Raw genomic sequence first — 72,089 nt, forward strand, 5'->3', positions numbered from 1 at the left:
TCCATTTTGCTTATGGTTTTCTTTGCTGTGCAAAAGCTTTTAAGTTTAATTAGGTGCCATTTGTTTATTTTTGTTTTTATTTCCATTACCCTAGGAGACAGATCCAAAAAGATTTTGCTGAGATTTATGTCAAAGACTGTTCTGCCTATATTTTCCTCTAGGAGTTTTATAGTACCCAGTCTTACATTTAGGTCTTTAATCCATTTCAAGAAGATACACGCACTCTAAAGTTCATTGCAACACTATTTACAATAGCCAAGACATGGAAGCAATCTAAATGTCCATCGATAGATAAATTGATAAAGATGTGGCATACACACACACACACACACACACACACAATAGAATGTTATCAGCCATAAAAAAGGATGAAATAATGTCATTTGCAGCAATATGAATGGGCCTAGAGATAATCATACTAAGTGAAGTAAGCCAGATAGAGAAAGACAACTATCATATGATATCACTTATATGTGGAACCTAAAAAAATGACACAAATGAACTTATTTACAGCAATAGAAATATGCCCACAGACATAGAAAACAAACTTATGGTTACCAAAGGAGAATGGGAGGGAGGGATAAACTGAGAGTTTGGAATTAACATATACACACTACTATATATAAAACAGATAACTAGCAAGAACCTACTCTATAGTACAGGGAACTATACTCAATATTTTGTAATAACCTATAAGGGAAAAAAAAATCTGAAAAAGAACATATATATATGTATATGTATATATACGTATATATACACACACACACATATAGAACTGAATCACTTTGCTGTACACCTGAAACTAACACAACATTGTAAATCAACTGTACATCTATAAAAATATTATAAAAAAAATAAAGAACAACAACAAAAAAGAATATAGGGAAGTCTTTACTAAGGGTCAAATGCTAGTTTTGCAGAGTAACCCAGACACTTGAATTAGATCTTAGTACACTAATATGAACCCTACAGAATATTAGACAAATTAATCATATATACATTTGAGAAAGAACCAATCATACAACATAAAGGCCTTGAGTTTCCACAGGAATACCCACAAGACACTCCATAGCAGTGATGAACAATAAAAAAGCAAATTCACATTTACCATAGACTCATTGGTGGTCACTGTGACCATCACAGGGGCACAATGACTGAATGTGCTAGAGATATTCTGCTCACTTTCCAGAGCCACTCTCAGCCACATTTACCTGCTTAGTATCCCGGAGAGCTGGCCTGTATGGACAGTCCACAGGCTCTCCTGCCTTCTGGCTTCCCATCAGCTCAGTCAGTCGGTGTTCACTGCTCTGCACGCCAGCGAGGGCCACGGTGATTCTTGACCCAAGGTCGCAGCTCCTGTCAGATCGCATACTTCACAAAGTTTTCTCTCTGAGTTTGAGTCCTATTAAGAGCCAGCTCAGGCCTGAGGAGATGATGCTTCTGTCCCCCTCATTACTCACCTGCGGTGTAGCATTATTCCTTTGGATTCCTTACACTCTGCTCTTACACCTTTGCCAGCAGTGCCTTTATCAACAATTTTCTATCAGAACTCTGAGTCATACAGTTAGCACCATTCTTCTGATTTTACAGATGAGAAAGCTGAGATAGGAAGCATTTAGAGACTTCTCAGAGATCACTCAGCTGGCATGTACCCAGGCCCAAATGCATGTTTGTCTTACTTTAAACCAGTGCCGGTGACTACTCTCATGCCTCCCCAAAGACGCGTTCCGTGTAGGAGAATGCCATGAGCCATATGGGTTCAGATAAGAAATCCTAAAACTTTGCAGGAAGGATTGATATCTGCGGGCCAACTGCATGGAGTGGTGGGAATACGCCTTGTGTTTGTGACAGTCATTAGAGCCGTTCACCAAATATTTCCTGGTCTTCTTCCAGGGACGCATCTGATTGTGCTTTCCCATCTCCCTACACTCAGGCATGGTCATGCAACTTTCTTTCGCCAGTGCAGGTGAAGGGGAAATGGCATGTGAGTATTCCAGAAGAAATCTCCAAACACCAGTGTGTGAGTCATCTCTCTTCTTTTCCATTTCATAGTAATTGGGGGGATTATTGACAATACCTCCCTCACCCTGGGGTTCTGAGTTTGGATGCCATAATATAGAGGTCCCTCCCACCTGACCTTTGAGGAGCATGTATATTATGGAGAAGCTTCTTTGAGCCACTGAGATTTGGGGGTTGCTTGTTACCACAGTATAACTGACCCTACCTGACTGCTGCAGGCTGAAAGGTGGGCAGAAGCTGCATCTGGAGAAGAGATGCAAAGAGCAGAGTAAAATGCAAGTCTTATCTCAAAAATGACAATGAGCATTGTGTGCTGTTGAGGTGGATGAAGAACACATAAGGAAAACCACATGCAATAATGAGCAACTAGACTTCAAGAGAAAGTTTCAGTTTGGGTTCATGGAGACTCCAGTGTCTGGCTGAACATTTGGGGCTGTGATGGCCAAACAAAGCCATTAAAAGCCCTGGTTCATCCAAGGATGGACCAGAGGCTCTGCTCTAGGAGACTTCCAGAGGAGAAAATCACCCACGTCCTCCAACCACATGCAATGAGATACTCTCCTACAGCTGCACCCTCGGCAAAGCTGTCGGCTTTCATTCTCTCCTCCAAGGTTTAGGAAAACACCTTTCACTTTTTATAAACCTAAAATTACTAAGTGGTCCTTGAAGTTCCCTTCTGTAGGTGGAAGAGTCTAATAATCAGGAGATCTGAAGCCAACACCAGTGCGTAGGCATGCATAGTCACTGCAAAATGATTCACACTTGCCAGAGCTTGTTAAATACAGATATTCTGCAGTATCGGTTAACACATAGGGTTGACCTCCTCATCTGCTCCCTTCCTTCCCCTCTTGGAACTCTTGGGGGTGATGAAATGAGTCACGGGGGTGCAAGTCAAACCACTGCAAAATGGAGATTCATAAAAAAATCCATTGCCTTGAGAGGACATTTGGTTGGGAGTTTCTAGAACATGTGTGTTTAGGGGGAGGTGTGCGCCTTCACAGTGGCTGGGAAAGAAACATGTGGGCAAACAGGTCACATTGGAGCTTTCTCACACAGACCTAGAAAGAGAGAGAAGTGGAGGTGGCACCAGTACTGGAAATGAAAGCTGGTGTTTCGAGATCCGTTGTACTGAAGACAGAAACTAAAGTTGAGCTACAATTAATCCGACAATAGGTCAGGGGAACAGAAGGGCACAGACAGATTTGAACATTTCTCCACTAAAAATATGCTAAAATTCAGAATAAATTGATTTCAAGTTTTAAAAAATATTAAATGATTAATAATGAAAAGCAGAAGACTACAGTAGGAGCTGAAGCAAATCTCACAAAAAGGTTTTAGTTTTAAAGGAATGTCTCTGGTTTTATCTCATCTTCACGTGTTCCAATTGTATATATTATGACCAAAGAAAAAAAAAAAACAGAAGGATTTCACAGATTAGGTTGTGAGAATTCAGTGGATTCTCTAGGAAGTCTGGGATTCCACTGCTGGAAAAAGAAGTTTGTTGAGAAAAACAGGCTGCTATTGGAATGAAGCAGAACTTCAATATCTGCTTATTACCCATTCTACAGTCTGCAGACAAAAGTTTAACAAAAGATTAGAGCTAGATTATTCATAAATGGGGCCCTTGCTTTCCCCAGAATGCGATGGAAAGAGAACAGACCAGTTTTTCTCCCTCAAAACACAATTGACATTTACAGACACTCAACATTAGATGAGATATTGCTTACTCATTTTCAAGAACTTATTTTTTTTAAGCTGTTATATTGTTTTGCCTTCAGTAAAACTGAACTTAAGTCAGTTGCTTAAGGAATCTAAGAATGATTACAGTGTGATTTTGGAAACAAAACTAAATTTCAAATAACACCAGAGAGGTAATACTAAGATGAAAGAGAAACTTATTATGTTGTAAATCAAAATTTTAAATAAAGTTATAGATACCTGTTTTTCAAAGAAAACAAACAAAAAAAATTAGATGTAATGTTTACAATAAAATAAAGTGTGCTGGAAATAGAGGCATCTAGGCCATAACTATATTAGAGCTACATTGTTTCCCCTCTCACTGAGATTAAAACAATAACATCTTCCACAGTGCAGAAGAGACTAGAAGAGGGGAGGGAGGGCCAGGCCTACAATGGTTTCAGGGTTTCGCCCCCCAGAGAAGCGGCTGTGTGCATTGCGCCTGTGTACAAGGTGAAGGCTGCTGCAAGAAAAAGTGAACACAAGGGTGCCTTTGTCCATCTTGCTTCTGCAGAAGACAAAGTTTCAGATTTGTTGCATTTTTAGTTGAAAATTTATTATAAATTTTTACTCAAAAAAGAGAAAGCTCACAGTGTTTGAACTGACAAAGGCTGCTGTGTTCAAAAATCAGGGAAGAGGAGAAAAAATAAAGTTGAAACATTTGGTGGACTTGAAGCACCCGCCCACCCCCGTACTCCCATCACCGCCAAAAACAGAAGAAAAAGCTGTGATTTCAAAAGCACCTTTCTGTATGATTTGTGCTTGGGGAGAGATCATGGTAGAATTATGAGCTGCTGAAACTCTTCTTAGATCTCTGACACTGAAGTTATCTACTTAATAGATAGGTTCCCTACGTTTCTATTTTCATTTTGTCTTACTTAGTAAAGGTGGTCTTCAGTGCTTCCAGAATTGCTCAGTTGCACCATTTCCAAGACATTATTTTTCTTTGTATTGAACACGGCTGGTTACAAACTAGCTGTGCTATTGCAGAGCCTATGGGTCACACATCTTTTAGCAGGGAAATGCATGTAGTAGGTGGGAGCAGGCCTTACTTCAGGACTTGTCTTTGCTCCAACACCTGTTCTGTGCAGGTTTTCCATCATTTTAGCCCTGCCTTCACATCCAGCCTCACTCATTTCCACTCCTTCTTGGCACTTTCCTTGTAACCATACCTATGGAATAGCAGCCCCCAAATGTGATATAATCTCTCACTCATTCTGGGCATTGTACTCTAACTAACTCCAAATACCTTTCTGTTCTGGGACAAATTCCTTCTTTACTCTTGAAGAGGCAGCCCATGTGTCCCCACCTCAGACATGTCTGTCTGCCACCCCAGTGTCTCCTAGACAGTCTGGGCACTCACTGCACCTCTTTATGTCTGTTTCTTGCTTCTGTGCAGGAACACGTCAGAGTCTGTGGTGGCAGCAGTAACCAGCTGGTGTGCTCATGCGTGGTTCAGTTCTAGAGTCCCGCCTGCCACTCTAAAAGTGTTTGAAGTTTAAAATTCACATGAAGATTTTCCTTAGGAAGAGAATAGTTGACTTGAGTAGGCTCTTGAGCCTAGCTCATTTCTGTGTTCGGCAGCTATTGAGATGCAGGTCTAAGCCATGATTCTGCCCCTAGCAGCTGTGTGGCCCTGGGAGGTCACTTGGTGTTTCTCACCTTAAGTCCCAGCATGGGTAACACTTTCTCATGGCCTTGTCAGTTGTATCTGGTGAATAATAAACAAGCACACAAAACATTTAGTTTTCTGGAACCTGCAACGCAACAGTTCCTTGCTAAGTATCAGCTGTGTTGACAAGATTGGACTGAAAGGAGCTTTCAGAAGTAATGGGAATATCGTTGAGGTAAAGGGTATAGAAGAAAAACATCTGCTGTAGTGTGCCTTTTGTTGAAAGGCACGTTTCATCAGCTATTCAGCAAGAAAAGAAGCACTGCCTATAGACACTGAGGTCAGTCTTTGAAGAGAAACATGTTCTAATAGCCTTTAAAATTATCTACACCATGCTTTTTATGGGCCTTTACACCTGGAAATTCTGGAGAAAGAAGACTTTGAGTGGGATCAAGAGTGATGACTCACATGTTTTGATCTAGGGTCCAAAAGCCAGGAGCACTCCTGCGATTTGTGCACTTCAAATGCACCAGGATGCCTCAGGAGCGCATTTTCCTGCCCTCCAAGAGTCCAACAAGTTCCTATGGCCACAGTGTATCCAGACAGCCATTCTATTAACTCACTGAGAGACAAGAATGTTGCCCACTTAAGCAATGGTTTTACTTTTATATAGGAAGACGTTATTTATCTAAGTGTCACTTTTGAGGCTATTGGTTCACATAGCTCATTTCCAAAATTTTCTCAAATTATCAGGGTCATAGCTAATGTCACTGGCACCTACGATAAGAGGGCTATTTTTAAAGAAACATTTTGTGAGAGGAAAAGATCACCAAATTTCAAACTTTAATGTCTCATATTATGCATTGGTAAATTAGAAATGAACACGTTCCCCTTCCAGCCCTCGTCATAGCTAATGATCAAGATCTCCTGCCTGAGTATTTTTAAACCCAGCATTTGCTAGCTGCCTGTGGGCAGTAGGTAGCACAGCTAACACCTCATTTCTCTTTGCCCTCCTGCCACACAGTTGAGGACAAACCTGAAGCAGCGTGGATGGCGACTGGCTGAACACAATGGCAGCAGCAGACCTGGTTCTGGTCTCTCCCGATTTTTGCATTATCATCTTGATTCAACACAGGTGCCTCACATGTGGGGATTAGGAGGACACCTCTTTCTGGATGAGCACATAGCACTGAAAAGGACTTTTGTTTCTGTGATTTGCAGACTTTGGAATATAGTGTGTCTACACACTGAGGCAGGTGGTTCTGTGGTAGCACCACGTGTGTAGGTCTCAGGCCCACAGTGGCTGAGTCGCCTCACTGCCTGGCCCACTGCCAACCTGGACCATGCAAAGCTTCGCCCAACACATCTGTAACTTCTGAGCACATCTCTCCCCCAGCCGCAGGTGACAAATTGACAGTGGAGCCAAAGGGAACAGGCTCCAGGAAATGGGATGTAATTCTTAGAAATGAAGGGTTGAGTCTTGGACAAGCCTGGTGGACAGAGGCAAACTTGTGTAATGAGTAAACACAATGTGTGTCTTTTAATTAAATACTAAACCATAATGGAATGAGTGTAGAGAAGTGCCTAACATGGCTCAAATCCCAGATTTCAGATGTAGAAGTGCTGCTGTGTCAATCTGAACGAGCATAGCCATGGTTGAGGGGCTAGGGACTAAGGGATGGGCTGCACTCCCAGCCCCCTTCAATCAGCACTGCACCAGTTTTATTTATTTTCTAAATAAGGATTCTCTTTGAAAAATGATTTAAACAACTCATTCCAATTTCCTATTTTACAAATGAAATGTAATGAAGCCCAGAGTGGTGAACTGCTTTGGTCACAGTCATCTAGTGCTCAGTCTTCTTTCATCTACAAAAGCAGAAAAGCAGTAAAACCTCCTGTGGTGATGGAATTTAGATATAACACTGTTGTCTCCCATCCTCCATCCAGCCATTCTGCTCATGTGAGGATGGCTAAAGTCCTCATCTTTTGGGGAAGGGGTGGCTAGAAAGGGACTAGCTCTTGATTACTTCAGATGTAATGCAGTTGTAAACAGCATAAGTTTTAGTGTTGTTATTTTTGTGCTTTTTGTCATAGTAATGACCAACAGCAAATTACTTTTCATTTACCTTGCGAAGACAAGACTCCATATTTCACACAGTTGAATTTTTTGGATCCTATTCATTGAATAATGGTAGAGTTTTACTATACTAACAGTGACATTTGAACCGGTAACTCTTCCAGCTTTAGATCAGAGTCAAAAGTGAAAATGAAAGAAACAATGACCCACCAAGGAAACAGTGGACTGTTTACTTAATTTCTGCCTGTCCTAGGTAACATTCAACACTGGCAGTGCTTGGTCCAGCCCCACATCTTGCTCATAGGTGAGATAGGTCCTATTACCTAAGGCCTCCATAAGCTGGTTTCTTTCTGTTCACTCAATTTTAGTTCTAATTCCCAAGGAACACTATTTTCTAGGTTACGAGCATTTTCTGTAATAAAATAAGTGTTCTAATTTAAATTTAATTTAAATTAAATTCATACTTTTAATTTAACTATGTTTTTTCCCCAGTTTTATTGAGCTATGATTGACATATAACATTGTACAAGTTTGTGTACAACATAATGATTTTATATTTGTATACAGCGCAGAATGATTACCACAATAAATTTAGTTGATGTCCATCACCTCACATATTATATTTTTTTTCTTGTGATAAGAAGTTTTAAGATCTACAATCTTATCAACTTTCAAATATACAATCCAGTATTGTTAACTATAGTCATTATACTATATGCTATCAATACATTCTTGACTGTGTCCTTCTGGGTGGCCAATCATTCCAAATATCCAGGACAGTCCTGGGCAAACCAGAGCAGCTGGTCACCTACTGTGACATAACTTTCCACTACCAATTGGAATTTAGCCAAATCAGAGTGTTTTCAAACTAGATTAGTTTTCCAAGTCTTTATACCCGGTACTCTTTGGTACTACACTTGTGTTTTGATTTATCAGAGTGCTTTCAGCCCCACACAATGGAGTCACATTGAAACTCCATTGCATGTGTCCAACTTAGTAAAGTAGCAAATATACACAAAAAAAGTTGCTAAGAGTCCTTGGAGTTCCACCTCAGCGCAGACCCTCTTTGTATACACTGCCTTATCTTCATGGAAGTGGGAGGTACTAACCCCACAGTTTTACCTGGAAATTAGCAGATTAAGCAGTAATGGGGCCACTTGAACTCCTTGAGGAAATAAATAACTCCTTTATTTCCCACCTGGCCCCTGAGGCACCACTGCCGATTGCGATTTATTCCTTAATTATTTTACCGCCTCCCATTAATTACTTGGATCTAGTCTGGGCTTGTACAGCCCTGTTCAGAGTGGCTGATTTGCAGAAACCTGATCAGGGCTCTCCTAGTTAAAGAGAAGTTCTTTGCTAATGGTAATAGAGTACGCAAAAAAGCTGGAGCTATAGGAACACCTTGGCATTCAAGAACCAGGGGTGCTATGGGGCTGGCTGAGAACACTGGGTGGAGGGGAGAGAGAGCTTATTCTCACTGATTCGGCAATTTTACTTACTTAAGGGTGTGGTGACACTTGGGGCTTCTCAGGGCCTCTCTCAGAGAGTCAATAAAGAGCCATCTCCTAATTCTGCGTATTTATTTTAACTCTCCTTCTGGACCTTTTGCCAGATGAACATGGGGAAAAGGCGGGGACAGGGATGTTGACAGAGGAAAGTTAAGATAAAGTCTGAATCCATTATTTATTGAGCATCTACCAGAAACGATTCACCACAAAACAGTTATTTCCTGAGATGGTGGGTGATCCTGCAACTGGTCCAGTGGGACAAATAAAGCAGACTCAGCAGCTGGGATCCTGTTTTTGGAAGATTCTTCCTCAATCAGTCTTATTCTGCAATCGTGCCCCATTCCATCTCTTTATTCAGTGCACTCTCCCCTCAGTGCACACACATGCACGTACACATGCATGTTCAAACACACACACACACTGCCCACAGCAGGTTTCAGTCTTATCCTGAGAGTCAGAGCAGTGTCAGTATCAGTCTGGATAATTGTTTGATCTTGGGTCACTTCACCCATTGGCTTCTAATTATACTAAGTTATTTGTCACTCTCTGCATGTGCTAGAGGATCCCATGCCTATCAGCCTTTGGAAACGTTATTCTCTCTGCCTCAAATGCAACCCTCCTCTTCCATGAAAACGAATTCCCATTGATCCTTTTGGACTCAGAAGCAGTTCATGACTGTGGCTGGGCATCACCAGTCTGGAGTGAGAGGGTCTGGATCTAAACATGGTTCTGTGGATCAGTAGCTTGTGACCATAGGCCACCTGCTTCATCTCAGCAAGCCTCCATTTTCACCTACTGATGAAATGATGTGATGGTAATAACTGTAGCCAAGCAGAGTTGTGTAAAGGATGGTGATGGGCCGAAGAACACCAGGGGCCTCTAGCTGGGGCACCTAACTATGGCAGCTCCTGGGGCCTTGACAGCCCGCAAGTCTCCTTTTGCCGTTACTCACACTGACTGTTCAACATTATTGCCTGTGCAATCTCGGCCTCAGAGTTTTCCTCCATCGCATGTCTTCACGGTAGTGCTTGCAAGTTCCAACTCAGAAGAGGAGACATCCAAGTGCAATGTGTGTTGACCAGTGAGTGGGATCAAGAAGACACCAGGGATGGAAGCCAAAGATCAGCTAAAGAGACTGGATGCCACAAGAGAGAGGGCATGTTTCTTGGCAATTTTAATGAGGACACAGTATATCCGGGCAGTTTATCAAGTAGGACTTGCATTTAACCTAGGCTCATTCTAATTGTGTCTGGTTTTCCATGAGCATCTCTCATCAGGAAACCCAAGCTTATTCCTTGAGGCTGAGAACACCTTTGTATAAACATACATATCTGCCTCTGATTTCAGTAAACCATTAAATTTTTTAGACTTTCCTATTCTTCAAATTGAGATTTTAACTTTAATTGTCAACCGAGGAGTACCAGGGGGGTAAAAGGCCTATCAATGAGGGTTTACCTCTTCTGGCTGATAATCAATTCAGGGAAATGAGCTGAAGAGCCCACAAGTCTGAGAAAATTAAAAGACACTATTCTCATCTACATAGAAGTACACTTCAGGATGAAAAGGAGGAGAATAAACTGTCATGACAAAGCAATACTACTGATGCATATTGGCCCAGTTACAAAGGGGATAAATGGCTCACAAAAGTAGTTAATCCCTTTTGCTTTTAATAAAAGGAACAGACAGAAATCTGGGTGTGTACAATGCTGATTAATCATTTCCCAAATAGTTTATGGTGCAGGTCTTGTTTTGAGTTGTTCTAGCATTAAATAAAGATCTCAGCCTTGGGAAATATTGTTTTTGAGCTCTTAAATTGTAATAACCCATCCTTCTAAGTGAGGTTCAAGTCCTTGCAATGAAGCCCTAGGCTGGTACAATTTTCCTAGATGCTTTCACTGGGGAATCTTAAGAAGTACACAGTGTGGGTATTCTGGATACACACAACACACTTGAAAAGTGCCAAAATATGTCAAATAGACCTCAGAGAGTGAGAAGAGATGAAACTGAAGGAGAATTCGAAATTGGAAGCTCATGGGAGGACACACTAGGAATTTTTTGAGTAACTCTAGAAGATCACACTGAAGTCTAACTGTTGGGCATTTTCCTTTCTGCATTTCAAAGGAGTGAAGAGGACCCCCCCATAACTTTTGCTAAGAGATATAAAATAACACAAAGAATTGGCATTCCTGGGTGGAACAAATCCAGTAATATTTCTAAGTGATGATTTTTTAAAAAAACAGAACTAGCAACGACTGTAAAGGCAATGATTTAGTTTCTTTCCTCACAACTTAGATTTATACTTGCATTTTATAAACGTTTGTCTTTAAATCCTGCTGTGAACACAAAAGTAAAGACAGACCTATAGAGCTTCAGATAAGCATATAATGGACGTGATAGAGGGACGTCTTGAAGGACAATGAAGAGGAGACGAAGGGACTTGAAACCCTGTGAACAGAAAACAAAAAGGGCAACAGTGTAACAGAGCTTTACAAATACCACGCAATTGCAAATGTGGGGTAACACCTAATGAAGCTACTGTTGTATTCATTAAGCAGCTCTTTCTGATTGGTATGTTCACTAACCAACTATGCTAATATTTAATATTAGGTATAAAACAAAGTAGGCAAAGCTGCACCACACTACTCCAGGTATAACAAGGAGAATTTACAGAGTCATACATGAACTCTCCAAATCAAAGAAACATTCACCCGTAAATGGTTATGTTGTATAATTGTGAGTAATGTAAATACCTAAAACTTGGTGCTCTGAGAAGCCGGCAGGAATGTCTTTTGGTGCAAGAAAGATTCTCCAACCATCCTCCATGTCCTTTGACTTAGGTGGTTCTCTTTTCTTTGTATGATGAAATCAAGGATCTAAAATTGTCTGAAAAACTAGACACGCACAGTTTGTCTCATGCAGAATGGCTGGCTTTACAGCAATTGTTGTTTACAGATTATAAAACTGTTGAACAGAGAAAACAGTCAGCCTCTGCCGACAGGTTTTGTCCACATGGGATGCATACCTTACCAAGTGTGGGGTCTTCCGAGCAAGCCAGTGGAGCCCCTTAATGGAAGGTGATTTTGAAATCTTGTGACTAATTAGTAACAATATCTTTGAACAGTTTTTATGATCAAGTGTTCTACTTTGCTGTAAATAGAAAAATGTTCTCTGATCAGAAGAGACATCAGAGTAGGAAGTAGAGTATGAAGTGTTGGATTTTAGATTGTAAACTCTCATGCAATATTATGCATTCGAAGATATTTATTTCTAGAAACTCTGAATATAAAAAAGGAACTATTATCAGAACTGGAATAACAAAACAAACAGAAAATCAGGTCAGCACCCTAAAATTTTGGTTGCAGAGTGTTTACGGAGTGTGAGGACTGGAAGCTTCCATTTGGCAACATCCGGAAAATCAGTCCATTGCTTCCAAGTCTGTCTGAAAACCGGTCAATTATTTCCACTCCAGCTATGCCACAGGGGAGCGGCATTTTAAATGAGATGGCAGTGTATGTGAAGACCCTTGTAAACATGCTCTGCAGATGTGAAGAATAATCTAGGCTTAAAATAATGTGGCGTAGGTTTTCCTTCCACTAAGGGTAAAAAACTATTTGTGTGTATGACACACAAGCTGCCATGTGCATGTGTGACCAGTCAGAGCACACAAGAGAACAATCATGTCAAAATGGAACAAACATATGCACACACACACTGCACTCAACATGTAAAAGGTTTTATGCAAAAGGATGAATTAGAAAATTTAATCAGGTCTCTCACTGAACTGGATAAGGTAATTAGTGGAGAATCTCATGAGAAAGCTATAGGGGTTTTTGACAGAAAGCTCTAGGAAAACCCAGCGGCCAAGACACAAAGCAGAGATGCCTCCGATAAGTTCTTGAATGATTCACTTAACCATTTAGTGAGGCTAATAGATGATCACTCCTCCACAACCGCAGGCCAATTATATCACTAAACGGAGGTGTCAGCAACTTGACTCTTTCCTCCTCTGCAAAACAGAAGCAGTAGCAATACTTGCCCCGACTACCTCAAAGATGTTTGTGAAGATCAAATGAGAAAATAGATATCAAGAGAGCCTAGTAAACTTTAAACTTCTAGATAAGTTCAAGGTAGCGGTGCTTTGCCATTAATATTCCTTGATACCTTCCAGATATTTCACTAAATGATCAGAAAAATCACACAATACTTTTTCAGAATTTCCTAGTGCAGTTTTGGTGCTTTCTCTAGACCACAAAAATGTGTTCGCTTTCTTTCTTGTTCTCTGTTTTGAAATTCTAACCCACTCTTACTTTACTAAACCATGGTGGTGAGAGAACTTTATACACCCACTGGACCTATCACCACTGATTCCCCTTCTGCTGGAAGTAGGTTCTACACAGGGAAATGGCTAGCTAAACGCAGAGCCAATTAGCAAATCCCACGTTCCAGAGCCGTGAAACCTGGAGAACTCCGGAAAAGAAAAAAACATTGATACCAAGTGATGGCAGCTTGAATATATAAACTGGTTCATAAATATTTAGACAAATCATTGAGTGATAAATATATATTGAATCATTAGGGGACTAATATGATGAGAATAATAATAACTATTCTGTGTCTCCTCTGCACTAAGTGCCTTTAAAAACATTCTTCACCCTCTAAACTGCCCGTTTACCTTTTAATAAAAAGGAGACTGAGAGATGGTTTACTGCTGTCCAAGTTGCTCCAGAGGCACTTGCCTTCCGCGAGCCTCTGTTTCCATGAGCTCCCGCTCTACTGTACGGACACCACTCACGTTCACTCTTTCAGAGCTCAGAGCTTAATCTCTCCGCAGATGCATTTTTATTAGAAAATGTTCTTCCTCGGAAAAGGCCCTGTAGCTGTCTGACAGGGTTCCTCACATCATGGACCACTGCGGGTTTACTACGCTGACCACATAAGTACATCCTGTGACCAGGGTTAGTACTGGGTGAGCAATCCTGAGGATGCTGACAGAGTGGGTGCAACGACTTCCTGTGGCCTTCAAGTCTGAGTTCACTCAGCCCGGAGGCAACAGGAAAAGGTGACTCAGGCTTCCTTCTGCCTCTACCTGCATGGGGAAAATGTTGACTGTCGGCTATGTGCCGTAGCTTTAAAATGCACTCGAGACTTAGTGCATATCTTGCTCTTCTCTTTTACTATTGCTGAAAAAATTTCACAAACCAAAAAATGTGCCAAAGTTCCCAGTACTTCAAAGTGACTTTAAAGGAGTTCGTCCTCCTCCTTTTACGACTGTGGCCATTTCTCATTTACCTAAAAGTCGCCGGGTAGCCCCTGCAATAATCATGGTTCTGCCAGACTTCGCTGAGACGATCCAGAAGGCCTTGAGCTTCTTATCTGGCGCTGGAATTCTGTGATGTACGTGAGGTGGATGCACTCTGGGTTCGCAACACTCGTTCGTGGAGCTTGTGATGCAGCAGGTGAGCCGTCACCCAGTTTGGCATTTTGCCTCACTGGCCCAAGCTCTTCTGGCACAGCTTCCTTGCTCCCCCTCCGATTTTCTCTTTATTTAAGACTCTGTTTCTAAGGCACATGCCGTCTCATGTAAAATGACCAACACACCCTACACCATGAGAGCCTGTCCCGTAGCGTGGACATTTGCACGCTGCCCTGAGCCTTCTCAGCATGTGAGATGTGGGGTAGCGTCTCCACCCTCACCGGAGCCACTCAGCGGACGGAAATGGGAACAGTCAGGTAATGCGGGAGTGGCTGCTTGGAGAGAACCCTGCTTACGTTTTGATCTGTTGAATCAGTCTGCGCCCTTGAGAAGTTACGAAATTCTTCAAGCATTCTGGCTCTCATGTACTTCTTAAAAGAGAGAATGCGGCTGCTTTTGGAGCCAGGCAGATTTAGGTCCATACTCTGACTTCTCCAGCATATTAGTTCTCTGACCCGAGCAGGTACTAAATCTCTCCACACCTCAGCTACCTCGCAGGTTAAAATGGTGGTCCTGATAGATTGGTGTGAGGCTAAGGTAGAATAACGAAGGTGAGCGCTTCGTCCTGCTCCTGCTGCAGGTGCCCAGGAAGTGCGGGCCCCCTCCTGGGCTGTGGTGACCAGCTTCTTCCAGGGGGCTAGGCCCTCCCAGGAGCAGGACTAACACCAGAGAAGCATCTAACCCTTCTTCATCCTCACCACATGACCTTCCCCACCAGACAGGAAACACTCTACCTAAGCTGCCCTAATTTAAGGCAAGAGTGAAAATGCCAAACCCTTAACGCCATGAACTTCAAGTTCTCATGTGCTCACGGTAGTTTTGGCATTAATTTCCTCAGAGTGGGAATTAAAGTGAAATCGAGAGCTTGGCATGGAGATGTGTGCTGATCAAGGTGCTCTCTTAGGGTGTCCCATCTTCCCAGCTGGCTGGGGACTGAAGATTCTCCGAGGACACCAGAAAATTCCCAGCAGACAGGGACAGCTGGTTGCCCTGCTCACTTTCAGCAACTAGGGCAGGGCTGGGAAGGAGCCTGGACAGACGCGGGGGCGTCCCCCTGCTGGAGGCTGGGGCGGTGGTACACGAGTCCTAACATTCCTTCCAGCTTTGACGGTCTGTGGTCCCGGGTCCCTGCCCACCTCCGCAGATGCCGCACGGACATTCTCTCTGGCGCCTGACTCAGACCCGCAAGGAAGCGGCCTGAGAGCTCTCTACTGGCACTTCGGATGCACCCCTCTCCGGACTGTGGGTGCTGCAGTCCTGACTGCCAAGCAGAGGAGGCCCAGCCTGCACCCAGCTGTTTACCTCCAAGGGCGTGTCCTTGACACAGCCTCAGAGGTCACCAGAGAAGACACCGCCCCTTCGTGAGAGCGGGCCTGCTCTGGCCTCTGGCAGTCACCGCTTCTTTGCTATCTTGACTTTTTATTCTATTTGAAAAGAGGACTTCCTCTAAGAGCCAGGAAAGCCACACAGTCCTTTATCAACAACGTTCTGACTGGATACAGACCAAGCCCCGAGGCCCCATTTGTAATGCGTTCTGCTTTTTATTCAATTTAGACTTCACGTGAATTTGGAGGGTGAAGGGCCTCCAGGGATTCAAATAAACCATTGGTAACTTGCATGTTTTATTTCCCAGTAGCTTGACTCTTTTTATGACTTGGACTTTGGGTTCCATTTATGGTTCAGACAGATTGGCCAATAAATAGAAACTACAAAATGAAGGGTCGTATTGAAATCCGTGAGGCTGGCTCATGGCGCCGCTCGCTTCTGTCTGCTCGACTTTACTCCGCTTTATCCCCTCCCCCGCCTTCCATCTGCGTGTTTCCCGCGTCTGTCATCTAACTGCTGGCCTATCTACCCTTTACTGAGTATCTGACCTTCCTCCTAGAACATACGCCGTCATGGCAGGGCGCCTGGGGAGCCCCAGTGCCTACTGCGGTATCTGGCTCCTCAATACATGAACGTGGGTGAATCTGCTTGTTATCAGTGGGTTGTCCTTGATTATAGCCGCTACTGCTCAGGACCATGAGTGTTTCAACAGCAGGGTATGCATTTAGTGGATACCATAATTTCCATTCTGGCACTTGTAGCAAGAGTCCTACTTAAGCTCAAAATTGAGTATCCCACAGGCTATATACTAAAGCCAAGATTCCAATCTTTCCATATCTGTTTCTGTGGCTCGGTTTCTCACTTTCTAAAGACATCAATATTCTGTTTCGACTTAAAGATGAATAGTTATCAATGGTTTAATACATTCTCCCCTTCAGAAAGCATTTCAATTTTAATGACAATTTTCAAGGAGATAACACAAAGATGACAATTGTAGGATTGGGGACATTGTACCAGAGATAATGAGAAAAATATTACTGGATAGGACCACATCGTCTGGTGTTTCTGTATTTTCTCCCCATGAACTGTTCCTTCCTACTTCCATGACCAGAGTTATAAGCTCCTGGTTGAGAACTTAATTTCCTTCTTGCTCGATATTTCCAACCTGGAACATTTAACTATTATATAAATTAATCTATCTCATCACAGAAAACGCAAGCAAAGTCGAAACATCTAACCACTGTGCATCACTTCATTGCTCCTGTCTTATCAAATTTTCAAAAAGGGAAACAGAAAGGTGAGAACTCATGTTTACCTGAAGGAAGACAATGACAGGTGCTGTTGGATTCTGTGACGGAAGCCACATAGCACGATGTCTGGACAGTTTCTGAAGTTACAATCAGAGAGTTTCTACAGTCCCTGGGGGCTTGTCCATGGTCTTCGTGGAAATACAGGGTAAACTATTCTCCTCAAGAATCCTGTCTTTGGAGGCTTGTGTGGATTTGTGCATAAGCCACTGCAGGACTGAAAAAGAAGCTGGCCTGGCTCAACCAGATCAGCGATTTAGAGACTGGACCTCCCCACTGGCTGAGGCCTACATCTCCAGTCCCAGCAGATACAGAGAGCAAACCTGATGTACGTAGAGTTTGCCTTCACCAAGCAGTTAACTAACGGGAAAGGTAACAAACTATACTCTCATTTTTATCTTTGGACCCATTTTACAATGATAGTATTAATAAACCATGAAGAAAAAAATTTAAACAAAAGACTGATGAAACAAAGAAAACCAACGTGCTAAATATTCAAACTGTTTTTATTGCATTCCGTCTCCAGGGAGAACTGGAGACTTTGGATATCACATGGCTGTCCTGGGAGAACTGGAGACTTTGGGTACCACATGGCTCTCCTGGGTCAAGTTTTAGAATGCACTCCTCATTTCTACTGATAATCTGTTGAGATGATATCAGGAAAAAAGGGAGAAAGCCAAAGATTTGAGTAATTATAATAAGCATACTCTTGCTTCAGTTTTTTCACGTTGTACAAATTCATAAAGTAATACTAAAAATGATAAAAAATACTTTATTTCTTTGATACAGAATGTACAATATTGCACTCATGTCGCAAGTAGTGTGTAGAAAAAATGAACTCTATTCAGAAACAGCCATAACAATTGTCTGGGCCTGATATTTTATGGAATCACCAACTGTAACTACAGCACTGCACCTTTAACCCACTGAAAAGGGCAACGTTTGATAAAGCCTTCTTTGTATTCCAGTGTCAGTGACCAGCAGTTTAGAAACTATATGCATCAGTATACAGTGAGGAAACTTTCCAGTTACATAAATACCTTTCACTCTGAGGCACTGATGACCTGTACCCATGTATTAATGAAATAGATACTATCAAGATATTTTCCATGCTGTATCAATAATTTTTTCTCTCCATTGTGCTTAATCATATTATCTGAGAAGCTATTCTTTTGTGAACAAAAGAAACTATTTTGCAGCAATAGTGAAAAGCAATTACAAGCTTTTTCATTCAGATTGAGCTACAAAGTTTGATTTTCTCAGAGTCACTCAGCAAATTGGGGTAATTCAGTTAGGAAAGGACCCCTGGCCTCCAACCACACACTCAGGCCCGGAGCTTAGGCATGAATCTGAATGGACAAGAGGGAGCGTTAACCCATCCTGCTGGGGTCTGGGGATACCCTGTTCCTGGCAGCTACTTCCAGGAGTCGCCTCCACTGAAGTGCAAATGCTTCTCGAAGATCTTGGTGCTTTTAAATGGTAACCAATTTGTTTTTCTCTTTTTTCATCTATTACATGGATGGTAGAGTCTGCACCATTTTGATCTCAGATAAATCTGAGCTAGGTTTTGGTTCCTCCTATTCTGACAATAGAAAGGCACATAACAATTTTACTTAAAGCATTCACATATAAAATTAATGGAACCTGTAAACAAGGGAACTGCATATATGAAAAGGCCCTTTAAAGAAAACTCCTCTCATCTTTGACATTATCTTTTAAACTAAGTGTAATCCAGTGAACAGCAAAACAGCAGCATTTTTAAAAAAACAACAGGGAAAAATTTCTTAGAGCAGGGAATCTTTGTCTTTCTAGAGACTACATTGACAGAGGTACGTCCGTCAGCCAACAGAGCCTCCCCAAATGCGCATCTGTGTTTTACTTAAAAACAAGTCCCCACAGTACTGAGCACTTTATAGAGTAGTGAACGCTCTGCTTACACTCAAATTTGGAAATTCAGTTAAACAACATACAAAAACATAACCAAGGAGAGAATGATTTTAAATTATCCTGATAAAAACTAAAACCATATGAAGTGTAGGAAAACTATTTGAAGACCAATAACTATGTAAAAATAAATATTTAAGTAACTCAAGGACTTATTCTCACAGTAAAAGTTACAAAAATAGAATACAATATTAAACAAATACATGAATATATCAAAATTGGTTTATAAAATATTTTACCATTGAGAAACCTATTTCTCTTCCCTCCCAATTCCTCTAATAATTTTATTCTTGAAGGGACATATTGTGATAAAACATTGTAAGCTTCGACCAGGTGACAAATTTTCTTTGCGTTGTCATCATGGATACAAAATTCCTCTCAGAAGTTTCTGAATCTGAAATCTATTTACTCTGAGTGTCATGAGCTGGTTCAGATTTAGGGTCACAGTAACTCCTTACTGACACCCAGAGGCTAACCCTTGTCTCAAACACACCCTTTTCAGAGAAGGGTGAACTGTTGCCAAGTTTGGAATGATTGCCTGATAGGTGGGTGTGTGAATTAGACCAGAGAGCAGGGCATGTCACATGTCATGAGTCCATGTTCTGTCTAAACCGAGGCTTTTTATCCTTTTGGAAGCTGGGAACAAGAGAACCATGGAGGCACATTCTAAACGGTGCTGCAGAAGAGGACCACTGCTGTTGATCTGAAGGAACGAAGCTCCAATATTCTTCTGCCAACTCTCAAGGAACTGTCCAGGTACAAGAAAAGGTTTCCTAACAGTATTTCAGCTCTTTATCTTTTAATGGTACCTCTGCATGTCTACAACCCAACAGGAGTGGCGTTCACAGAATGACCTTGCAGCTCACAAGTGGTTTTAAAAGTGCTTTCTGATTCATTTCATAAGATGATCAGTTGCACAGTTTGGCAATTCACTGTAGTTTACAGGGCAGTGGGGCTTAGAAATTGAGGTCTACCTGTGAGTATGCAAGTGTGAGCATGTGTTTGCTCTTTGTTAGCCAGAGAATTTGTGTAGAATATAACTTCTTCTGATCACAGAACTTTGATTTAGATGGTGCCAATCCATCCAGTATGATTGAAGAAGTAAATACCGTGGCATTCATGTTTGCTTTTCATGCTCTTTGCCTTTTTTTCTTTTTAAAATTAATTTAGATATCATTAAAATGTATCATTGTACCTCTTTGTCAGCAAGCCACTCAAAAAGATGCCCTTGAAAATATTTCCAAGCAGCTTTTCCCTCTTCTGCTGCTCTCTGGAAGCAAGAATAGGTCCACCTAACACAAGAAAATATCTTCCAGAGCTTCAGCTGTGTCATAACAGTTATAACTCAGCTAATTTCCAAGTTCTATGCTCCCATCTTCTCCATAGCACTTCAAACCTTCTGAAATTGCTTAGGCTTCTTCAATGGTGTGCTTTATTCCCGGGAAAACAGCAATCATATGGACACCTGGGTACACTGGACAAAACCGGGCAGTGAGGATGGCCCTGGGGTCCCAATCATCCAGATGTACTTCAAGGAGTCCCAACTGTCGGGAAGGCTTGCTTCCTGAGGAGTAAGGAAAAAGCTGTCAATCAACACCAATCTAAGCAAAAGTTATAAAGCCAAGCATTGAACTACAAAGTCTGGTCCCTGCAGTTTTTGGTTTTGTGATATTTTCTGCATTTTAAACATCTCCTTTGCACATTTTAAATTCTGAAAAGAAATCAGTAGCAAAAACAGCTATCATCTTGTTTCTCTGCATCCATCTCCCTGCAGGCCGTTTTCTGGGGCAGTAAAGAAAAATTTCTTTGAATGTTGATTGGTAAGGCCCAGTGCCCACTAGCACACAGCTGGACAACAAAATAGAACACATAGCAAGCAGTACAAATAAATTTTTAGAGGCAAACAGATTCTTCGCTTTCAAATACAAATCTCTCTAAAAGGCCCAGGGGCTGGCCTGAAGACAGAGTAGGTAGCTTTATTACAGCTCAAGCCACTAGTTTACCTAAAATGCACTCTTAGTTGGTGACTACAGAGCTTCCCAGCTAGTCAAAAAAGAAAGAAGCAGAAAGTCAGGAGTGTCCCAGTTTGTTTGCTCTATCTCCCCATGGCACCTTTGCAGATGGTAAGACAGTTCCACCCCCTAGCTTTTCAGTTGCCCACATCTACCAAAGAGAAATCTGAAGAGAGCTGGGCAATGTCTGAGATTTTGGCCTTAAAACCAAACAATGTTTATCCCTAATTAATTCAAAGGACAAGTTACCATTCTTTCATAACAATATTAAAATCAGTAACATATAGTCTGTGCAAAAGATAGAAAACCAGAAACCTAAATTTTGGCAGGCCTATCATTTTAATGAATTGAATGACAGGAAGATGATTAAACACCAGTAGACAGAAGAGCAGTTTTCAGGAATTATACCCTGGGAAACAGCATACCAAAATTATCCACATGTACCTATCTATCACTAATGGATCCCAGGGGGAACTGCGTGCAGATTCTACAAGTCATTCTCCAGCTCTGATATTCTCAGTTTGGGAAAGCAAATATTTTTACTCCATGGGGTGATAAATTTTTGAACCTTTTATTTAATTCTGGATGGAATATTTTAATTTTACTTTATAATATCTCTATCTACCAAGGGGACAAAAACCTCCATATAAAATGTTTTCTTTTTCACTTAGAAAGCATATATTTGTTCATCTCAAATTTTCTGAATTTTTCATGACATCTTAAAATGAATCCGTGTGGACTCCAACACAAATGTCCTGATAAACTAGAGAAAAATTACACCTTGTAGTCTTGCTTCCACAGCTCCCAGAAGTTACGGAATTAATCTCGGGCAAGTAATCCTGTGAGAAAAGGTCAGCTGCATTTTGTTCAAGCTGCCAGAAGACCCTCACCAATGAAGGCAAAGGGTCTGAGCTCTCTCCTGGCTCTTCTTCAGAGGGGACTTCGTGTCTGCGGACGGCGAGTCGAGGGGCCGTGATCGTGGGCAGACATCGTCCCAGTCCCAGTGAGCTGGAGAAAGGACGTGCATTTCTTCCTCACAATTCTCCGAGCAGCCAGCCCTTAGGTGTCCTGGGTGGAAGTTCAAATAACCTGAGCTGTTTTGGGTCTAGGAGAGTAAATTTGTAGAGAAAATCTTTACAGTGCTGGTGCTTGCCAATGACATACAGCAAACTGGGCAGGTTCCGTGTCAATTCCATCTCCCTTCTCTGAGCGGTAATATGAAACAGCTCAGGATACAGGTGACACCGTCCCCCACTTGAACAAACAGGGTTACGTAGAGGGAGGGAGAGGGGGAGTGAGTGACCTCTGTTCTCCTGCAGAGGCTCACGCTGGGCAGTTTCCTAAACCTGTGTCACCTTCTCTCTTGCCTCAACTACTTCTCTGTCATAAAAGTGCAAGTTGTTACAGGCTAACCAACCTTCTTAAATCTTTCACAGGCTCAGACCTAAAAGGAAAGGTTATTTGGAAAGTTACTTCATGGACTGAATCCTAAACTCCCTCTCAGGCTTTCACACTGGAGCACTGCGGGTGAGCGTGGGGCTGGGTCTCCACGGATCAGAGGAGAGTGCTTTTATTTTGTTGGTGTCAGGTTTTATTTTGGTGTGTTTGTGCACCATTGTGTTACTTCAGCACTATTTGCACCACCAATTTTACCTATACTCTTTGCATAAAATACAGTGCACTCTGGCCACCTGGAAGGAGCTTATTTATAAGTTTACTTTTTACATACTACAATAGACGACAGTTTTTTTCTTTTCCTTTTCTGGGTTACAGTCGTGGAACACAGACATACAGACTACTGACTATATGGAATCGTAAAGCATAGAGGTTGGAAAGCATCTGCTATCTGCCTTCGTGTTATGGACAATGGGAGCCTAAGCTAGAAGTGCGGGAGTGGCTGCTACCAGAAGCCCTCCCCACGCCCGCTGACAGCTCCATCCCACACAACATCCCTCTGGGACATGCTGGCCCCTGCCGCTTCCTTCCTCCACATCAGGGTGTTCATGGCCAACCCTAACCCTGGCCAGCATTCACTCATCTCAGTTCCCAAGACAACTGGTGAAAACTACCAGTTAATGTGTGCTTTTAGTTTAAATTCTGACTGCCTATATACATTCCTTGGGGATTCAGGCTAGTGGAAATGCAACAATCCTCAATGAACTACAAGGGAGCACTTAAGTCATGACCCTTCTGAGTCCAAGAGAAACAATGAACTCCTCCCTTTTTGCGAATTGTCACAACCGTACCAAGACCATGGCCACTGGGGGAAGTTAGGCTTTTTCCAGGCCTCAAACACAGGTGAGCTGTGTGCATCGTGTCTGCGGCAGACTCCCTCACCATGCTGAAGACTGATACTGTGTGTTCAATTACTCATCTCAAGGGCAGAAAAAATACTTCCACCACATGAATTTCACAAACACCTGTAGCAAGTTTTCAGTGCAGGGTCAGAGAAAACAAGATATTGCAGTGTTTAAAATCTTGGTTCCCAAAGAGAACCCTGAAAAGGTACCTTCCCTTCTCTCTTCACTATCCCCGGAAATGCCCTCTCCACAGAGGTGACAGTGAGGATAAGCATTCCTCAGTTCCCCAGGGAAAAAGAACTTCTCGAGATCAACCCTGAGCTACTGATGTCCAAGGGGAAGAAACTTACCTCCCAAATTATCATCAGAGGCAAATATAATACAGAATCACTGCCGAGTAGAACTCTGAGATGCTAGTTATGATCTAGTCCAGCTCCCAATTCAACAAACTGAAGCTCCTTCTTGTGAACTAAGCTGCTCCAGCGACTCTCCGTAGGAAGGTCTCCAAACAATTTGAACAAAATTTAGCCAAATAAAGATCTTTGCAGCTAAATGAATGTCAAACTGCTGACAAGATCCTGTAGAGAAGTTCTCCTCCCTCCCACTTGGGTAAAGGCCTCCAGGAAGTGCAGAGCCTTCCTTTCTGCTGGAGGGGAGACGGCAGCCCCACCCCAGGGCCACAGGCTGACCAGTCAACTCACATCAAAGCTCTGGATGCCCACAGGAACTGGGGCCCTCAGGCTATGTTGAAATCAGGATAACAGCTGAGGTGTAAAACCACTTCCTAACTGAGCATTTATAATCCCGATGTCTCCACTTTTCACAGTAGTAGACCAACTGGGATGGTGTTAGTGTACACAATTAGCTTTCCAGGCAGCCAGAAACCGCACACTCAGAAGAACTGGTGCAGGCCCTGCGGGCACCTGGCCTGGCGGCCCTTCTGCTCTTCAGCAGCGGCCTCTCTGACGCAGGAGCCTCTGCGTCTCCATCGCTAGGGTCCCTCGCTACTTGAGAAGGCTGGAGCTACCCGGCTCGGTCACTCCCCAAGCCCTCACAGGCTCGCCACACACACACCCCTCCCGGCCTCTCTGGACGCAAACCTCGGTCCGGGTCTCCCGGGGCGCAGCGGTCACGCCGGGCCCTGCAGCCCCTGGCCGGGGGTCTCCTTGGCCTTCTTACAGGTGTACAGCCACTTGATGATGCGGGCGTTCCTCTCGACCACCGAGGTGGTGCTGGGCACCTGCTCCGTCAGCTCTCCCTCCTGCAGCCCCTCGTCGCCGCCGCTGTGCCGGGAGAAGCCGCTGTCGGAGGTGGCGACGCTCACGCTGCGGACCTTGCGGGCGACGAGGTCCGACCCGGCGGAGAAGTTCTCCCGCCCGAGCGCCTCCACCACCTCGGGCTCCAGGCCGCAGTACTGGAAGAAGGTGTCAAATTCGGCCAAGGACGCGGAGTAGCGCGCGCTGAGGTCGGACTGCGAGCGCTGCAGCCCCCGGTGCCTCGCCCCGAGCAGCTCCGGACCCCGGGGCGCAGCCGGGACTCTGGAGGGCGCCCTGACCGGCGGGGCGGGGGCCGGGGGCGCGGAGGGCCCTGGCACCGCGGGAGCCGCGACGGGGCCGGGCTCGGTCGGGGCGGCCTCCGGGGCCCTGGCCCCGCCCTCCTCCCCCACCCGGGACGTGCCGGGCGACCCCGGCGTCTTGTCCTTGCCCGGCCCCTGGAAGAGCTTCTTCACCAGGCCTCCCCTGGGGCTGTCGGCTCCCGACCCTCGGACGAACTCGCATTTCTGTCGGTAGATAACCAGCGAGTCCGGCCTCAGCGGCTTCCGCGCTATGGCCCTGCGCGCCACCGGACCGGGGACGCGCGCCGGGGGCCGAGGGTCGCCCGCCTGCCCTTGGCTCGCCCCGGGGCTGCTGCCCTCGCAAGCCGGGCCTGGGCCGGCTCCCGGCGGGCCCCGCACGTACTTGGAGCGGTCGGCTGCCAGCCTTTCCACCGCGCTCCTGCGCGTCGGCCCCGCCGCGTCCCGGGCCCAGGGGGCCCCGGAGTCCCGGGACAGGAGGCGCTCGCTCGGGGGCGCGTCCAGGGCTGGCAGGGCGCGCATCCTCGGGGCTCGACAAACTGCGGAAACGCGCTGCGGCCGCGGCGCCCGTCAGGCCGCCAGCCAATTCCGAAGTCCGCGAGGGGTGGGGAGCGGCTCCCCAGTTCCCGCCGGCCGGTCGGGAGCCTGGGCGAACACGAGTCCGCGCGGATTGGCTAGTTGCCTCGGTCCCCGCCCCGCCGGCTCCGCCCCTCCTGCTGCCGCCCCCGCCCCTCACGGCGCGCCTCGTTCCCGGGTCCCCGCCCCGCCCACACTGGCTCTGGGCAGCCAGTAGCCGGGAGGACTGCGGGCGGACCTGCCCCGAGGGGGCTGCGCGCGGAGCCCGGCGCTCCGCAGCTGGGAGGGCCAGCCTGCGCCACAGGGCAGAGGGACGGGGAGGGACCGCGTTGGTTCAGATCCAGGTATCAACCGCCTCCTCCCAGCCTGGGAGTGCCTCGGGTCCCCGTTGGACGCTGGCATTTCCGGACTGGGGGAGGGCAGAGCGGCTCACGGGCTCCCCCCCCGGCAGGTGTCTCGTGTCCTTTGAATTCTTAAAGTGACCTCAGCGTGTTTGGAAACTTCTGACTCTTTCATTTCCTAAATCTCTACCTGAGCACTACTCTTAACTGTCAGAAAGAAAAGTCTATAAAAGGAAAGGAAACGCATCGCAGGACAGGTCAGTCTATGTGTTAGGTAGAAAGAACCCAGGAACCGGGTAGGGACCTGGATTGCGTCCAGACTCCGTCAGGCGGCCCACGGGGGGCCTAACCAGACCGGAGCACCTGGTGCCGGGACTCGCTGGAGAGCAGTGGTGTCGGAGGCGAGGCTCAGTGGATTTGGAAAAAAACCTGAACAAATGCCCAGAATGACTGCTGTTTTTACCGTAATCAGTGCAGCGGGGAAACCACGGGTTCACCGGGGTAGTGGATCAGCCTAGGAATGCTAAAAGTCTAAGGCGAAACATTTCCAAAATTCCATTCTTTCAAAAGTTGGACAAAGGACTAAAAATATCTGCCAGACGAGTGAAATATCCACGTTATCTCATGTTAAGGCCGACTCCAAGACAGGCTGACCTTCAAATTTGTGGTCGAGTGCGCCTGGTGCAGGGCAACACAGCAGCCCGTGGGCTGCAGGCAGGAAGGTGCCTTAGGTCTGGGTCTGATTATGTTTCCAGAAATGCCAGTGGGCACCCAGAGGGGGCTTGTGGTGAGTCAGCAGGAGCCGCAGCTGAATGATTTCAAACAGGTTTGGCAAACTGGCGCCTACTGACCACCAACCACCCAGGATCGCAGCAGGTGCCAAATGCGTCTTTGCACCTTGAGCTTCCGTGAGGCCAAATCCTGTCGTCAGTGACAGAAGCACAAGAAACCAGGTCTCCTGAGAATCGGACTACCCAGTTAGTGTGACCAGAAAATGCCACACTGATGCGAAAAGATGACTGTGGTCCTGAGGGTGAGGGAGAGAGAGATGGAGCCGGTGCCAGCTCCTGGGTTGGACACACTGTTTCCCACAGTAGGATACTACTGGTGGAGGGGGACCAGGTGGGAGCCCAAAGTCCAGGCTTTTCTCTGCTCAGGCGGCCTGGTCTATTGTCAGTCAGAGAAAAAAAAATCTTCTTAATTGCTTAGCCCAAAGTGGCTCCTTTTCCTCCTTTGCACTTCATGTGCAATTGCAGCAGGTCAGAGAGGGAGAACTCCTAAGCATAGGATATCCAGAATTTGTCTGAGCCTGGGTCCACCATTTATTAGCTATGTTCTATTGCACAGATAACAAACCTCTCAGGGTCTTTGTTTTGTCATTTGTAAAAATCCTCATTTTTATAGCTTAGAACATTCATTGCTTTGTAGTGAGCACTAAAGGAATGTTAAAGAAAGACCTAGGCTTAGGTCTCTGCTCTAGCTTCTGGAGAGGCTGTCAGGTTGGACTTCTCAATGACTCTGGTTGCTCCTCTGTAAACTAGAGCTCCTTACATCCACCTGTTAGGGTATTTGTTAATGAGATTATGCATATAAAGGGCTTAGCACTATGTCTGGTACAGATCAAATTTTCAATAAATAAATGTTTTGATTATGATGGTTATGATTAGTGGTTTATCACATTTTAAATAATGTTAGTGAATTCACATATGAGTACTGAACATAAGAATAAAAACTACTATAAAGTTGTATTTAAGATTTATTGCTATTAAAGCAAATTATATTTATATCCATAATATTCTATCTATTAAGCAGATAACTAACTGCATAAATAGAACTGGAGTAATAAGATACTGACAAGAAAATTTTCTAAATAAATTGTTCTCATTGCTCAACTGGTAGCTTAGACTTTGAGCCTAATTTCCTCTTCAGCATCATCTCAAAAGATTCGGTCAGAGCAGGAAATAATGCTTACAGACCCAATGATCCAGGAACTCTACTCCAAGGAATATATCCTAAGGAACTAAGAAGAGGTGTGTGCACAGAATGAGGATATTCGTTGCAGACAAACAGTTGAAATCAACCTACATTTAACAACAGGAAGAAGGTTAGATAATGTATGACACACTTGTGGGATGGAGTATTACGCAACCATTTAGTCATGCTTCCACAGGATATTTTATGGAATGGGAAATGATCATGATGTATGTGAAATTTTAAAAATAGGACAAATATAGTGGCAGTCTTGAATAAATTTCTAGAAACATAAAACCTCCCAAGACTAAATCGTGAAGAAACAGAAAATCCAAATAGACCTATAACTAGTAGGAGATTGAATCAGAAATCAAATGTCTCCCATCAAAGAAAAGCCCTGAACCTGATTATTCACTGACCAAACTTTTAAAGAAGAACTAATACCAATCCGTCTTAACCTTTTCCCAAAAAGTGAAGAGGAGGGAACACTTCCTAACTCATTCTATAAGGCCTGCATTACCCTGATACCAAAGCCAGACAGAGACAACAAAAGAAATCTACAGATCCTTATCTCTTATCAACAATGATGCAAAAATGCTTAACAAAATACTAGCAAGCATAATTCAGCAGCATATTGAAAGGATTATCCACCATAACCAAGTGGGATTTATTCCTGAAACGCAAGGGTGGTTCAACATATGAAAATCAATCAATGTAATATGCCATATCAACAGAATGAAGAGAAAAAAAAAACACACACATGGTCATCTCAATTGATGCAGAAAAGGCACTTGACAAAATTCAGCATCCTTTAATGATAAAAACACTCAACAAACTAGGAATAGAAGGAAACGACTTCAACATAATGAAAGTCGTATGTGAAAAAACTAGAATGAACGTTATGCTCAGTGGTGAGAGACTGAAAGCTTTTTCTGTAAGATTAGAAACAAGGCAAGGATGCGTGCTTTCACCACTTCTAGTCAATGTAGCACTGAAAGTTCAAGCCAGAGTAATTGGGCAAGAAAAAGACACAAAAGCCATACAAATTGGAAAGAAAGAGGTAAATTTTCCTCTGTTTGCAGATGATATGATCTTATATGTAGTAAACTCTGAAGATTCTGGGGAAAAAAAAACAAACCTGTTACAATGAAAAAACTTCAGCAAAGTAGGAGGATACAGGTCAACACAGAAAAATCAGTGGCATTTCTGTACACTAACAATGATCAATCTAAAAAGAAACTTACAAAACAATTGCATTCACTACAGTATCCAAAAAAAGAGTAAAATACTTAGGAATTAACTTAAACAAGGAGGTAAAAGACTTGTATGATGAAAACTACAAAACGCCACTGAAAGAAATGAAAGAAGACATAAATAAATTGAAATACATCCCATGTTAATGGTTTGCAAGACTTAATCTTGTTAAAAAGCCAATACTACCCAAAACGATCTACAGATTAAATGTGATCCCTATGAAAATCCCCATGATACTTTTGCAGAAATACAAAAAAAAACTACCCTAAAATTCATATAAAATCTCAAGGAACCCCAAATAGCAAAAGCAAACTTGAAAAAGAAGAACAAAACTGGAGGACTTACACTCCTGATTTAATAACTTACTACCAAGCTAAATCAAAAGAGTGTGGCATTGACATAAAGACGGGTATAAAGACCAATGGAATAGAATAGAGAGTCTGAAAATAAGCCCTCACATATATGGTCAAATGAATTTTTACAAGGGTGCCAAGACCAGTCAATAGGGAAGGGACAGTCTTTGCAACAAACGATGCTGGGAAAACTGGATATCCACACGCAAAAGGATGAAGTTGGACTTTTACCGAACTCCATATACAAAAATTAAATCATATGGGATCAAGAACCTAAATATAAGCCTTAACACAATACAAGTCTTAGAAGAAAACATAGGACAAAACTTTATGACATTGGATTTGGCAATGTTTTCTTGGATATGACACCAAAGGCACAGGTAACAACAACAACAAAAAATAGATTGCAATTCATGAAAATGTTTTAAAATGTGTGCATCAAAGACACTTATCCACAGAGTAAAATGGCAACCCATAGAATGGGAGAAAATATTTGCTAATCATGTATCTGATACAGGATTAATAGTCAGAATATATAGAGAACTCCCAAAACTCAACAATACAAAAACAAAAACCCAATTCAAAAGTGGACAAAGGATTCAGACATTTCTCCAAAAAAAGATTATACAAATGGCCAATAAGCACATGAAGAAATGTTCAACATCAGTAATCATTAGGAAAATGTAAATCAAAAGTGCAAATACCACCTCACACCCATTAGGATGGCTACAAGGAAGGAAGGAAAGAAGGAAGGAAGGAAGTCCAGAAAACAAGTGCAGGTAAAGATCTGGAGAAATTGGGACTCTTATGCTCTCTTGGTGGGAATGTAGAATGATGAAACTGCTGTGGGAAACAGCATGGCCTTCATCAAAAACTTAAAAATAGAATTACTGTATGTTCCAACAATTCCACTTCTGGTTATATATCCAAAAGAATTGAAAGCAAGATCTGGAAGAGTATTTGTACACCATGTTCATAGTAGCATTATTCACAATAGCTAAAATGTTGAAGCAACCCAAGTGTCCATCAACAGATGAAAGGATATGCAAAAAAGTATATACATGCAAGAGAATATCATTCAGCCTTAAAAATGAAGAAAATTTTGCAATAGACTGCAACACAGATGAAGCTTGAGGACATTATGCCAAGTGAAATAAGCCGGTCACAAAAAGACAACTACAGTGTGACTCCACTTACATAAGGTACCTAGAGTAGTCAAAATTATAAAGACAGAAAGTATAATAGTGGTTGCCATGGGCTAGGGGAGAGGATTCTGGGGAGTTATTGTTTAATGGGTAGAGATTCAGTTTTACGAGATAGAAAGAGTTATGGAGATGGATGGTGGTGATGGTTGCACAACAGTGTGAATGCATTTAAAACCACTGAACTGAACACTTAAAATGGTTAAGAGGGTAATTGTCATGTTATACACATAACAATAAATATTTTACCACAATAAAAGAGTGGAAAAAAGCAAGAACTGTGGTACAATCATACTATGGAACATCACTCAACAATAGAAAGGAATGAACTGATACACCCAACTTGGATGAATCTACAGTGAATTATGTTGAAGAAAAGCCCATCCCAAAAGTTTACATACTGTATGGTTTTATTTGTATAGCTTTATCACAATGACAAAGTTATAGAAATGAAGAACAAATTAGTGGTCCCAGGGCTTAGGGAAGAAGTAGGAGAGAAGTGGGTCTAACTATAAGAGGACAACGTGACACATGATAGAAATGTATCTTCACTGTATGAATGTCAATATCCTGGTTGTGATATTTTATTACAGTTTTGCAAATATCACCATTGGGGAAAACTGGGTGAACAGCACGCTGGATATTGCTGTATTTTTTCTTACATCAGCATGTGAATCTATCTTTTTTATCTCAAAATATGTCTAATAATTCAAAAATTAAAATAGTAATATAAATAAGTGAATAAATAAATAGTTGTGTCAGTTACTCCAGTACTTCAGCTTCTGAGTACATTCTAGAACATAATAAATATTTACTGGCACTAACTGTACGCAGAACACTGTTCCAGCTACCAAAGATACAGCAACAAACAATGATACTAAAAAAAAAAAAAAGCATAAGCCATACTTCAATGTATGTATCTCTTTTCAAGTTGATTTAATGTTAGCTTTTCTGCCTTAATGATCAAAGTGTTTGCTGAGTTTGTTTTCTGAGAGGAATAACTGTTGGATTTTAAAATAATACATGAGTTATAAACACATTTATGAACAAATAACCACAATTACTCAGAGGCATATCATTTAATTATCTTTGGATCGGATTTGTAAACAGCAATACACTTCACCGATGTGCTCACTCACCTCTCCTGTGACAGACTCTGGCTACAACATTTATTCACATAATGGTTATAAACATTTGTTTGATTAAAATAGTGCTGGACTATTTTAATAAATGTTGTAATAGAAGGTTTGTATATTTTAAAAATTTATTTATTATTGGAATAAATTTGGCAATATGTCTTCCTCTCTCAATTTATGAGCCAATAAACATGGAGAATCTATCTTTGAATTTATCAGTCACTTAAAACTCTGCAAAATGATTATGATACAAAGTATTTTGATTCCTAGCTGTTTTTTGCAATATTTATCACCTATTGATGGTAAATTATTAAAATTCCTCTGGGGGATAGTCTTCAATTTGAAGTTAACTAAAATGAAAATATATAAATAGTTTTATAAATGCATGTGAAAAGTATTGATAAGGCTAATGCCTTGTAATGCAAGATGGTTCAGATAAAAATTAAGGGATCCTTCTGCCTTCCTAATATATGTACACACTCATCCATGTGTGAATGTGTGTATAATATGGGTTATGTATTTAATATATATGGTTCAAAAGAGAGAACATTATAGTTAAAATTATAAAACTTAAGTCCTAATTCTAGGTATTTCCATAAATAACTGAATGAACATGTTCACATCATTTAATTTTTTTTTGAGTCTCAGTTTCCTCATCAGTAAAATGGAATAATAATACCTGCCTTTTATCTTTTACAGGGTCATTATAAAAATAAAATTAAGTAGTATACATAGAAAGGGCTTTGGAAAATAGGGTTCTTCAAACACAAGCTTTTATTGTAGAACACAGCAGAATTTTGTGATAGGTTGACTCAAATTACTTAATAATTTTTGAATGACTAAATAAATCTTTTAAGCATGTGATTAGTAGAAAAGTAAGGGAAAGTTAAAGATGTCCATAAGTGACTTTCCAAATGTTTACCAGTGTTCCTGTGCTAATTCATCCTCTTCTAATTAAGCTTGTTTTGTTTCAATATATGAACAATCAGGAAAAATGAAAATTTATTTATTATGCGTTTTGTTCTGTGTTGTGTTTAGTTATAGGGGCTCCCTGACTTATCAACACCTAATTTAAAAGTTATTAGCTAATTCTATCCTGAGAATAAATTAAGAGACTAGGAAAAGCATAACCACCCTGCTGTAGTGAGACATTCCCCCCTCAGACACATTACTCAAAATCATAGTATTTAATAATAGTGCCAGGGCTTCCCTGATGCGGCAGTGGTTAAGAATCCACCTGCCAATGCAGGGGACACGGGTTCGAGCCCTGGTCTGGGAAGATCCCACATGCCGTGGAGCAACTAAGCCCGTGCACCACAACTACTGAGCCTGCACTCTAGAGCCCACGAACCACAGCTACTGAGCCCGTGCACCACAACTACTGAAGCCTGCACGCCTAGAGCCCGTGCTCCACAACAAGAGAAGCCACCACAACGAGAAGACTGTGCACTGCAACGAAGAGTGGCCCCCGCTCGCCTCAACTAGAGAAAGCCCGTGTGCTGCAAGGAAGACCCAATGCAGCCAATAAATAAATATATAAATAAATAAATAAGTTTATAAAAAAAAAAAATAGTTCCAGTGCTATTACTAGTATAGTAGCTTACACCATTCAACCAGCACCACACTATTAATATGATAGTTCTATTTGTTTCTGACACAGCTGAAATTGACATAGTTTCATCTACTTATGGGCTAAATAGTGGTTGTGGTGGATTATCCATGATATCAAGTGTTTATACTGTTTTTTCTGTAAGAAGGTATATTTGGAGTTCCCTTAAGTTTATTTATAAAGGGACTTTGGAAACATATTCTTTTATAATATGCCTATCCTCTCATTGTAACAATATTGCTCTGTTTTTTATTGGAAATGCATTGCATTGAACTACATATGACATGATAATATTTGAAAATATTAAAGGCTTTTCCAGTGTTTCCTTTTCCTATTTAGGAGCATCTAGGTCACTCTCTGCTCTGTGCTTCAGAAGAAGGCGGATGACAAAAGAAAGATAGATTCAAGAAGATATTTCCTGGCATTTGGGGACCAGCATCTCAGCCCTGGGTAAAGGGGCGAATGGGGAGGAAGTGACATAAACTCAGTTCAAAGACATTAAAGCTGATTCAGGGCAGCACACGGTGTTGTAAGGGTAAACTTTCCTGGCTCCTTTCTACCTCCAGACTAGATCAAAATCTCCTGGACCCAGATTGGAAGAAGTATCAGAAAGGAAACTAGAAGTGAGTACATATTGATAATGGTGGGTGTCACGATGCTGCCTTTCTCCCCACAGCTGAGCTCTGGAAATTGGCAAGGATGAGACAAATGTCATGATAGGCTTGAGCTCTGAAAGCAGAGGTCATCCCTAGAGACCATCTCTTGGCAGGGGACATGCATCGTATCGTAGTGCAGTGCCTCAGAGCTGGACCTGGACCCCTATTGGTGGCGAACAGGACCCAGCAAAGAGCGACATGGATGGATGACCAGAGGGCAGAGGGAGCAAGCACAGCTCAGTAGATGAGTATAGACAGATGACAGCCAGAAATCCACCTGCCTCACGTCCTCCCTGTGCCTGAGGTAGCCTCCAGGAACCTACATGGGATCCTGGGTAAATACGTGGGCCGAAAATCCAAACTGAGTGAGCAAAAAGAGAGCTGGAATTGTTTTCCTGCAGACATTAGGAGCTAAATGGACACGTGTGAGCAAGGCTGTTATCATAAACATTCTAACACTCCTCTTAAGAAAGAGTATTCTGGTTATAAACCATAGACTTACAAATAATTTATTTTGCATTAAAATAAATGTTTAAAGTTAAGGATTGTATTCATTTTTTTTGTATGAATCTCTTATTTGAGTAGAAAGTAAATTACAGAATGTTAGGTACATTTTGATATCTAAATAAATTAAAAAGAATAGAATATGCTATTCTGCATATGTAACTATAAAAAGAATATAAAAATGTGGTATGAATGTACACCAAATTTACCACAGAAGTTTCCTCTGAGGAGGGGAAGAATGGGACAGGGGCTTCAACTATAGCTGCAATGTTTGTTTTTAGAAAAAAAATATTTAAAACAAACATAAAAATATGTAAATCTCACTCTTTCTCACTGTTTCTTGCTCTCAGAATAAGCCTTTGGTATAAAGTGCTGATGTATCATCTACTAGTTTTCTTTTTTCCTCAGTTGCAGTTGATATTGATGATGACGTGACAGTTGGAGTGTCTTAAAACGTGTTGGAGTGTAAGTATTATGGTAACTTTGAGGTAGTGGTAGCTGAGTTGCATGTTATAAACAGAATTTCAGCATGAGGAGATTGGGGTGAAAGTTCCCTGCTACAGGGAACTGAGACAAAGGCTTCAACCTGAAACAGTTGACTGTCATTTTCAAAGGGGGACATCTGGTGGTGGGGAAAAATAGAATGATAATAACCTGAAAAGATGGCCAAAAGAAAGATGCTGCTTTGGCTGGTGAGAGGTGAACATACAGTAAACACGAGGCAAAGAACCACTGAAGGTGCGTGTAAAGAGGAGGTGGCTGGGGGGATGGTGAGGGGAAGAGATAGTTAGGTAGTTTGGGATCGACATGTACACACTGCTATATTTAAAGTGGATAACCAACAAGGACCTACTGTATAGCATGGGGAACTCTGCTCAGTGATATGTGGCAGCCTGGATGGGAGGGGAATTTGAGGGAGAATGGGTGATTCGCTTCGCTGTGCACCTGAAACTATCACAACGTTGTTAATTGACTATACCCCAATGTAATATAAAAAGTTAAAACGAAACAAAAACAAAACAAAAATAAATAAATAAAAACAACATCATCAAAAAAAAAGATTGAGTGGAGATTCACTTTCTTTAATTATGACAGTGACTAAGAAAACAAATAAACATATCTACAAATAAGCATAAAAAAAGAGGAGGTGGCTGGCTGGCTAAAGTACCTGGGGAGGTGAGAGTGACAAGAGCCAAGCCTGGAAGGGGAAAATCAACTCCAGAGAGAAAATAGTGGAGTAAAGTAAGAATTCAAACAAAAGAAGACAAACCATGAGACAAGCTCTCCCCAGCCTCAGCGTACACTCTACCCTCCTTCCTGCTACAGGTACTGTCAGCGGACTCCACAGAAGAAGTTCAAGGTAGAATATTTAAAAATAAAAAAGGATACTGGGTTCTGGTTTCTCTTTAAGATTAAAAGTACCTGATATACTCTAGATAAATACATTTAACTAAATTAAGACTAAACCACATTTTGAAGCATAAGATTGAATCCTATTGTTTTCTAAACACAGTAATCAAGTCAGTTAAGCAAAAAAAGCCACCACAAAACTCTCAAAACTTAGATGAACCCTGACTGTTGAAACCTGACTAGTTTGTTACAGCAAACACACAGACAAAATCACAGATGGTATCTGATCTTCACATCTCAATTTGGTTACAATAACTCTGGCAAGGGTCTTAGGAAGTTCTTTAACAGGTGAGTGAAACTTATCAAATTTCCAGGAGGTATTGTTGTCTTCTTTCTTTTTCTTTCTTTCTTTCTCTATTATTTAAGAAGAATGAACCTTGAGTATAAGATGTCCATGCATCATTTACTAACTTTTTTCCCCTTTGAATTGAATTTGATATTGGTGGTGCTATGGGCAGTTCAAGTGTCTACAGAAATGTGCTGGAGTGTAACTGTTATTGTAAAGCTGCCCCCAAACCAGGAAGGTGAACATTCTCTACCGTGGGACACGTAAGTGCCTTGTTGAACGCTCTTTAGGAGAAGTAATGAGTAGACACTAGAAACCAAGGCATGAATGATGCTGTTCAGATGAGCTCTCTCTCCTGCCCACGATGGCCAGACTATGGCTTTAAAATTAAATATCCTCAGATGAGTGCATGAAGTTATGTTAAAATAAAACTACTGGCTTTCATTCCAACAGACAGAACGTCAAATAAAAATTACCAAAAATACCTTCCCATAGTCAAAGAGCCATCAATGCAAGAAGCTGATCAAATTAGGGAAGTTTTGACACGGTGCTTCTTTAAATATTTCACAAAGATTATAATGAAAAGATGACATTATTTGGGGGAGATGGTTTAATATCTACCCAGTAGGAGAGACTGAAGTTATTTCCATATCTCTTTATTATTTTTAAAGTTTATTTTTTCTCATTCTAAATGTAACACAGAAATGAAACAAAACAAAATGAATCAATACTGCCCATGGTACCTAGTATGCTTGAACTTACAGGGCACGAATACACTGGTTCCAGACCACTGCCTGGTTTAGCCTAAGCCCTGCAAGCTGATACTTGGGGCCCCTGCTGATGTTGGGTGTTTCCCTGCAGCTCAACCAAACCTCCCTAGTGATCTCTGCTTCCAGCCACACACCCCAGCAGCCCAGCTCCATCCTTTCTGCTCTTTGTCTGCCCTTGCTCTCCCTCTGAAATTATCCAGCAGCCCTACTCACAGGGCTCAGAGTCTGCCTGGTGCTGTCAGGTGTACTGTTTTTAAAACTATATGCAATATGTTTTCTAATCAACATTATGTAGGTTCCTCAAGACCAGAACCTTTATTTTTCCATAATTGAATCCCTAACTGGCAGAGTTATCTGCATTCATTAAGTAATCAATAGAAGTTTGTCAGTTGATTTGTATCTGTATTTTCTTGGTCAATTATTGACATCTCTGCTTTTCAGTTACTTCTTTAAATAAGTCATTAAAATGCATCACTCAGACTTTTATTATAACAATATATTTTCATGTTTTAGTTTCACTCCATAATCAGAAGTTTAATTACAGTAGCCATATTTTTGTTTATAGACCTTGACACATGTTTCTACATATAGATAATGACCAATCTCTGAATCTAATATGAAAGCTAAATTAACTTTCAAGGTCATTAAAATATAAATCTTTGATGAATGGGTTCTTTGCCTTCTTTTATTCAATCTGAGGAATTTGAAAAATGACATTATTACTTAAGTGCTTTGTTGTGTTCTTGTTATAATAATACAAAGTTATAATATTACAGTAATGCCAATGAAGGTGGAGTCAGGATTTATTACAGTTCATTGCATAAACATTAGAATAATCTTTTCGAATAGAGTTTGTGAAACAAAAGATAAGTTGTTTTCTCCATCAAAAACCACTTTTATTTTCAATAAAACCATTGCACAAAAGTTTTTCTTACTATTTGCACTAATCGGTGTTAGGGTAGGCTGACTATAAGTTGCAGAAGATCTGATTACAGTTAGGGGGACCATGGATCTTTGTTTGCCTGGAACAGTCCTAATTTATACCTACTATTCTGACACTATTATTAATACCGCCCCTTTACTTAACAAAAGATCTTAGTTTGGATAGTCACTCTAGTTATGCTGCCAGTTCAAACCAATTGTGTCTTTATGTAGGTTAATTAACTTCTATTGGGCTCAATTTCCCGTTTTTAAAATGATGAGGTCGACCTAGGTGATATGTCAGGCCTGTTCAGCTCTACCATTATGACCTGTGAAGAAAGCATAGGTAGGTCTGAAGAATGATGTTGCTTATAGTTTTCTAGTTCTCGGGATAACAAACTTCCTCACCAAAGATTCACAGAAAGGCTCCCTTAAAACAGCTACTTAATACAAAACAAAAATCCAAATTCTGCTCTCTGATCTGACTCTGGCATGCTGTTATTTGCTAAGCTCTATGTGACTCATTCCTCTTGTAAAGACTTGTCAAGAATGACAAAACCCTTTCAACAATCAATCGTTTTCTTACGAAGGTCTTTAAGTTAAATAAACTTTACCTCTTCTGTGGATGTAACCTGGGGAAGGAGGTAGAGAGCTGGGGAAAAGCAGGAAGAAGCAATATGAACCAACAGCAAAGCTGGTAAAGGAGTATCTGCATATTCAGCAACAGCTAAACGGGGGTGTGCAGGAGGGGGCTGAGTGCTGCCTCGGGCCTGTTTGTTAACAATACATCCACTAGAAGAGGGATTTCTAACCCAAATGCCCAGGATATTTGAGATCCTCAAAAGTAATACAAGGGATCTATAAATATTTCAATATTTTGAAAATCCAAATGGAAAGTGGTCATCAACTTTATAGCTGTATTAGCTTATCCAGAGGATTGGATTCCTGTGCTTTCAGCCAGGATTCTGTGAACCCATTGTGATGGGAGCAGGACAGGACAGATAACCAGACAGAAGAAAGCCTAGTTGAGACAATTCTGTAACGAAGGACTGCTGACCTCACGCTATTCATTTGTGACAAGACATTTTTACTATAGAAGTCAGAGTCACATGCAGTCCAGGTGTTACATATAACACCCCGTGAGTAGTTCTTCAGCTTGGGAATTTATGAGGAAGAATATAGGTTTTGTTGAGAATAACTGAAAGCAATCTGCAGTGAGGAGGATACAGACTGCTAGGTTACAAGGTTTGCATGCAAACTTACATCAAGTGGACACTGATGTCAGACAGTAATTCCTTCTTCTTCACGCTCTCCTCCGTAACTGCCCTTTCAGGGCAGCTGGGGACACTGCTCTGGTTTGGAAGCTGTTTCTTCTGGACACAGAAAATCCTCCTGTGTGTGTTGTGGTCATTGCTCTGTGCAGTCTCTGCTGCACACTTGCTCCTGTCTAGGGTTTACTACTAATTACAGAGAGTTCTTGGATTTTACTAAGGCATTTTCTCAAGATGCAGTCACTATATGCAATTTTTTTCCTGTTGACTTCCATCTCATTTGCTCTAAAATTTGCTGGATGCCTGCTTTGCTAGTTGCAGAGGTCAGTGTTTCTTGTATAGTAAATCTGACCCAGTAGAAGGAGGCCCTGGACAGGTTGTGGGGAACGATGATGGCTAAATGTGGCAGGGCAAGTTTGGAGGGGGCCTTGAAGGCCAGGCAGGGGTGAGGTTTGAAATGCTAGGAGACAGGGCTCACCAAATGTCTCTGGTTAGGAGAGGGACAAAATAGTGGGGCCCTAAATAAATTAGAGTAGTCTAATTTTCTTGGGTCCTACATTAAAGTCAGATTTTAAAAGGGACTTTTTATTTAAGCCCCCGACTCCAGGAAGAAAGTGTTTTCCCAAGTGGTCTACAGAACTCTTGAAGGAGATGTTTATAGGAATGCCCAGGGAAACAGGTTTTGTCATGAGGTAAGTTTGGGAAATTGCCTCTTAAATTATCCTTTGTATGCCTAAGATTGCACAATAACATTTTAAACATCTTCTACACTAAAGAAATCCATTTAATTTTGGTTGCCATGTAACTTTCAAACTTACTGGAGAGCAAGATTTGTGCTTGCACATATGTGTCATAAAGCATCAGTCAATGTTCTGCAAAACTCTGACACATAGGCCTTGTTCACAAAGAACAAAATAATTCAGTATAAAAGCCCTTTTAATGCTGAAAAATCTGACAAGATAATGCATTTGTTAAATTCTTCCTATACGTCAGGAGCTGTGTTTTCTACATGCTGCCTCCCACACAGCTGGACATCACTGGAACCCATGTCAGTTATGGAAAGATGAACGTCCTTTCTCTAGACTACTAAAATATCTCTGCTTTAGTTTAAGCCTATTTCCTCTTGCTGATATTCACACACTTTTGGAAAGAAAAGGATCAATATCCTGTTTATATAATAAGGAGAAAACTTTCCTTTTAATAACTTCCTTTTAAGTTTTCTCTTACTATTCAGTCATCAGTTTGAATCACTTTGGTCCCCATTTTTGAACTCTCACTAGTGTTCCATCCTCTTTCTTACAATCACTCTAAGGCAGCTTTGAAGTTCATCAGAAAACAAGAAACAGGGAACAGAGACTTCCTAGCACAAAAGAGGCAGCTGAGTCATAGGTCCTGGAGCAGAAAACTCCGGGTCCTGTGGATGTGAAGGCTCAGGGGGCATGTGGGCTGAGAGGGGAGGGCAGAGGGGAAGCCTGCCTCAACCCAGCCATGGAGAGACGAGATCCACGCGCCTGCCCAAGGCCCTCAGAAGTTCCAGAGCTGAAACATTATCCCACAGCTACCTGACGGGCACTGAAGCAAACACACAAAGACTCCTCAGGAATATTATGGGAAGCCAGTCAAGATGATAAAGTGACACAATTGTTCTTTCTTAACAAGAGCCTAGTGTGCTTAATCTTGAGTTTAATACTTCAAATAGTGACATTTTAACCTGAGCGGAAAAAAACATCAGTGTCAAATTGTAGTCACATGTTTATAATTCTCTCTATAAAGACGTAGAGGCTTTGTGCAGATGTTAATCTTCAATAAATATGATTTCATGTAATCGACTGGCGGCTCACACATTACCTGAACTTGTTCTGAGGGGCAGGTGAGAGTTACAACCCTAAAGACCTATATCAGGGCACTAATTACTGTGTCCACGCCTGTGCCAAGAAATGAAGGGCAGCCGGGGAGGCAGGGGTGGCGTATTTGCTTTGGGCGGCCGCAGGACGCAACCTCCTGTGACACAGTGGAGGGTTAGTAGTGTCACACCTAAGCAGCATTACATCCCCTCTGAATCAAAGCGATTAGGAAGTTTCCAAAACTGATGCCTAAGAACTGGATATTAATTAAACAGGAAAGTAAATAATAAATGACCTTTACAAAGATACACTTTCCGAGATAATTGAAAAGTTTAATAATTTATTTTGTACTTTAAGAAGGAAGTTTATTCATTTTCAGAAATTTTTTTCTTAAAGATCTAGGACGTGATAGACCAGGAGAAATAGCTGCATGGGCATGCCTGCTCCAATGTCTGGACCATAGAGCAAATTCTGATGGTGGATCAACCAGGTATGGGGAAGGGCACTGGTTTTAAAGCCAGGAAGTCTGGAACTGAATCCTGGCTCTGCCAGCTACTAGTTACATGGCCTGGATGTATGGCATGGGATAAGTCTACCTTCCTAGTATGGCTTCGTAGGGATGGTGAAGGGCAATGTGTAGAAAAGTCTCTGACATAGTCGACAGCTTCTCCTCTTCCTCTAATGAATTCTTTTGCCGTTTACCCACACATATCCTCTTTCCCTCAACCCTGGGGCTCCTTAAGCTACAAAGTGTGTTGGGTGAAGGCAGCCGAGGGAGTGTGGGCGCTCTTTCCCCGGCGGCTTCCCATAGGACACCTGGGGCAGGAAAGTCTATAGGAAATTTGTTAAAGCCATCAATTTCGTGTTCCAGCTGAGCAGACTGGTACTGGTTTTTATCCTAAGAACTCAATCTTTTCTGTCCCGGGGTACCCTCGGGCTCCAGTGATGGGGAATTTGCATCCATGTATTATGAAAGAGCCACATCAATCATTAGGATTCTAGTTTTTGATTAGACAAGGATGAAATAACATACATGGAGACTTCTCTATCAACCATTTTAATCTCTAGGAAAGCCAGAAGTGGGTACTGAGGCAAGTTATCTGTACTCATGGCACAACCCTTCAACTCTCACTTTTCTGGCGCCCTTTACTTTGCCGCTTTGCAACCCCTGTCTTCAAGGGCAGAGGCCCCTCCCCCGCTTCGACCTCAGCTGGTCATGTGACTCACTTTGGCCGACAGAATGTTAGCTGACCCGGAGCAGGTAGGGGTCTGAGACGCCCTTGCTATTCCCGCTGCCTCCCTCACTCCTCTGCTTCACGACGGGTATATCGTATTCCCGTTATAATTGCAATGTTAACAGAAGGATATGTGTGTATGTGCAGAGGGGTTGCATATCTTGTACACGTTTCCCTGCTATCCGAAAGTAGAGTGTTCCTGCGCAGCCTTTTGTAAACCAGAATAGCATAAGGCGAAGAGCAATTAACTAATCACGGTGAAGCACAGGTACTCACAGACGCAGTGCACAGCGCTGGCGGCCTGGGCGCATGGGAACAGTAAGCGTTGGAGATTGTACCATGAGTACAGATAACCTACCACGGTTCACACTTCTGGTTTTCCTGGAAATTAAAATGGTTGATAGCGAAATCTCCACGTGCATTATTTCATCCTTACTTTATTAAAAACTAGAATAAAGTTATAACAGTTGATGTAGCTCTTTCACAACACATTTGGGGTTGTTAAGAGGTTATAATCGATGCAGAAACATCAGCTCTGGCCTCAGTGATCATTGTGCAGTCTTCTTTCATGCAAAAACAGTTACAGGGCCAACTGTAAAATGTAAAAAAAGCAACAAATCCCCCAGGGCCCGAGAATGTGTCTGTGTGAGAGTATAAATGTGAGTAACTATAAAGGGCTGGAATAAACTGTCTTAGGGCTTCATCAAGGAAGGTACTGGGACATCAGTCTCTTCTGTATGAAGCTCTGAGCATTCTGGCTGGTTGCCCGCACCCCTCCCCGCCACCCCCCAACCCCCCGAAGGCAATGTCTTACAAACGAATGTGCTGCCAGATAGATTTTACTCATGACACAGACCGCCTTGAAGTCCCCGGCCCTGTGGGGAAGCGAGGCAAGTCCTAGCACGCTTTAGTCCTTCTGATGCCCATGTAGACACCGTCTTGGTGGGCTGGTGCTCTGGGTTGCCATGTCACTATTCTGGACTAGGAGTGCAGAGTCTGAAGAGCTGGCATTGATCAGAGACAGACTGCTAGACCCTAGAAACTTAAAGACTCTCAAGGACGGTCCAGGTAGAAGGTGGGGTAGAAAGGTGGCAATCTTTATGATCTCTAGGGTTTCCAGTCTTTCGACCAAGCAACGGGTGCTCATCATGTGCCAAAACCAACAGCCAATCACATGCCCTATTTTCTTTTTTTTTTTTAAATAAATTTATTTATTTATTTATTTTTGGCTGCTTTGGGTCTTCGTTGCTGCACGCGGGCTTTCTCTAGTTGCGGCGAGCAGGGGCTACTCTTCGTTTTGGTGCGTGGGCTTTTCATTGTGGTGGCTTCTCTTGTTGCGGAGCACGGGCTCTAGGCGCACAGGCTTCCATATCTGTGGCACACAGGCTCAGTAGTTGTGGCGCAAACCCCCCAAAAGCTGTCTTTTTGGGATTTCTGTTTCATCTGAGTTAAAATTGCATGATAGTTTACTACATATCTGTTGGTATTATGGAGACACCTGAAGAAGCTTTCTGGTTAGCATTCTGTCAACATAATATTTTTTTTCTACTAGATTTTGGAATAGAAATCATTTGATTTGAGTCGTGAAGAATAAAATGCCTTTTGGTTGCATCTCAGTGATTCATAGTGGAAAGGTATTATTTAGGAATTTTGAATAAGTACCTTAAAATGAGGTGATTGAATATAATAGTATCCGAAAAATAGAAAATAGATTTGGTTTACTTTCCTCTTTAATCCTCTATTTTGGGTAAACGAATCAATAGTAATCTCTCCCTCCTTCCAAAAGAAAAAAAAAGGGACAGTTGGGAAAGGGCAAAATGGAGAGTTTTAAAGTCAGAGACAGTACCGTCCACCCATCACATTTGGAGAAATGCAGGATTCCTTGTCTCTGAGCTCCCTCAGCATTTTGGGTGTTTGGCCACCTCAGCCTGATGCCAACCCTTCGACTGCCTTGGAGATGATTCGTCACTTACTCTCAGAATCTCCTAAGTTGATGAGCCCTCTTTCCTGAGGCAGCAACGCGCAAAGCCCAGAGCAGGGGATCTGGGGCCATTTGGCTGGTTTAATCCTGACCCTGACTTGCTAGCTAAGGAGTACTGAGGAGTACTGAGTACCCTCCCTCTACCTTAGCTGCATGGGGATAGGCAAGTAGCCTCTAAGCTATGTGACGATTAAATAGGTTTTGTAAGAAAGAGAAAGGTTTTAGTATACCACCTGGTTCATGGTAGGTGTGCTATTCTTTTTTGATGAATGAAGGAGCTTGTTCTCAGGCTCATATGGCCTGGTCTCTTTAAAGACCCACCTTTCTTACTTCTCTGCTGCTTTATCTTCTTTCCCCCTACTTCCAAATCTTGATAATAGACAACTAGTAGTTGGTGGCCATCCCTCTGAGGTATGGAATGGTCTCTGTGGTATCAGTTAAGAAGGAAACACAAGTTGAGATACTGAAAAAAAAACCCAAACTTACAGGGGCTTCACATAACAGAAGTCACATTTCTCACTCATATAGGGGCAAGGATGGGTAGGTGGAGAGCCCTCCACCAAAGATGTGTGCTCCCTCTGTAGTGCAAATGTTTAGCTGAAAAGTTGCTGCGCACGAGGACTACATTCACCAGCCCATCTTGCATGGTGAGCCCAAGTAACTGAGTCCCAGTCAACAGAATATGGACAGAGTGATGTGTACGTCTCTAGGGCTGAGCCATAAAGGCATCCTTTGATCTCCCACTCTGACCTTGACTCCATTGGCTGCTGGGTGTTGATGGAGCTGCCTTCAGTGGGACTTAGAAGCACACGGGGAAGAGAGCCGAGTCTCCCCCAGGCTGGGTCCCTCCAAGTTTGCCTGATGTTGAGTTCCTGTCCCTGGTCCGAAACACCCAATCTTGGGTATTCTTGGCGGTTCCTCCAATGTGAAAAATAAGTCCTCAGTGTCTCCCCCACTGCTTGAAATGCATGTGGGCTCATGTCCTTTATTCATTTTGATGAATTTGGTAGTTCAAATACATTTGACCTGAGGAAACAAAGACAGGAATGTTTGTGTTGATATAAACTATTACCACATTTTATAATATTGGTCTATTGCACTTCTTTTTATCCCTCTCTATTAAAGTCTAAACATGAGGCTTATGTTTCTAGGATTTAAAAATATTTTCATTGTTGATATATGTATGGTCTTGCCCAATAAGTTGACAGAAGAGAATAGTTTATTCCTAGGCTAAGAAACATATCCCTGTATCCAATGCAGAATTAAAAAATAATTTTAATCACTAAGTATTATACACATGTGAGAAAGTTCATAAAACATGTGTGTGGTTTAATGAATTATTACATGAACACTAATGTGACCACCACTCAGACCAAGAAATGAAAGGTCATCAGCATCTCCTGTATGACATGTCCTGATTTCATGTCTTTCCACTGAGCATCATTAAGGCACAAATTATTACTCATTAAAGAGAAGAGACCAACCACAGGGGGACCTTGGGGCTTCTGCCAAGAGGGTGTTAGGAAGGACCCTACCAGATTTGGCTGGTGTTCAGTAATCTGGGGGAGAGTCTGAGGAAGCAGGGCTCTGCTCTGGGATAGAGGCTCGGGGGATGCAGGCAGTTTTACGACTGGGGGGTCTCAACTAGTCTTAGCAGGAGGTGGGAGGCTGGGCTGACGTAGCTGTGTAGCCGTCACTCGTACCAGCTGGGGTTTTGTGGTTTGGACGAGGTTTATGTTCTGTCTGTTCAGACGTGATCGCCCAGGGCTCTGGTTTCTGTCTTCCTCCTGCCTGGTGTTGATGTTCAGCAGCAGATCAGCGGGCCAGCTTTGGGGTGCAAGGCGTGGCTTTTCTCTCAGGGTTCACCCCCCTTTCGCACTGTCATTTAAAAGTCCCTCTCATAATGCTGGGAATTCAGGGGTTAGACTTGTCCACTAGACAGTAGCAGGTGCACTTTTTGACCTCACATTCAAATGGAAGTTTTTTTCTTCTTCTCCAAGTACTATTGAAATAATAGTTAATTTTCCTCAATTTTTAAATTTACTCCAGAAGCAAGCAGTTAAAGATTGAAGAAAACAATCAGACAGATTACCACAATTCTCCAGGATACATGTTTTTACTTTCTTAATAATTCTTTATATATGATTTTTAAAAAGTCTGCTTGCAACTTGGTGTGTGATCATGTTGTAGTCTTTAACATTTCTCTGCCCTCAATTTCATGCTAGGTATCTAATCTGTGAAGATGTAAAAAGAAATGATGTGTAAAGGACAATTTCAATACTCAGCTAACTTTCAGCAGGAAATTTGCTTCAAAACCATATAAAACGTATTTTCTTTATTTGACCATATTGGTAGCTAATTTATAACCCCATGGTCAAGAGACTTGCACTGTTCTTCTAACTTTGATGTAACTTGCTGTGGAACATTGGGGTGGACATCCCTATCTGTAACATGAGGATGATAAGAGGGCCTCCAGATATAAAAGAGGCAACACCAGAGAAGATGCTGTAAGTTCTTCATAAATTGCTTCATATTTTACAAAGTTCTTCTAACTTACCTTTGCAAATTTTATCTATGTTATACTCTTGTGTAACAGTTATTATTTTCACTAGGAGAATATTCAACCAAGAGTGGCTCAGCAATTTGTCCAATTTCATTTAGTTTGTGTTAAGGCCAGAAACCAAGCTGCTGCTTCTTTTTTTCACTCTAAACATTTATAGTCTAATCACTCTTCTACTGCATTTTTACAGCATGGCTGCTCAAGGTTTTTCTCCTAAAGAAAATTATGCTAGTTCTATTTACAATAGCCAAGACATGGATGCAACCTAAGTGTCCATCAACAGATGAATGGATAAAGATGTGGCACATATATACAATGGAATATTACTCGGCCATAAAAAGAAATGAAATTGAGTTATTTGTAGTGAGGTGGATAGACCTAGAGTCTGTCATACAGAGTGAAGTAAGTCAGAAAGAGAAAAGCAAATACCGTATGCTAACACATATATATGGACTCTAAAAAAAAAAAAAAGAAAAGTTCTGAAGAACCTAAGGGCAGGACAGGAATAAAGACACAGATGTAGAGAATGGACTTGAGGACACGGGGAGGGGGAAGGGTAAGCTGGGACGAAGTGAGAGAGTAGCATTGACATATATACACTACCAAATGTAAAATAGGTAGCTAGTGGGAAGCAGCCGCAAAGCACAGGGAGATCAGCTCGGTGCTTTGTGACCACCTAGAGGGGTGGGATAGGGAGGATGGGAGGGAGATGCAAGAGGGAGGGGATATGGGGATATATGTATATGTATAACTGATTCACTTTGTTATAAAACAGAAACTAACACACCATTGTAAAGCGATTATACTCCAATAAAGATGTTAAAAAAAAAGAAAAAGAAAAAGAAAATTATGCTAAATTTTTCTTAAGAATCTCATTTGCATGCAGGGAAAGCACTACAATACAAAGCTAAGAAAAACAAAGGCATATATCCCTACTAGCATTAAGGCTGTGGCTTTCAGTTCAAGAATTATTACAACTGAGATCATGACTGAGCAGATCTTTCTGGATTTAAATGTGATTGCTTCCTGGTGCCTGCTTCCTAAGTCCGTGCTGGCTGCATCTTGTAATTACTAAACACCAGGCCAGCCTTCCCAGCACTTCCAACAAGGAGTGCCACCTGTTCTGTTATTAGTTATTAGTGTTTGAGGATATTCTGAAGAAACCTGAAGTGGAAAACCATTAGGCACTAATCAACACAAGAGAAAAACATGCATATATTCCAACTACTGCCTTCAGAAAACATTCATTGTCTACAGACCCTCTGAGCTTCCTCCTGGCAGAAAGGCAAAGTAGGGCATTTTTCTTTCTTCCTATTTTATCTAAAGATAGATATTATCATGAATATTATATAAGTAAGAAGAATAAGACACAATAACAGATAACAATAGATATATGTCAACCCTAATGACATAGAATTATTGCCAAGGGTGAAAGTAACTAATGTTTCTTTACTTAAAACATAATGACTATAGAAAGAGCAATGGATCTTAAGGCCAAAGAACAGAGATTGAGACCTGTCCCTGCATCTCCCAGGGGAGACTTCTGGCTAATTATTTAACTCCCCAGAGTGCTTATTTCTCATCTATAAATGGTGATTTTAACATCTGCTCTACCAACTCCCAGGGTGGTTGTGAAGATAAACTATTATAAACTTTAGTGGTTGAGACCTCTTTAATTTTTCTTTTACGTGCCTCTTACCAACATTAGTAATAAACTTTATCTGTAAAGTAAAAGGATTAATTTGAAAATTGCTCAGATCACCTTTTAACTCTAAAATTGAGAGAATGTATGGCCTTTTGCCTTTCCCATTCTCTGAGCCCCTATTCACATCCTATGATCACATAAAGCCAAAAAGTTGTAGAGAACCTATTATGATCCAGGCCCTTCATGTGCACCACCATTGTTTCTTGATTTAGCTAACAACACACACACACACACACACACACACACACACAACTCTCAGTTTAAGAACACTTGTAAAATATTTATATATTATTTATCAAATAATAATTGGGCACCTGATATATACTAGGCACTATGTACCAAATACTAATATTCCAGATTTACAAATGAGGAAACTGAGGTTAAACACCATGAGATTAAATAGCTAGTTAGTTCAAGAGGCAGGATTCAAACTGATGTCTTTCTTATTCCAAAGCCTGTGTGATACCAGTCTGCATGCTGCTGTCTCTCCAGGGATGTCATCTAATAAAAATAAGTTGTCTTTATCTTTTCTAACTGCCTCTGTTTAGTGTAAAGACAATTGAACAGAATCTTGGGTGGGGCGGGGGTGGTGAGGGGAAACATTGTCTGGTTGTGGGAACCAAAGTCTAAAAATGCTTTTGCTAGTATGAGTAACATATGTAAACAGCACCTATTCTGATTCATAATGCCATAAGTTTGAATGGCGCCCTGCACTGTCGCTTTGACCTAGAAAAGCACTACAACCTAGGCAACCATGCCTTAATGGAAGAGCAAGGCTTGAAGCAAAAAATTGGGGCCCTGGCCCTTACTCTGTCCGTCATGAGCTGCATGCCTTTGAAGAAATTGTTTAGCTTCTCAGAATTGCACTTCTACTGTCTTCAGGACAGATGATAAACCGTATCACGCCTACCTCACAAAGACATGTGAAAGCATTTTGTAAAATACAATGCTCTGCAAATATAAAAAGTTATTGGTCACATTGGTAGAAGGCATTTCAAGCACCAACTAAAGTTGAGCTTGAAGTTATGACCTGAAGAAAGAAAGATTACTCAGTGAGTAGGTGAATACAGAGTGTTGTAGGACTCACATCACAGCCTTTGGGGTTTGGATGCCCAAGAAGGAGCCAGGGTAGTTGGATCAGAGAGCATTGTTGAAGCTAATGTTTAAGTACATGAACAGAATCAGCTTGAGGTAGGGATAGATCACAGACAAAGTGCAAGTGTGGACAGTCGCTGGTAAAGCACAAGCTAAAATCACACCTGGAGAAAGTGTCAAGTCGCCAAAGCCAGAGGCAAGCAGAGTGAAACTGTTGTGGAGAAACTCAAGTCAAAAAGAACAAGCCCTGAGTAGCAGATGCATGAGGTGAATGTAGTATCAGGGTATCAGGGTTCAGGGAGTCCAGGTCCAAGGAAGTTCAAGTGGGGAGAGTCTGGGCCGTGGCTTGTTGGTCTTTTGCAGCCATTTCTCCTTTAACTTCAACCACTTGTTCACATATGAAGGGGGCAGGACAAATGGCCACATTGAGGAAACAGAGCAGAGTCAGCGAACATCAAAAAGGTGTGTGCATCTGTGGAAGATTTTCTAGTAGGGAAGACCCCGAAGTCCAAAGCTACTAGTTATGAGGGAGCCCTGAAGCAAGAAACTGTAAACATAATTGATGAAATCCTCTAGAACCTGGGGAGGCTTAAGACAGAAAATAGCAAATAACATTCTTTATGTAATACCAAAACAATTTGAAAGTTTTTATGTTGTAAATGCTGTTGACAGCTGCTGCATTTTAGAAAAGGTACACCCATGTATATATTGTTAAAATATTTTTTTATCTTAGTACCTTTTATTAATGATAATAACAGTTTCTTCAGGAGTACAAATGATTTATATTTTTGTTGATTATAGAGCAGGAAGCTTAACTTCTTCAGATCATTTCCCACATGTATAGGATGAAGACATCTCTCTATGAATATCTGTGAACCATTATCACATCTTCAGAGACAAAAATCTACAGTTGTATGAAAAAGAAGAATTAAAAATTTTTTACAAGGCCTAGCTTCAAAGTACTCATTAAACATGTATATATATTAGGCTATTTTCTATTCTAAAATAAAATCCCCAGTACACTGCTTAGTGAAATCATTGTATTCACTGGGAATGGGTTTATATAGTGGTGGGCAGAAAAGAGTCAGTTAAATAAAATAGATGTTATTTTATTCTCACATTCAAGAATCCCAGCCTTTCCTTGTCTTTTATAGCCTTGTTTTCTAAAACATGACAGTTTTGAAGATTACAGGCTGATTATTTTATATTTATTGCCCTAAAGCAAAAAATAGCAACTTTGCTGTGGAGAAGTTTAGCAGACCTGACGTTCAATGAGCAATCAAAGTTAACATAAACTGTGATGGGACAAATTGAAATCATGTGCCACCTCACAGGATGCACTGAGAAGTACATAAGCATCACTTCTCTGATGCTTGTCAAACAGTCATGATCTGAGTCAAATTAGGAAGAAATATCAGACACACCTATTGAGGGACATTATCCAAAGAAGACATACAAATAGTCAAATGGTATATGAAAAGATGTTCACTATCACTAATCATCAGGGAAATGCAAATCAAAAGCACAATGAGACATCACCTCACACCTGTTTGGATGGTTATTATTAAAAGAAAATCTCAAAAGATAAGTGTTGCTGATGATGTAGAAATTGGAACCCTTGTATACAGTTGGTAGGAATGCAAATGGTGCAGCCTCCGTGGAAAACAGTATGGAGGTTGCTCAAAAAATCAAAACTACTGTATGATCCAAGCAATCACATTTCTAAGTTAATGTCCAAAGGATCTGAAATCAGGATCTTGAAAGGATATCTGCACTCCTGTGTTCATTGCAGCATTATTCACAATAGCCAAGATATTGAAACAACATAAATGTCCGTTGATGGGTGAAATGATAAAGAAGATATGAGATATAGATATATCTCATACACAGTAGAACATTATTCAGCCAGGAGAGAGAAGGAAATCCTGCCATTTGTGACAACATGGACGAACCTTGAGGGCATTATGCTAAGTGAAACAGGCCAAACAAAGACAAACGCTGTATTTATATCACTTATATGTGGAATCTAAAAAAAGCTGAACTCATACAAACAGAGTGTAGAATAATGGTTGCCAGGGGCTGTGATGGTGTATTAAAGTACACAGTGTTATATATAAATTATATCTCAATGAAGCTGGAGAAAATAAAAAGAGTTAATAAAGTAACAACTTTCGTAAACTAGAAACTACAAAGGCTACAAGGAAAAATAGAAACAATAAAGTAAATATAGAAACATCAGACTAAGCCTTTCTCAGTTCAAGACATATTAAGAACATTACATAATCAATAATATAGTTCTTATGGATATATTAAATTCAGGCCCCTGATGAAAAAGACTACATTTTATTTCAAATAATGAAAGCGTCCTGAAAACTGGTACATCATAGGACACAAAACCTCAATTAAGTAAAAATATAAGCATTCTCCAACAATGATGTACTAAAACTAGAAATTAATAATAAAATAAGAATATAAAAAAGGTCCAGTCACCTGAATATAGCAAAAAAAAAATGCTATTAAATAACGGAAATTTCATATTTCCGTGAAAGTAACAATGACAGCATGATATAATATCTGAATCTGTAGGACCAAATGAAGCAGTTACAGGAAGAAATTTTGTATCAATGCTTACGTCTAAAAAAATAAAAATATTAAACCAGCAATTTGAAAAGCTAGAAAGAAAACCAAGAAAAAATCAAAAGAAAGCAAAAGAAAGGTATTACTAAAGGCAGAAGCAGAAATTAATGAATTAGGAAAATGTTGAACTAAGTAAACTAAAGCTGTGTAGAAAAAATGCATTGTTGCCATTATTATTTTGAATTACAAAACTGTCTCTGTGTGAACATATCATTTCATTTGTTTTTCATAAAAACCTAGGAGGAATGATTGTTTTGAGTTGTGAATTTTTCAAAGATTGGCAGAATTTTCTAATTTTAAATTCTTAATTTTAAAAATTTAAGATGGTAACAGCAACTTTCAGTTAAAAATATAAAGGGAGAGGACATTGCTTAAAAGTAGTTTTTTGTTACCACATTTAAGATTTTTAAAAAGTGGTTACAAATTTTCAAATTCTAAGCAAAATATAGAAAAGGTCTCAGCTTTCATCTCGGCAGGATTTAGACACATCTGAGAAAATCTGCTAGGATGATGTGTGGCACCTTGCATGTGGCTTGAGAGCTCAGGGGCAAAAACTCAACTACTGCTCTTGCTGGGATTCAGACATGTCCAAATGTGTCGGCTGAGGTGGCAGAGTTTTATCCTCACGTGCATCTATAGTGTTGGGCAGTGGCGTGGAGGAGAGGTTCAGGGGCCTTCAGAAGGAGTCATCTTGAGTGAAAAACTCAAACAAAAAAAAGCAGACACAAAGAGTTAATCCAGTCATCTTTGCGGTCATTCATCAGATACTTGATGTACAGGCACCAAGACACACACTGAGCAAATCAGAGTAAAGCCCTCACCGTCAAGGATCTTACTTCCTTTTGCAGGAAGAAAAAATAAAGTGTGTACAGTGTCAGTGTTATAAGTACTGCGAGGAAGAGTGAGTTAGGGTGAGGGGACAGATCCCGATGGTCTAGGCTGTCATTTTCAGTAGGGGAGTTAGAAAAGGCCGCTGGGAGAGGGAGGAGGGCTCCTGCGAGCAGTGAGGGGGGCCGAAGTGAAGGCCACGGGAGCTGGTGTGGCCGGGGGCCCTCAGCAAGGGGTGCGGCTGGGAGAAATGAGGTCGATGAGGCCGGCTGGGGGCCGCATCACCAAGGTCTTTGAGGTCAGACAAGGACCCTGGGGAAGCACAGGCTTTGTCGGATCTTGAGTAGATGAGTGACCTGATCCTCCAAAGCACTCCGAGTGAAGGGTTATTGTCATGTGGCTTCCCTTTTCTCAGGACACAGGTGGAAGACACAGGGAGAGGTTTTCTAAGGTAAAATCTGAAATTAAAGCTACCCTCTAGGACACTGGGGGCCAAGCAGCTCTGCTGTGGGATTCCACAAGGACTACATTTGCTCATCTGCCCTCCTGCCGTCCGGGAGGGCAGATGAGCACCTAGTAAGACACAGCACCCCTGAGGGAGGCCTGGCAGCCTGGGTGGTGAGAACTGGGAGAAGCCCTAAGCCATCCTGAATGTCTGGTAGGGGCTGGGGAGGGCTCTTCTGATTACCGCGCTGCCCTAGACTCAGGCCTGGGTAAGGAAGCCGCACTGAATTCCACTGGTGGCTCTGCCTTTTCCTTCTTCCCTACCCTCTCCTTCTTCTCCACTTCTTCCCTACCCACTGGATCTTCTTTTCTTTGTAGGCTGAAGCCTGTGGAGGGTTGTTTCCCAGGGCTCCAGGAGGAGATCGTGAAAGCCCTCTGTCATCTGAGCAATTCCTTAAGTGAGGGTATCCACAAGCACCGACTTTAAGCAGCTCAGCGAATATGTTGAATGGAATGACAAATTGCTGCAACATGTCTTATGGCAAGATGACATGAACTCCCAGGAGCACACAGAAACCCAAGGAGCAGGTACTACTTCACAACAGAATTCAAGGTGAGCTTCAAAGACCATGAGAAGGTTAGAGGGAGCCAGAACCACTAGTTCAAGATTAGACAGAAAAGATTAGATTGTAACCAGGTATTGTTTGTTTACATATACTATTTGCTAATATTGCTTCGGTTCAGAAACAATTTTTCTAAAATTTTTATTGAATTTTTAAAAGAAACGGGAGAATTCTTTACTTTAAATCTGGGTACTATAATTGAGACCATGGGCTCCTCCCCTGGGATATGATTTCTACTTTGTCACTGGGTATACGAGCAGTGTATCACTTAAGTAGGAGAGAATTGTTGCTCAGTGCCAAACTGCCAACTCTAATTGATCAGGTTCCAATAACACAGTCTTAATTCTTTCCTTGAAATACCACTCATGGCATGACATTGGGGGTACAAACATTGAGGATGGAGAGAAAGAATTAAGAAGCAGGGTCTGCTTTCTCTTGGTCCAGATACACAGGTAGAGAGGGCGTGGTTTAGAGATTAAGGGCGATGGCTCTGTACTCAGGCTACTGAATTTTTCTGTGTCTCAGTTTCCATAAATGAAACATTAGGATAATAACAGTATCTACCTTATATAGCATTGTTGGAAAGGTGAAGTGAGCTTTTCACTGCACATCACTTAGCCTGGTTTCTGTATTACAGTAGTTGCACTGCAACCACATAACTAGCTTTATTACAGTTGTTTCCATTGGCCTTTTACCTGGACAGTTGTTTCCAAATTAAGTACAAAACAGATATCTGAACACTTACTTATACAAATAATATTATCATGTTTCATTTAGTACTGAGAGTGAAGGGTCCCCATAAACTAAATTATCAGACGCATACTTGCCATGTAAATTATATTGACACTTTTTAGGAAATTTTAAAGCAACCCCCTCCCCCCGCCCCAATTGTTAATATGATTTCTTTGTGGTCGGAAACTATAGGCAGCTTGTGCTGCATGTCATGACTGATCAGTAGTTCAAATAAATAACAGTCAGTGAGCCTCCAAGGAAAAGGAAATTGACTTAAAAAATACAATATCTAGTTCTGTTAATGTAGCATTTTGTTTCTGCAGAAGACTCTTCTGTTCTTGTCTTCTTCTGATCCTTGTGCTGACACAGCAGTGTAACAGGTTGGAAATCTGTGAACTAACCATAAACTGTATATTGTTTAACTTCCTTTGCGAAGTATTTGCATAATGCTGACAGTTTTACAGTCCTATTAAGTTAGTGACTTGAGCCACCTGGCTGTAAATTCTTAGGAAAACCACTGTAAGCTTTTTGCTTGGTGATCTGACTGGGCATATAACGTTTCAAGAAGTTTTGTTTTCTTGTCTTTTTGTAAGAGAGCGTTCACAGAGAAATAGTATAACCTTTCCAAGGTCAAGGTTACTTATGAGCTGACGAAAAACCAATGCTGGCTGTGCCAAGATGTCACATTAACAGAAATTCTTAAAATTAGGGGAGATGGAAGAGGCTGTGTTTGTTGGAAAAGCTGGTTGTACGCACATGTGATTGGAGTGTATTTTAAGTAATGACTCACGGGTTGACGGTCAACTTCTCCAAATACCGAGAGACTCTTCATCCTTGATTCATCTTGACTTTCAGGCTTACTTGGAACTGCTAAGAAATGAGCAAAATTAATACTTTTTCTGGTTTCCTGAAAGCAACTCAAATGTGATACAAGAATCAGTACCACCTAGTAAGGCAGGACCAAAATTTTAAATGTTCCTCACTGATATTAATCATTTATCATTTCTATGTTAATCCAAAGAATCTAATGGAAACTAAACACTAAAAAAAAAAAAAAAAGAAAATTCCCTCAGATATGGGGATGTTTCCAAATCGTTAACTGTCTACATTTATGTAGACAAAACATCTGGATATCTGACTTAAAAAGATTTTCAACTCTATATTTGTATTAGGCGAACAGTATTTTTTTAAGTCCCAGGACTGAAAATGGCTTATCCTCTAGAACTTGTTGAAAGAGTTGTTGCACTCAAGAATGCCCCAGGAACAAACAGGAAATTCAGTAGATTCTAGCATTTTGGCAAATTCCATTTTTATTTAAAAAACACATTTGTAATATAGTTTGAATGAAATAAGCAGACCTTACTAAAGGTAAGACCTTACTAAAGGTGAGACCATTTAGTGATTTAACCCTCCTCCCCTGCTTATTAGCCTTTATGGGTCAGGTTTAACATAACCCTGATTCCCCTGAGTGAAAGAGTATATATTATTTGATATAAATTACTTTGATTTGGGCCAATAATATTCAAGAACTATTTTTTTCTCTTAATCATCATATTTTCATCCTCAGAAACTTGGAAGACAAAGAAGAGACACTTATAAGATAAATTTTATGTAACATACAGAATAAAAAAATGTTAAAATGTGTAAACATCAATGGTAATTAGTATACCATTTACTGAGCACTCACTACGTGCCAGCTGGTTTACATACTTTATCTCATTCAGTCCTCCGACTATAATTTATTTGGTGTTGTATTTGTTGATTTGCAGGTAAGGAAGCAAATTCAGAGTGTCACTTGCCAAGGTCACTTAGCTCTAAGTGGCAGAGCGGGGCTTCAAGCCCAAGTCTCCCTGATGGCAGGGCCAGCACCCTTTCATTGTGACACCATTTGCTCTAGGATCTTGGTAGAATATGCAAAATACATTAAAATTTGGGGGAAGTTATTTTTTCTAACTCAAACCCATTACTGAGTATTATATTCAAAGGGAATATGTTACTTTTAAAAAAGTCCTTGGGTACTCCTTTCCTTCACTGCAGAGACCAGACAGCGGCGTCAGAGGTTTACGGAGCCCTGCTGTGTGGACTGAATAAATCTCCGGGCTTTGGAGAGAGCACATGCCCTGGGCCAGCAGCCCACTAGCTCTGAGTTCTCAGCTACCGCAACACTACTTTGTTCACTTTTTCATTTTTGACGTTAAAGCAGCTCATTTTCACCAGGTCATACAGAATTATGGCATAAATCAATTTTCTATTTTTCAGACACCTTTTAAACTTTAACTTTCTAATATAAAATCAAGAAAACTATAACTCCTAATACTCCAAATGTAATACATTGTGCTGACCAGCAAAACTGTCCTTTCATGATGTCTTCAGGGAAAGGAAGTAGGTTAGAATTAAGACCAGCATAAACTTGAGTTGGATTAGAATTATATTTGTTGAATAAGTGAAATGAAGTATTAAACGTATTCTTTACCATGTATTGAATAGAAAGGTAATAACATTTGGTCAGCAAGATTTTTTTCTCCACTTTTGAGATACAAAGAGGATAGCCAAAGATCAGAATTAAGAATGTACCGGAACTTTAGCTGCCCTTTCTTCATGTATGAAGAAAAGGTCATGTTTGATTTTGTTTATATGTTCTGCCTCTTGTGGTTAGCACAGTGATGGGCACAGAGGCAGTAAAAACACTCATTATTAACTGGTTTAACAAATGCTCTGGTAACTGAACTCCTGACACTGTAGCACAAGGTGAAATTTGCTTTGCTTTTCCCCGTGCATTGTTGTTGTTGTTTTGCATTTACTCATTTTTTTTCCTTTAAGGTTTTTAAAAAATTTTTTTTATTGGGGTATAGTTGATTTACAATGTTGTGTTAGTTTCAGGTGTACAGCAAAGTGAATCAGTTGTACATACACGTATATCCACTCTTTTTTCAGATTCTTTTCCATATAGGCCATTACACATTATTGAGTAGAGTTCCCTGTGCTATACAGTAGGTTCTTATTAGTTATCTATTTTATATATAGTAGTGCCCCACGCATTGTTGATTTATTTTTAGTATGGGACCCCCTAGAGATAACAGTGGCATTTTCATGAGACTTTTTTGTAACTAAAATCACACAGTTCATTTTAAATGGTGAGCCAGGATCCAAACCAAGTCTGTCAGATTCCGGAGTGCTTATTTCACACTGTTCAGATAAAGAGTCTTTGCTCCTGACAAGGAAGGAGCCAGGTGCTAATGCGGATGCTGACGGTTTCCACCAAATACAAGTCCTCTGTGTCACACGCACATGTGACCCAGAAGTCAGGATGCAGGACTCAGAATGCTTCTGTGATGGGCTTGGGGGCCACAGAGAGCTGCAGACATTTGCAGACTCTGCCCCTGGGGGGCGGGGGGCGGGGGGCGGGCAGGGCGGGTCACACTTCTGCAGCTTCCCTCTCCTAGGCAGGGAGACGGTCTCTCTCCTGCAGTCTCAGAGAATGTGGGGCAGAGCTCAACAGTGTAAAAATAATCATGCCAGGTTTCATTTTATACCACGGCACTGAAGTGTAACTACTCTTTGTCACACTCTGCCAACAACCTGTTAACAGATGTTTCGTTTAATAGACGTCAGTAGACGCCTAACATCCCATGGTTTGAAATGTTGGTTCCCAAACAGCTATGTTTAATTTTGTATTTGCCTGGTCTCTTCTGGTCCCTCTGGCTTGGTATTTACGTTCCACCTGCTGGAATGAGACTGTTTTCTGGCGTAAGGTTTATGTAACGAGTGAGGGCTACGTTTGCTTAAAAGCTAGAACAACGCCTTAATGAACCTGAAACAATCCTGATGTTTACACTCAGGCAAGGAGAGTTCTCCTCCGCCGTCCAGTTCAGAGGGAATATTTACTGATTGCGGATGGAGTCTCCTTCCCTCCCCACGAAAGACGGTGCCAGTGGCTGAATTCCCAGACAAGAATGATTCACGACTAGGACTTACACAGATCTGTTTCCCATTTCTACAGCTTATGGAACAGGAAGAACTCCTGGTCTCCTTCTGGTGTAACTTTTGAAGTGTTTTTGACTTTCTGTCATTGCAAAGGCGTTGGCATATTCATGGGAATGTTGGTGGGATTCACTTTCTGCATTCCTTCATTTTGTGGATGTAAGAAAAATTCTGCCTGCACCCATTAACACGTGCCACCCATTCTTTAGGGCCAGCACTAGAGGGGACACCCTATCCTCTGTGCACCACTTATAGCTTCGTAGCACATACCTGTGGAGACTTATCACATTTAGTTCTCATAAGACTTCCTATTCAGTTATTGTGCACAGATATAGGACTTTATAGAAATACGGAATATGTTTAGTAAAAGACTGAAAATGCCAGTGTTCAAAATAGTAGAAAATTATGGTCTCAAGAATGTAACATATGAAAATGATTTGCAGAGAACTCCCCGTCAGGGAGATGCTCATCCTGTCTGTCTCCTGTGCTGTTCCCGGTCCCAGGGCTGACCTGACTGTGCTTGTCCATGAGAGGCACACCGCGAAGGTCAGTCCTCATGGTTTCGGGGGCTTATGCTCTGCCAAACATAAAGCCAGCACAGCTGTTAGGCAAACTGCTGAATGAGCCACTGGTCTGAAAGTGAAAACCCGCCCTTGCTGATGGTTGACGTACGTTTGGGGACTGTCATGCCATGGGCCACATTTGAAAGAACAGAGGCCTTCTAACGTCGATGGGAACTAAGGTATCACCTGGAAAGTTGCTGGTTTATCAGAGTCATTGCAGTTTCCTACCTAACAGATTTCTGTAATGCATCCTGGAGAACAAGATGAAATGGCTGGAGGGCATGAATTTGAGGACCAAACCGCAAAAAGGGCTAATAAAGTTTGAACTGGGGAAACTGAAGCCCCATTACTTCTGCCCAGGGCCTCCTATTGACAGTTGCAGCAGTGTGCAACCCTCCCAGGACTAGAAAGTTGGAAACTGAGAGGAGCTACAGACGCCACAGGAAAATGAGGGCGCCCGGTGAAGTTATCCCTAACCTGGCTGTTTTCTGCTCTGGTGGTTTCTTCATGCCAGCAAACTCATTTGAACAAAAGTGTATACTGGAAATCTTGGACTCTTACCACACTTGTAACAGGGTCAATTAATTCAGGAAATGACATAAAGGAGTGCTGTTTGTCAGAAAGATTTTTTATGAAGAACATCTATTCTAAGGCACAGAAGCCCACTGGGGCCATCATGACTTGGGACTTGGTGGAAATGGACTTTCTAGAAATTCTGCCATCAGAAGGTAAGAAAGTGTTCTCAATGGCTAAAACGAACGTTGACATGGTGATCAAGGTCTTACTGAATGATATCATCCCAGTTTTTAATGGATTGTATCATCCTAACCATCTAGAATCCAATAGGGGAAGCCATTTTGTTTCTATGGTAACTTAGGGCTCTCTAAAACCCTATAAATACCTGTAACCTACCATACTCCTTATCATCCCCGGACTTCTGGACAGTTGGAATGATTAAACCATATGCTAAAGAATTCTTTGGTTAATTTATATCAAGCCAGTGGCTTATAGTGGCCCAGAACATTGCTATTGGTTCTATTAAAATAAGGTCAACTCCTTCTAGCAAGCATGCTACTTTTCCCTCTGAGTCAATGTTCGGAGATCTGTGCATTTATTGAATAGAATTTAAGCCTACTCTTAACCTGAATACACGGTGATCAGAAACCAATGAGTTAGCTTGTTTCCCTAGCTCATGATGCCATCCTGTGGCTGGACGCTGGAAGGTTAACCGAAGAAGACGGTACGGCATCGACTAGGAGAGCAGGGCTACCTACGGTTCCAATGACAGTCGCCGTGCTAAGCCAGACCTACCAGGTGGTGCTGACAACTCACAGGACCATCAGAGTGAAGGCGAGACATGGCTTCACAAGTGAGGTCAGCGCCTGTGACTGTAAATACACTTTTATATAATATTATAACAATACAGAGTGACTATAGCTCCCATTAAGGACCTCAAGGTTAAACTCTCCAGACAGTAACCTCCAAGTCAGGTACTTGTAATTAGGAATAATCTATAAACACTATAACACTGGGCAGTATAGTTTTTTAGAAATATAGAACCTATATATTTATAAAGAATTAATAAAAATGAGAATAAAATATTTACGAATTATGAATTTTAAAAAATTAGAAAGCAAGATTGTCAATGCTTTAGTGATTGAGCCATACATACAATGGTACTATCTATATGATGAGAAAGGCAGCAATATACATTCGAACGATTAAAAAGTTTATGTTCTTTGCCTTATTAATTCCACTTCACAATATCTATCCAAATTAAATGATCAAATTTGTTTAAACATCTTTATCTGGAGATATACAAGACAAAAAGAAAGTGAAGAAGAAATAAAGGTATTAAAAGCCTCCCAAATAAGGAACTGGTTTAAATAAATTGTATATTTTGGTTAAATGAGATTTGACTTAGCCAATAAATGTCATTAATACTTTTGATATATGAAAAGTGTGTATAGCATAACGTTTAAACAACAAAGCAGAAGACAAAATAGACTAAAAAGCCTATCCTAGAAGAAATCCTGCCAAATACTGATAGTAATTACTTTTCAGTGCGGGGCTCTCACACCCCTTGCTCCTGCCCTGGTCAAGGGTGCTGCTGACTCTGTCCTGGGTGTTCTTGTTAAAGAGAGGTCCCTGCCCTGCCAAGTACGGGTGGCCAGGAAGCAAAGGGGTGAGCCCTCCTCCCTCTGCTTTTCCTTCTGGGTGATGGAAACATCATCAACAGACTGGATGATGCCCACTGTGGAGGGAAGGCCATCGCTTGACTGACTCCACCGATTCAAGTGCTAATCTCAGCCAGAAACACCCTCACAGACACACCCAGAAATAACGTTTAATCTGGGCACCTCTTGGCCTCAAGTTGACACATAAAATTAACCATCACAGTGTTATTGACCAGAGAAGCATTATCCAGATATTATATGAAAGCAAATGGGGAAAGCAAAACAATGCAAGTTCAATTCATATCAGGAAAAGTTACAGAAATTAACCTAACACCTGCCAAAATATTCAGTGTTTTATTCTGTGAGCTGGAATTATTTCAGGCGGGTAAACTGAAGGAAAAAAAGTCCATTAGCATGACAATTAAATAACTATAAAAAACACAAACTATCAGCGATAGTGGATATAGAAATGGAAGAACTATTTAGTTAATTTTTCTATTGGCTTTAATACTGGAATGAAGTTTTAATCAGGGACAACATTCAGAATGATACATAGAAGCAAGGCTATAGCTCTAATGGGTCAAGGTCATGCAAAGCCAGAGTAAGGACAAGAGACAGGAAGGCCACCCTGAGACAAAATATAATTCAGAACACGGTTTAAGGAGAAAAGTGCCACCAGCATCGGACCGCTGTGAGGTCCTCTGAGGAGCACCCCTCCCAGGAGACCAGGGGCAGCTGCCCCCTCCCCCGTCCTGTGAAGGACCAGCACTTGGCAGTTATAGCAAAAGGAGCGAGACAGTAGCCTGGAGGGGGAGGAATAAGGTGCTACTGGGTCTCCTCAGGTTGCCCAAGGGTCCAGGGCTCTGGTGCAGAAGACAAAACTCTGTGAACAGGAGTTTTCCACGTCCTGATATATGGGAGCTTCTGCTAGATCTAATTTGACTTTTAAAAAGGAAGAAATATGATCCTCTTGCATTTAAACATTGTGGAACAGTTAATGATTGTAAACTGGACGTTCTTGATGTTGAGATCCTGTTAACTGAACCTTCACCACTCACGAATTGATACTTTTCCCCAGAGATCAGGGACCTCATTGCAGCAACTGTAAGGTGTGACCTGACTTCAGAAATATTAAAACATGAAAAAGCCTGCCAAGAAGTGGAGGAAACACAGTGGTTAAACCGGAATTTAAATATAAAATTTGTAGTCTATGAAGCTCCTTGGAGTTCCCTCAACGCATTTTGAAAGCTACTGGCTCTGATGACGTCAAAGGTATTCAGCCTCTCAGATCTCACTAATTGAATCAGATAATTTGCCTCCATGTGGGATCCCATTTCTCTGGAGGTGGAGGATTCTGATAGAACAGGACAGGACGGGGTTCTGGAATCTTCCCTTCCCCGGGACGGGGTGGCGCTGCAGGGTGGACCTCGGCCACCAGGCGGCGCCACGAGACTGTCGAGGACACAGCCCAGGACGCAGAGGACTGAAGCCGCCGTGCAGACCCACGTGACAAACACCGGGAGGCGGCCGTACAGACTCCTGCCAAGTTTACTTGCACACCGCACACCAACAGAAGATAAGAGACATAAATGCCTGCTCAGCGTGTGAGGGCTGACGCTCATAGCTAGTCAGCCTTGGCAAAGAAACTCAAAAGGATGGAATACCATGTGGTATAAGAGAACCAACACTCAATTATAAAATATAAAATCAGGTGCTAGTTTCAATTCCACCTGAAAAATTTCTGAGCCTCAGTTTACGCCTCTGTGAAAGGGTAACAGTGATAGTTACCACCATGTCCTTGTTTTCCTCTAAAAATTTCCCATTCCTCCGGCACCCACAGCTAGATGTTCAACAGGAATATGGTATCAGGTCATTTTGTCTTATCCAAAAGCTTCAAGAAAACCAATAAAGACATTAGAATTCCCAAATAATATATGTTTTTTTCAAAGTACAATATCTTTATATGGAGAAAAATTTATATAGAGAAAGGAATCAATTTTGTCTCAAATAAAGATTTGGTGACACTGTTAGTATGGCATTAAAGAGTAGTTAAGTAATTTCTTCCAAGAAAACGTTATATCAAAATTTGATCTGTACTTTCTGAGGGTGAATAATACCACAAAAACCTGGCATAATATATTTAAGACAAAGCAGAAGCTAAGTAATTAACTATTCTCTTATCACCAGTTTCAGGAAACACAATAAGTTGGTGCCTCAAGATGTTCACATTGTCCCCAAAGTTGAGTTACTGCATGTTTTCTCAATCTTTGCTATTAGTTAGAGGAGAAAGCCTTCCAGATTAAAGATGGTGGACCAAGTACTCCTTCATAATAGCCTTTCCTTCCAAGAAAGCGTTGTTATCACAGTGTCTCTATCATACGGGGTGGAGGAGCGATCGGCAGAAGACGAGAACTGACTTGGAGCTCACACAGGGTGAAGGAAACCACAGTCCACACATGTGGGGAGGAGCTCTGGATGCTGAGATTCAAGGCATCCACAGCAGAACTGAGACAGCTCTCTGAAAAGAGAGGGATTTATTAAAATCTGTACCTGGAATGGTGGACCCTCAGTACCTCACCCCAACCCTCCCTGCACACCCATTCTCCCTGCCACCAGGGAGCAAAACACCAGCAACCGTGCGCCCTCCTTCCGAGAGGAGAGGAGGGGTTTTCCTCTAGAGAAAGGAAAGAGTCTAGACCGAAGACACCCCTTTCTAATATTTGGGAAATTTCAACATAGTGAGCACTCCCTATCAAATTACCCCAAAGAAAGCCGCTTGCTAATGGCAAACCTTACTAATGACAATGTAGATTCCGTTCACCTTTTTGAAGTGACACTGTTAAATGTGAACAGAAAATAAAGCATCACCAGACGCTTTAAGGGAAATGATCTCCAGGTGAAAAAGAGATGAAAGTAAACGAGCAGATATGCTTATTCTTGAGAAACTAACCCCCTAGCAAAATGAGACACAAACAGCATTTTTATGTTGTCATCTACTGGCCCTGTTTAGGTTTTAGACAATGCAAATGTATCACTTTGCTATATTTTTAATTAGTAGGATAAACCACGTGAAAGTGACATTCTTAGAGGTGAAAATAGTCTAATATCAGCAATTTCACAGATAATAACTTTTTTAAATAGAAAGGATAGAATTAATTCAATATCCAGGCCAGCAATCAAGGAAGAAGCAAGGAGTGGAGCATTTTATAAGTAAATAATGATAGCAAGATCTGAGCTTAAAGTTTACAAAATGACTGACATATACTGTCTTGTTTGTTCTTTAAACAAACCTGTAATTAAATTAATATACCTAAATATTGTTAACTGTTGAGAAATCCAAGACCAAATAAAATGAAGCCTCCTCTGGAACACAGCTTTAATTGTGCAAGTAAGTGGAGATGGGACCAGAAGTCAGGCGGACTGACTCCGTGGCCTCTGCTTCCGTTGCCCAAAAGAAGTCGGCCAAGATGAGACCCTGAGAAGAACATGAGACGGAGGCAGAGGGAAAAGAGCGGAGGAAAGAGTGATATGTAAACGGAGGTAAAAGAAGGAAGCCTTAACCACAGGAACATATGTCCATGGGGTCAGAACTCATGTGAACCCATGTGACCAGAGAGCATCATGCTGGCAGCAGACTCTTGAACTGACCCAAGGGGAGAACATTTATGACACTGATCCCAAGAAGGATAAACTTGACATATTCCAGATGTGAAGCAATTAAACCTTCACTGCGAAGGAATGACCCAGATAACTGCACAAATGTCCATGTTAAGGAATTAAAATGAATTTATACCCACATAAAAATATAGGAAAGATTGACTCTTGTCAGATACCTGGAGGCTAAATTAGCAAATGTGCCACACACACACATGCATGTGCCACACATGCACAAACATATGCACACAAACACATAGAAATATGTACAAACACACACGGGCACGCATATACACGTGGGCACATGCACAAGCATGCACATCAAACACAAGGCATGCATGAGCTCGCACACACATATACATGTATGTGCACATGCATGCACATATGTGCAGACATGAATGTTATGCATACAGGTGCACTCACACAAGTGCACACATGCATATGAATATACAAGTGTGTGCATGGTCTTCTGTACACGATTCACACAGGAGTGCATATCATGTGTTCATGCACACACGTGGTGAGCTGTGCAAGCAAAGGACAAACAGTTACCTGGGCGGCTGGTGCAGGGTGACTGCTGTCTCTACTGGCAATCTCATCTTGTCCAGAACTGAGTCCCATTCACACACTAGTGGCCGTGTGCTTGCTGAATCCAACTCAGCTCCCTTTAGAACCAAAAGATGCCTCTGCGTTTCATCAGAACTGACTTCCTTTTCATTTTCTCACACAGCCTCTAGGAAAAGAGAACAGCTGCGCGCGCGCGCCCGCGCGCGAGAGAGAGAGAGAGAGAGAGAGAGAGAGAGAGAGAGAGAGAGAGAGAGAGAGAGAGAGAGAGAGAGGAGAGAGAGAGAGAGAGAGAGAGAGAGAGAGAGAGAGGGAATGTACACAGTGTTTGGATGGATACAGTGCCTGGAGAGGAACTTTTAGTACCTCCTAGTCCCAATAAAGTATAAACAGTCAAGGGGTATTAGAGACATCACTGCAAACCAGAAAACACAGCTGAGTCATAGCTTCATGTAGTGAGCATTTTGCTGCAGCCTTAGAGGAGCAGTGAGAGGCTGAGATGTCAGATAAGATCAAAGCCCTGATGTTTCATCAAGACATAAAACATCGCCTCCTCTGTCTATGCAGCGCCACTGAAGTTCACAGGAATTCCCCATCCCCTCCCCACTTGCAAACCTCTGCTCAAAGGATGGATCCCTCCACAGAGAAAGATCAGTGACTCTTGTGTAGCACCTCGAATAAACACCTGCCTTGCTTCATTCCCCACGTCCAGGGCTGGGGACATCCACGCTTTTCGCATACACCCCCCACTGAGACCAAAAATGTCAATACTACGTTGTCCTGGCTAACCTTAGCACCAACTAGAATAAAGGGGCAAGTCACCGCTAAGAGTCAGCTCTGGCTAGCTCAGATTCTCCGAGGTGAAGTGACACTGCTTGTCTTTTTTTTTTTTTTAACATCTTTATTGGAGTATAATTGCTTTACAATGGTGTGTTAGTTTCTGCTTTATAACAAAGTGAATCAGTTATACATATACATACGTTCCCATATCCCCTCCCTCTTGCGTCTCCCTCCCACCCTCCCTATCCCACCCCTCTAGGTGGTCACAAAGCCCCGAGCTGATCTCCCTGTGCTATGCGGCTGCTTCCCACTAGCTATCTATTTTACATTTGGTAGTGTATATATGTCCACGCCATTCTTGTCTTTTGTGTGACACAATGAAGCCACATCACACCCTCGGGACGGTAACGAAAGCTGTGCTCTTGCCTACCCTCTTCAGATTTTTCATTCCGCGTGAATACAGACCTCTTTGATCTTTCAAACGATCTGTTTTGGAAATGTGTAAACCTAAAACAAGTTGAAACTGTGTGACTCCCAAGAAAAAAAACATTCAATTTTAGCAGAGAGCCTTTGTAACCTAAGGCGTGTTGGGTTATTAACGAACGCCGGTGACTTCAAATGCACTTGACACTCCCATCTTGAATAATGAAAACAATAGGACAAGCTCTTTGCTATTCCTCTTCTAAACTTTGTGAACATCAGCAAGTCACCTAAATCCTCAGGCTGCCTGTTTCTTCTTTTGGAAAAAAAGAGGTGCCATTGCATAGGGTTCTGGACCCTGGCGGAGTGGATCCAAGCGAAGGGCACAGGGCACACTAACTGAATATGCAGTCCTGGGGATTAGTGTCCATTATTTTCAGATACCGTAACCTTGGCTTTATTGACACCTTATATTAAACAAGTCTCACTTGCCAGATGCCACAGGATGCAGGCCGACAAATGTGCTTTGAAAATTCCTGTGAGCTAAGACTGTCTTGGACACAAAGTGTTGAGACGGTTGAAGAGAGCACGCGTGTCCGCACACAGGGCAGCCTCCCTGGAAGCCTCGGCATGTAAATCTATGGGGCACCAACCCTTCTTTTAGGAATGTGTTTAGATTTTATAGATTTCTGCTAGATTTTGTTATGTAAGCTTTATGTACTGAAAGGTCTTAATTACAGATTTTTAAATGTTGAGAAAAATGTTCACCAGTCTAGTTTGTAATATATATAATAAACCTGTCGTATAATTTATTTTCTTTAAAAACAAGCTTCTTATACAAATTGCCTATGGAACTTTTATTTAGAATTTAAGGTCATTTGGGGGTTAGTGTCACGTAAACAAAATTCTCTAAAATGCCATGGTCTGTTTTCGGGGTGTTGCATGCCTGCAAGCCATGACCAAGGCAGGCCTAGTCAGCTCCTGCAAACACAAATCCTTCTGGGTCTGGGAGCTCAGATGCCTGGGCTATGCCAGATGAAGCTTCATTCCTGAGTCATAAACGCCTCGATGCTTGTATTACAGAGAAAAGACCACCTTTAGCTTTGGCACTGTGACCTTGCAAAGGCCTCAGATACCTCTACTGCAGTAAAATTTGCAAAAAGCCTATCTTGCTAGAGGGCTCTGATTCAGAGAAGAAAGTTGTGGAGACTCTGGGTTTATTGCTTATTGAGTCTGGCAACAGAGCGTGTCCATCAGGAAGTAACTGGGCTTTGAGAGGAAAGTGGAAAGGCTCTGGGTTTCAGAGCTTGGACGTACTTTTTTTTTTAACATCTTTATTGGAGTATAATTGCTTCACAGTGGTGTGCGTTGCAGCTCTATTTACAGTAGCCAGGACATGGAAGCAACCTAAGTGTCCATCGACAGATGAATGGGTAAAGAAGATGTGGACATACATTTTTAAACTTCAGTTTTCTTCTAGTTAAAGAAAAATAACAATATCTGTGTCTTAGGGCTGACGTGTGGGTGAAATGTGTGGCCTGGTGAAGTGCCTAGAGCAGAGTCTGAACCCGAAAGGGGAGTCGGTGCGCTGGCCTGTTCGGTGCTGGGTGCTGTATAAGGCAGAGGCGGAAGGTGCGAGAACTTCAGAGAGCGGGGCGTGGTCCCAGACGAGGGGCAGGGCGCGCGCGGGGGGCCGGAAGCCAGGGCTCACCGGAGCAGGCAGTCACTCCTGACTGACCGCTGAACCTCGCGGGTCTTCCCTCCTGCGCCTCTCGATGAAAGGGGACCTTCTGTGCACGTTTTCAACCCGCAGCGCAGTTATTCGTAAGCATGCCCCGTTTCGCCTGCTGGCCTTCGGAGCAAGTTAAATACAGGGACGGCGTCTTATTCCTTTCGCCCACTGGGCCTAGCTCAAGGTTTCCCTACACGCTTTTAGACTACGAGGAAAAAAAGGGAAGGAATAAGTGGGCACAGCCCCAAACCGAGAGCCATCACCTGTCTCAGGAGCGTGGGTGTGTTTATGGGGGTGAGTCCCGGGCAGGCCCTCGGGGTGCCCGAGTCCAGCGGGAGACAGCGCTGCCCAGAGCTCCGTGTGTCCCAGGCCCACTCTTGTTCCCCACACAGCGACATGCTGCTCTTCCAGCCACGCAGCTGGCGTGTTGATCTAGCTGAAGACGGGGTAGAGAGGCAATCAGGCAGCCTGCGTAGCTGAGTTGTATGAAACTTCCTTTGCGTATTTACAGGAAAACAAACAGGACGATATCTCTTTTAAAGAAAATGTGCAAATTATTTAATTATTTCCAAATATTCACTGCTCTTCACCGGGGAAGGGAAACTGTTAGGAGTACGATTTGTATTCCAGTTCCTCCAGGACCATGAATGTGAACTATTCTAAGGGAAATTAATACTCCACTTAAATAATTCATCAATAGAAATGTGTTCCGATTATAAATATGTGAAAGTATTATTAGTTTTTGTTGCTTTTTGTAACATAAAGCACACATAATCAAACTGATTTGGGAAGATGCGTTGTGGCATTCATTCAGCCTCAAAAGAGTTATTCAACTTTTGGAAGCTCTCTAGAGATGGGTGGTCAGAACTGATCAAATCTTTCTTGCGGTAGCCAGCCCTGAGGTGCCCCCGCAATGATCCTGTCTCCTGGTACCCATGCTTTTGTGCAAAGTCCTCCCGTGAGAGTGGGCTGAACTGGTGACCCACTTCTAATAAACAGAATGTGGAGGAAGTGACGGGGCATGCTTCCAGCAGAGGCATCTGAAAGACTCTGAGCTCCTCCTTGCTGTTGCTCTCTTGTTCTCACCTCTGCATGCTCTGATGCAGGCCGGCTGTCACGTTTTGTGCTGCCCTGTGCAGAGTCCCACAAGGCGAAGAGCTGAGGGCAGCCTCGGGCAAACAGCCACAAGGAGCTGAGGCCCCCAGTCCAAAAGTCCATGGAATCAAACCCTGACAACAGCCGTGGAACAAGTGCGAAAGCCATGCCCGCCTCAGCCAAGCCTCCAAATGAGAGCGCAGCCCCAGCTGATGATGCGAGAGGAGGAGACCCAGCTATGTCACCCTGGATCCCTAAGGCACGGAAGTGTTCGTTGTTTCAGTCGAGTAAGTTTTGGTGTAACTTGTTTTATAGCATTAGATAAATCTATCCCTCCACCATGAATCTCACTTTTAAGAAATATCCACCTGAGTATCTAAGGATAAAGTGGTCCACTGTCTCTAACTTACTCTCAGATGGTTCAGAAAAAATAATATGCACATATGAAAACAAATAAAGATCTATAAAATAATAAGCAAATGAAGCAAAATGTAAACAACTGGAGAAAAAGGATGAAGTTTTTTATAGTATTCTTACAATTATTTCAACTTATATAAAAATAAAAAATACCCCCCTAAGGCCAATGTAAAAGATAACTTTAGGAAGAGAATAGTTAAAACTATAAAAGTGGTGATTAACAAAGTTGTGAGAATAAACAGAAATACACAATCGAAGCCCTCATCACAAGAAAAAAAAAGAAAAAAAATTGTAACTATGCAAGGTGACAGATGGTACTCAGACTTATTGTGGTGATCATTTCACAATGTGTACAAATATTTAAGGTACTCAGAATTATTGTGGTGATCATTTCACAATGTGTACAAATATTCAGTCATTACCTTGTACACCTGAAACTAATACAATGTTATATATCAATTATATCTCAATAATAAAAATGTTTTAAATAAAATAAAAAGAAATTATGTTTAAAAGCAAAAACAAGTGAGCCTATATTTTTGATTAGTTATGAGTGTGTTATCTGCACATGGAATCCTGTGGTCAACATATCATATCATGTCCAGAGTAACAATAGCTATTGAGAAAGAAACCTGACTTGCCTAAATAAAGAAAAATTGTATAAGACAAAAGCATTGGACTGTTTAGTTTTTAAATAGTTATTAGTTTTCATTTGGAAAATCTAAAAAAGCCTTTGGGAAACATGTGGATGTTAGCTATTTCAGCTACTTCTTTGCCTAACATCTCTACTTTTATAAACAAAAATGTATTCATCTTTAAATGCATACCTATATAATTCTATAAGCAGCATGCCTCTGTGATTTTTTGGAAACATGTCATATTGAAATACTTATTTATATTGATGTTGAATAAATGTGTACAACTTGTTAAAGAAACAGTTGTTAATACATATCAAAAGTGTTGAAATACAGCCTTTGACTTAGTATTTTAGAAATTTCTCTGGGCAAATGAGTGCTACAAGAAAACTTTACATACAAAGATGTATACGACAGTGAAAAGTTGGAAATAATCCATATGTATAACAACAAGAAATTATTTAGCAAGTGGAGAAAAATGGAATATTATGTAATAATTAAAATTATGTTCAGGGATTTTTTTAAACATGGAGAAATGCTAAAATCTAAAAAGCAGTTTATAAAAAAGCAATGCAATAATTTTTTAGTTCATTTCAGACTTGGAAGAAACAATCTTCTTTTCTTAATACTATTATATATTGCCAAATTGATCTGTAAAAGTATTATAGTCATGTGCATATATGCTAAAATATACAGTAATATGTATATGATACTCCATTACCTTGTAGGAAAGAGATGATGACTTATTTGATATTTTCTTTAATAATTAATGCAGTTAAGAAGACATGTCAGCTGTGTTAAACAATTTTTGTAAACTATAGACTTAATTTGCTGAAGTGGACACCAGGGAAAAATTTAAAGGAGAGTTTTTGTTGTCATTTTTAAAGAATATGTGCGCATGCCAAAATTGACGAACAATTACACGGAGAGTTTATTTTTTTAGAACTATTTATAAGTGGTCTTGAGAGAGATGTTTTATATTTATATTCTTAGAGTACAGTACACATGTCAAATATAATTGGAATAATACTAACCTAGTTGTTTTCTGAACAAATTGTATCTCCATGTTGGCTTCAAACCATTTGCTGATAAGATTTTTTTAAGTAAAAAGAAAGTATAAATTCCTCTAAAATATCAACATTTTCCCTTGGAGTCATTTGTATCCCAAAAGTTTAACCAATGGAGAACCTTCAAAAGGAGAGTTAGTGGGTATCTTTCTTTTGACCCTCTCACACG

General features: G+C 41.6%; 1 protein-coding gene across 2 annotated transcripts; it reads right to left on the reverse strand.

Annotated features, from left to right (window-relative positions):
* Nucleotides 1–19,251: 19,251 nt before the first annotated feature.
* On the reverse strand, nucleotides 19,252–25,524 carry FAM110C (family with sequence similarity 110 member C). Of its 2 annotated transcripts, XR_011076577.1 has the most exons (3): nucleotides 24,419–25,524; nucleotides 21,799–22,086; nucleotides 19,252–20,570 (listed from the first exon to the last, which is right to left on the reverse strand). XR_011076577.1 is itself a non-coding variant. In XM_068564530.1 (2 exons), exon 1 carries the CDS (start codon nucleotides 25,411–25,413, stop codon nucleotides 24,448–24,450), a length of 966 nt encoding a protein of 321 aa, XP_068420631.1. In that variant the 5' UTR covers nucleotides 25,414–25,524; the 3' UTR covers nucleotides 19,252–20,570; nucleotides 24,419–24,447. The 2 variants fall into 2 exon arrangements, 1 of the variants encoding a protein (XP_068420631.1); XM_068564530.1 differs by lacking the exon at nucleotides 21,799–22,086.
* Between the last annotated feature and the right edge of the window lie 46,565 nt (nucleotides 25,525–72,089).

The sequence above is a fragment of the Eschrichtius robustus genome, chromosome 15, assembly GCF_028021215.1.
Source record: "Eschrichtius robustus isolate mEscRob2 chromosome 15, mEscRob2.pri, whole genome shotgun sequence".
NCBI classification, from domain to species: domain Eukaryota; kingdom Metazoa; phylum Chordata; class Mammalia; order Artiodactyla; family Eschrichtiidae; genus Eschrichtius; species Eschrichtius robustus.

What these genes read in the sequence shown, in the direction of transcription:
- FAM110C (XM_068564530.1), bottom strand. Translation starts at nt 25,413, where the DNA reads ATGCGCGCCCTGCCAGCCCTGGACGCGCCCCCGAGCGAGCGCCTCCTG.